The 72,089-nt window shown below is 39.4% G+C and overlaps 5 protein-coding genes across 5 annotated transcripts in view; 3 read left to right on the forward strand and 2 right to left on the reverse strand.

Annotated features, from left to right (window-relative positions):
• The first annotated feature begins 14,617 nt into the window (after window positions 1-14,617).
• On the forward strand, window positions 14,618-15,084 carry LOC142635159 (secreted RxLR effector protein 161-like). The gene is made up of 2 exons (XM_075809363.1): window positions 14,618-14,912; window positions 15,008-15,084. Exons 1-2 carry the CDS (start codon window positions 14,618-14,620, stop codon window positions 15,082-15,084), a joined length of 372 nt encoding a protein of 123 aa, XP_075665478.1.
• An 18,086-nt stretch (window positions 15,085-33,170) lies between these two features.
• Window positions 33,171-34,919, reverse strand: LOC142635160 (uncharacterized). The gene is made up of 3 exons (XM_075809364.1): window positions 34,740-34,919; window positions 33,606-33,935; window positions 33,171-33,542 (listed from the first exon to the last, which is right to left on the reverse strand). Exons 1-3 carry the CDS (start codon window positions 34,917-34,919, stop codon window positions 33,171-33,173), a joined length of 882 nt encoding a protein of 293 aa, XP_075665479.1.
• Window positions 34,920-48,613: 13,694 nt separating this feature from the next.
• On the reverse strand, window positions 48,614-50,275 carry LOC142635161 (uncharacterized). Its single transcript, XM_075809366.1, has 4 exons — window positions 49,938-50,275; window positions 49,664-49,742; window positions 49,112-49,456; window positions 48,614-48,904 (listed from the first exon to the last, which is right to left on the reverse strand). The coding sequence occupies exons 1-4, from the start codon at window positions 50,273-50,275 to the stop codon at window positions 48,614-48,616; spliced, it is 1,053 nt and encodes a 350-aa protein (XP_075665481.1).
• A 5,593-nt stretch (window positions 50,276-55,868) lies between these two features.
• Window positions 55,869-56,660, forward strand: LOC142635162 (uncharacterized). The gene has a single exon (XM_075809367.1). The coding sequence runs from the start codon at window positions 55,869-55,871 to the stop codon at window positions 56,658-56,660; it is 792 nt and encodes a 263-aa protein (XP_075665482.1).
• A 14,707-nt stretch (window positions 56,661-71,367) lies between these two features.
• LOC142635163 (linoleate 13S-lipoxygenase 3-1, chloroplastic-like) overlaps window positions 71,368-72,089 on the forward strand; it is a 15,201-nt gene continuing 14,479 nt past the window's right edge. Inside the window, exon 1 of the mRNA XM_075809368.1 lies at window positions 71,368-71,575. Coding sequence (XP_075665483.1) covers window positions 71,368-71,575 — 208 coding nt within the window. The remainder of the gene's footprint in view (window positions 71,576-72,089) is intronic.

Below are 72,089 nucleotides of genomic sequence, written 5' to 3' on the forward strand. Positions count from 1 at the left end.
TGATTCGTTTTTTCTTTTCTTTTCTTTTTCTTAATGGATTTGTAGAAACTTTAATTCTTGATGTGTATAACACACTCAAGTGCCAAGCTCTGAACAATTCTTGGTTTTTTTTCTTTGTTTTTGTGGCCTTAGTAGAATTCTAATGGTATTTGGAACTTTGAATGCAGTTAGAAGAACATTCATGGATGCAGACGGATTGAGATGGGTACTTACACTTTATTCTTTCTCCTTTAGTTCTATTAACTAAATCTTATGATACATTAATTTAAAAAAGTTTAAATTAATATTTAACAAATTTACGAATTTTAGTATTCTATATCTCTCTCAATTTTTCTTTGGTTTTCATTTCGCAAATCATTGGTGAGTCTTTTACATGAAACAAATACTTTGTATTTTGTCTTTTTAACTAGAAAGCCTCTAATTGTTTCAGGACCTACACTGTGCTTTATACCTTTTTTTTTTTTTTTTTTGGTGCTGATTTCACTATTTTACAATTGCCTTTGTGTCTTCTCTTGTACTTTTAGCTTGGGATCTATGATATGTTTGGTTCTACTATCTCGTAGGGCTGTTAATTTGTAAATGGCTTTGTTTTGTTCAGTGAAAATTTACTGATTTATCAAAAAGCAATCACCTACATTTTTATTTATTTTAATTTTAGAGGATGCTGTCATTTGTGCTCTAACATTGGATGTGTGAATAAATTATTTTTTTATATATAATATGGAGCATATTAAGTGATGGGAACATATTAGATTAGTTACCTAAATCTATAATTCCCTTATCCTAATCAATTTTATTCATTTTACCCCTAAAACACTATCATACAATTGGATGGCTAAAGCTTATTTGCATGGGGAATTTTTAGACTACACCTTGAACAATTTAAAACAGAGTTTGAAATGTTAATGAAATTGGTAGTTCTTGTATGTACCGATACCTATAGATTAGTGATTGCAGTCTTCTTTCATACCCTCCTTAAATTTTTGTACTGCTTTCATTCTTTTCTTTGGTATGACAGCTAGCTAAAGGACCTCAATCTAATGGGAGTTTAGCCTGCTAAATTTAAAAATCTTTCTCATTTGTGAGAACTATAAGAAAAACATGCATGTTTTCTAGTTATTTACAAAGATCTGAAATGTATTTATGCATGATATCTCAAAAAATGGTTCAGATACATTTCGGGTTGGCAAATCTATGCTAATTGATTACAAAACAAGAACATTGAGAGAAGAACATGAACAGTGTGTCATTCTGTGTATCATTTGCTTCCTCGGTCAAGCGTGTAATAAGCCATTTATATACTCAATCTATGATCCTTAGTCTTTTTTCCCTGTTTTTGTCTTCGGGCTAACCCTTCCTTTTTATTCAATCCACTCTCTTACAAATATATATTGACTTGGGCCTAGTTAAACCGTATAAACCTCACTATTCTAAGTGGACTTGGGCTGTTTGATTTTTGAGTCCTTACAATAATAATAATAGTAATAATAAGGACATAAAAAAAATCATACAATTCATTGTTAATAATTGATGTTTTGTGAGCTTGATCTAATATGATAAACCCAACCCCACAGTTACTTTATCAACACAAACTCTCTTTCAACTTTTAGATGGATATTGTAGAATTGTAGATATAATTAAATATATATTGCCCACCAGACCCATGTTTAAACTTCCGTGCAAGTCAATTTTTCTTAATAATTTTGTTATAAAAAAAATAATGATGATGTGGCAAGTTCTAGAAAATTTTTGTTATAAAATTTTAGTTGAAGTAGAATTTTCAAGCTCTTAAAACATATATCTAATAAAGTTTTACTTAAACTAAACTATTGTAACACTTGATAAGAAATAAAACCTAAAATAAGTAAGTTATTTCCGTTTATAGTTATTGCTTTTATATAATTCAACGTTGCAACCAACATGTCCGGTTTTAGTATGAGAAAATCAATGGGCACAATTTTATCTTTAGTATGTAAAAGATAAAACTCTTTACATGAGTCAAAAATCTTAGTTTCATGAAAATAATATATCATTGTATATACTATATTTTGTTGGAAAATCTAGTTTTGCATCTCATATAAAACACACAGCGGAAGCAACAAACACAGATCTACTTCATTCATGAGAGATAACATATAATCTTGAATTCTAGAACAAAGAATAGAGAGCGTACCTTGATACAGTGAAATTAAAAAAAAGACTTGAGAATACCTTCAATCTTCATCCCAATTCCACATGGTGCCCAAGATGAGTGATCTCTTAATCAGTTCTTTATGTCCGTACATTTTCCTTTGGAAAAATTTATTCCAAAGACTCTTTAGAGAAAAAAAAATTGTATTCTCTTCTTTTAATCATACGTACATACTAACTACCTTGGTAGTTACTTCATTTAATAACTCTTATTAAACAAAACTGATTATTTAATTGGGTTAGCCTTTTGGGCTTGCCCAATTAGGCTTTAGTTTGTGGCTTTAGATGGGACTAAAGGGAACAATAAGATTCCAGCTCCAATGGGTCTTGGGCTTATCTGTCAACTATTTACAAGTCCAAAGTTATCATTAATAATATTTAATACCAATATATAAATATAATTGTACTCTAGGCCTTATTAATAAATTATATTCTAAGACTCTAATGATATCATTTGATCCCTCCATGAAATATCCATAGTGAACAAAGTCATAATGATTTGTCACTTTGTAAACAACTATTTTATCCTTGAGTACTCAGTTTAATATTTTAGTTATTCATATTTATTGAAATCCGATTTCAATAAATATAAACTTTAGTAACTCCTTACTAAAGTGGGCGCTATAAATAACTAGTTCTCATTAAACTTATCTCAAGAGGATATTTCGTGTCTATATAAAAAGAGATTATGGATTCCATTTTGAGAATATGTGTTCCTTCAACATTATGTGTGGTTACTCAACATACTGAGGTTTTGACCGTCAAATATTAGATCTCACTCCTGATATATCAAAGTAGCCTATATTTCATGATCAGGTTTACTATCCTCTTAGGATTAAGGATCTATGAAATTAGAAGTCATGAGATTAATCATTCAGGTGACAGTTGTTGATTGAATAATTAATCTCACAGTGGTCTAGTTCAATATGTCTTAACACTTAAGACACATCAACACATCAACTAGAAGTCTTCACTTCCATGATCAAGACAAACTATCTTAGTTGATGTGTTATAGTCATCGCAAATGAAACGCCCAATTTCATCACCGACTACAACGTTTTGAGTTTACAAGGAACTTGTGATTTACATCTTCTATGACTAAATCACATACAATACATTTCAAGGACTATAATAATGTCTCATTAGTTCATTTACAAATAGTCTCATATAATTAAAAATTTTAATTATTTATGGCATGCCAATAAATTGGATTTTAGGCATAAACCCCAACAATCTCCCACTTGCCCTCAAAGACAATTTACCATATATCCAACACTTATTTCCCTTTAGAGTAATTCATAGTCACTCTAAGGCAAGGTTTGGAAACAAATTTCAGCCAGATTTATTACATAACTTATCTTTTCTACTACTGCATCTTACTTACTCATACCTCTCTAATGAGATCATACTTACACTTAATGGGTATCTTCACCATCTAGGATGAACACATATCTTGAAGTTCAACTTCATGATACACAATCAAACTACAAGTCAGTATTTGTATAATTAGTTAGTGTTCGGTCTACTATTGAACCATTTTTCCACTTTTTTGGGATCTTGCAACTTCTGCACATTGCTACTAAAACAAATTTTGAAGTAGTCAATCAAATAAATCAACATATGTAGGACTTGCTTTCCTATTATGTGTACACAATTTTTGTAAAAGAAGAATCACATGATCACGAAATAGTGTAACAAATTATCAATTGTATTGATTTGTATATATGTGAGTACAATCCTTTGTATGACTCTTTACAATGAAAGAATATAATAAAACTCCTCTAATTCAATCTCCAAGTAACTTAACGATCCGAAGGGCTATTAGGCTTGATCTTGAATCGTACTTTGATGTCTCCAAGTTGAATGAATATTTGAATGTGCTTGATTTGATTTGGCTTAATCTCGAACTGGATTGAAGGAGAATCCTTACTTTGATTTGAAGAAGTAGGAATAAACCTTGATGAACAATGGAATGCTTGTGGACTTAGAGATGACTCTCTATTTTGACAAAGTATCAATAGGGTTTTCTCTCTAAGTGCCTGTCCTTTTTTTTTATGAGAAGCCTCTATTTATAGGCAATTCAATAGTATTTAATTTGGAATCTCCTCTCAGCAATTATTGAGAGTTGAATTATGAATTTAATTTGGTATTTTATTTAATAAGAACCTTCCATATAGGTTTTTTCTTCTGACGCCGCCATATGGCTGTCTTCATTTTATGTTGCCACGTGGCTTGATTTCATTCGATGATCGTCCACATCATCAATTGAAGACTAACTTGATCACGAATATTTTATCATGAATAATCAGACGGTTGTGAATGCATCATAAAATTTTGATGTCTACAAATACCCCCACTTCAAGATTCAACTTTGCATCTTTTTGATGCAAGGAAGACGAGACTTGAAGTATTCTTTCATTTTATTTATTGATTGATTGATTTTTTTTTTAATCTTTAATGATGGACTTGGCTTTACGATCCGAAGGGCTATGAGGCTTGATCTTGAATCGTGCTTTGATGTCTCCAAGTTGAATGAATATTTAAACGTGCTTGATTTGATTTGGCTTAAACTCGAACTCGATTGAAGGAGGAGAATCCATACTTTGATTTGAAGAAGTAGGAATCAACCTTGATGAACAATGGAATGCTTGTGGACTTAGAGATGACTCTCTATTTTGACAGAGTGTTAGTAGGGTTTTCTCTCTAAGGGTCCGTTCGGTTGGAGGAGTGGAAAAGTGGGAGGATGGAAAAGTGGGAAGATGGAAAATATTTAGTTTTCCCTCTTGTGTGTTCGGTTGGAAGGGTGGAAAAGTGGGAGGGTGGAAAACTCTTTTGTTCGGTTGGAGAGAAAAATGGAATGATGGAAAATGTAATTTATATAAATTGACTATTATACCCTTGTTACATAATATGTAAGAAATAGATTTATTTGTACTCATTACATAATATAAAATTTATCACATCATATATATAAATTTATATTTATATTTTTATTATTATAATGTAAAAATTAGATTAGGTCACGTTGAAAAAAGAAAAAAGAAAAAAGAGAAGAGAACGTTCAGGTAACGTGAAACAGAAAAAAAAAAGAAAAAAAAAAAAAGATAGAGAACATTTCAGGTCATGATGAAAAAGAGAGAGAGAGAGAGAAGAGGGTATTTTTGTAAAAGTGTTACCATAACACTTGTCTCTCTAGATTTTCCTTCCAATTTGGAAAAAAAAAGAAAAAAAAAAAGAAGTGGGCTCGGAGAGAAAACTTTCTCCCCAGTTTTCTCTCCTTCCTATTTTCCTTCCCCAAACGAACAGTGGAAAACAGTATTTTCCACCCTATTTTCCTTCCTATATTTTCCATCCTCCCTATTTTCCATCCTCCCTATTTTCCACCCAAACGGACGGACCCTAAGTGTCTATCCTCTTTTTCATAAGAGAAGTCTCTATTTATAGCCAACTTAATAGTATTTAATTTGGAATCTCCTCTCAACATTAATTGAGAGTTGAATTATGAATTTAATTTAGTATTTATTTAATAAGAACTTTCTATATAGGTCTTTTCTTTTGACGCTGTCATATGGCTTTCTTCATTTGATGTTGCCACGTGACTTGATTTCATTCGTTGATCGTTCACATAATCAATTGGTGATTAATTTGATCACAAATACTTTATCATGAACAATTGGATGGCTGTGAATACATCATAAAGTTTTGATGTCTACAAATGCCTCGACTTCAAGATTCGGCTTTGCGTCTTTCTGATGCAAGGAAGACGAGGCTTGAAGTATTCTTTCATTTTATTTATTTATTTTATTTTTTATTTTGGACTTGGTTTTACGGGTACACAAGGCTTTCATCCAAGTGAAATATGGGCTTCTTTCATCCCAATGTTGTATATTACAGCTTTGCCATCCAAGATGTCTTTTGGTTGCACCCATTCTCTCTCTCTCTCTTTTCTTTTTCTTTTTTTTTTTCTTTCTTTTTTAAATTTACACAGGGGTTTCACTTTCACGGGCCTGATCACACACAAGGGACATCCTCTTTGGAGTGCAAGCCCACCTTAGTTTTGTTAGGCAAGTTAGTGCCGCAATTGTCTTGCTCAGCAAGCATGTCTTTTCTTTAGCCGCACTCTTGCGAATCACTAGGGCTTTTTGCGAGTGCCACCTCTATAAAAGGAGGTGATGTTTTATGGGTTAGAGGCAATTAAGCGCCTTTTTTCTGTGAGTTATTATTATTTTTTTCTTTAGCCGTAGCAGGCATTCTTTCTCTTTTCCATTCTTTCTTGTGCTTGTCTTTGTATTTTCTTTATTATTATTTTGTGCTGAACGACTTGATTTGCTTTGGGCAGGTCATAGAAGTTAGCACTGTGTGAGCCAAGCATCAATTTCAAGCGAGTTAGCCTCTTGTTCTTGTCTCGGCGTCTGACGGATTCGAGCAACAGCGGTCCTCTTGTCACCTTTGGACTTCGAGTCTGTAAGCTTCGTCGGTTCATCCTTCTGACTGCCATTGCCACTGCCTTCGTCCCGCGATCATCAGTGCAAGAGCTTCATCGGCGCATCCTTCCATTAGTGCAAGAGCATCGTCGGTGCACCCTTCTGACTGCCTTCACCATTGCTCTAGTAGTGTGAGAGCTTTGTCGACGCATCCTCCATCATTATGAGAGCTTCGTCGGTGCATCCTTTTGACTGCCTTCGCCACTGCCCGTCTTGCAACCATCGATGCCAGAGTTTCGTCGGCACATCCTCCTCACTGCCTTTGCCCCTGCCTTCGTTTCGTGATCATCAGTACGAAAGCTTCGTCCACACATCATTCCCACAGCCGTCGTCTTGCAATTGTCAACTGTCCTCTCTAAGCTGTGACACTAAGCCTTTTGACTTTAGGTACTCCAACTCCATGTATCTGCCGAGCTGAAACTGTCGCAATGTCTTTGACACTCCTGAAAGCAATGAACATGCACTAGTTTTGTGTGTCCCACTTGGTTCCAAGAAATATTTGCTTGTTCATTGACCCTACTTCTGTAAGGGAGAAGGCCCCACCTTCGTGATTTCTATAGTTTTGCATGTAATAGCTTATGCCATATTATTGACACGTCCCCCGCTTTAATTTCATGAGAAGCATGGTGGCTTCTTTGTGGTTTTGAACTTGAATGCTATGTTTAATGGTTAATGAGCCATGGTACAAATGATCTTTACACTTAGGGTCCGTTTGGATAGAACTTATTGCTGAAAACTGAAAACTAAAAATACGGTAGCAAAATAAATTTTTTTAAATGTGTGAATAATATTGTGGGACCTAATGGGACTAACGAAATCAACTACGGACGAGTTCAATACAACAGACGAGACCGCTCTTTGAGACGAGCCTAAGTAAGTGTCCACATCACCGACAAGGATATCAGGATCATTCAATGCCGCCAATAATACCCCGGACAGTTACAAAACTAGCTGGACAGACCATTGAGGGCATATTAAAGCCCCATTACTCGGCAGGAAGCGTTACCAAGAAAAGCATTAACATCACAATATCAACCACAATGGCTAAAATCCAGAGCAACATATATAAAGCCTTCACATTGCCAACACAAGGTACAAATACAATTACAAGATATACTAAATTATTCTTACATACTATTACAAACTCCCTTGTACTGAATTTGACATCAGAGGTGTTGTGGTAGGCACCACACTGGTGACCATTTTAGGGAATTATTACTTCCACTGCGATGCAAGTGAACATTCGGCTCCATCTGGACGAACTCACTACAACTGACGAACTTGTGCTTCATCAGTTTGGCGCCGTCTGTGAGAAACGACATTCTCGTATCTAGATTTGAGTATGTAGTTTCCAAATTAACTGTTACATTCAGATGGAGTCCAACCAAGATTCTGCAGCCCTAGCTATGCAAATCCAAGCTCTTGCAGCTACCATCGAGGAGCTCACCAAACAGAATTAGGAAATAAGGCAAAGACTTCAGCAGGAGGAGGATTGGTCCAGGACCAATCTCGAAGATGTGGGAGATAGCCATAGAAGGAGCAACCACCGAGGGCCCACCACTCCGAATGAATCAAACTCGGATCCCCTCCGAGAAATGAGGAAGGAGATGGACGAGTTGAGAAATGCCATTAGAGGAAAAACGGACCAAAGTTTGGACAGAATGGTCAAGATGACAGATTCGCCCTTCACTCCAGCAGTCTTAGAGCGCCCCATACCATCGAAGTTTCGATTACCTCAACTTGAACCATTTGATGGTTTGAAAGATCCTTTGGATCACCTCAACACCTTCAGGACGACTCTGGGCCTCCAACAACCCCCCAATGAAATCCTATGTCGATCCTTCCCCACCACTCTCAAAGAAGCTACAAGGGAGTGGTTCACAAAACTGCCGACGTCGTCTATTGATAACTTCGAGCAATTAGGCAGCGCCTTTTTATGCCACTTCGTCGGCGGACAATGCTTGAAGAGACCAGCGAACCACTTACTCACCATCAAGCAAGGGGAGAAAGAGACCTTGAGGTCGTACGTGAAACACTTCACCTGGGAAACACTGGAGGAGGACGAAGCTGATAACAAAGTGCGGCTAACAACCTTTAAAGCTGGGTTAAAATCTAGAGAGTTTGTGGTCTCACTCACGAAGAATCCTCCCAAAACAATGGCAGAGATGCTCCCTAAAGCATAGAAGTATATGAATGCTGAGGACGCACTAGCCGCTAATAAAGATGTGGAGAAAACATAAGAGAAAGGAAAGAGGGAGGATGACCGTAAAAAACGAAAGAGGGAGCGTCCAGATCGTCGGCCTACTAACGGGAACAAAAGGAAAGATGAAAGAACTCCATGAACGGTAAAATTCACTCCTTTGGTTATGCCTGTTGATAAGATTTTAACACAGATTAAGGATGAGCACGTCCTCTAGTGGCCAAGGCCATTACATTCATCTCCCAATATGAGTGACAAGAACAAATACTGCCGGTTCCACAAGGACCATGGCCACTATACGGAGGATTTCTAGGACCTAAAAGAGCAAATAGAGGAGTTGATACAGAAAGGAAAATTGCAGAAGTATCTGAAGAAGGGAGAGCCCAGTAGATTCAGAGATGGCAATAAGCACTAGCATGAATCCTCGTCCAAGAATGGGGATTGTCCGTTCCAGCCACCACAGGATGTGATCGGGGAGATAAAGACGATCACAGGGGGGCCATTTGTGGGAGGATCATTCAAATCCCTTAAAAAAGCTTGTCAGAGGTAGGTAAATAGCGTCCACATGATACCTCCGTTCAAGCAGAGATGGATGAACCAGGACATGTCTTTCAATGAGGAGGATCCTAGGGGAATGAAGCAGCCTCACAATGACCCCTTGGTCATCATGCTCACGATTGAAGGGTTCAACACCAAGAGGATCCTCGTAGACAATGGTATCTCCGTGGATATCATCTACTTACCTATCTTCCAATAGTTGAAGCTAAATCTAGGAAGATTGCGCCCATTTGACTCCCCCCTTGTCAGCTTCAGTGGGGACAGGGTGTACCCAAAGGGCATAGTGACATTAACGGTGACAGTAGGAACCTACCCGAGGCAATTGACCCGTCAATTAGACTTCTTGGTGGTAGATTGCCCCTCATCTTACAATGTGATTATTGGGAGGCCCATGCTTAACCAATGGAAGTCAGCCACGTCCACCTATTGCCTAAAGGTAAAGTTCCCAACTGAGAATGGTGTTGGTGAAGTAAAAGGAGATCAGATCCTGGCCAGGGAATGCCATACATGGATGATGGAGGAGAAAGAAGAAGATAAAGTGGAACCCCTGGAGATAGTGGAACTGGTTAAGGAGAAGCAACCAGGACGACAAGAATAGGGACGACACTAAGACCCGAGATGAGAACAAGGCTCGTCCAATTTCTCAAAGAAAACCTGGACGTCTTCGCATAGAGTCACGAGGACATGCCAGGCATATTCCCAAAAGTCATCCAGCACAGGCTGAACGTGGACCCAGAGAAAAAGCCCGACAGCAAAGACAACGAGTCTTCACCCCAGAACAAAACTAAGCAATTACAAATGAGGTTAATAAGCTGCTATCAGCAGGCTTTATCCAAGAGGTTTACTATCCTGATTGGCTCGCCAACGTCGTGCTAGTAAAGAAAGCAAATGGGAAATGGAGAATGTGTGTGTACTTCATGGACCTAAACAAAGCTTGCCCGAATAGACCAACTGATGGACTACCAAGAATAGACCAACTGGTGGACTCTATGGCTAGGCATAAGTTGCTGACGTTCATGGACGCTTTCTCAAGGTATAACTAGATAAAAATGGCTGAATAAGACCAAGAAAAAACTGCTTTCATCACAAGTCAAGGGCTCTATTGCTATAGGGTGATGCCCTTTGGGCTAAAGAACGCAAGGGCGACCTACCAGAGGTTAGTGAACAAGGTGTTCAGTAAGCAGATTGGCAGGAATATGGAGGTATACGTGGACGACATGCTCGTCAAGAGTAGAGAAGAGCTTAGCCATCTAGACGACCTGAAGGAGACGTTTGCCACCCTTAGAGAATACTAGATGAAGTTGAATCCTAGCAAGTGTTGTTAGGACATATGTGTTTCACTTGTTAAGAACACATGTCATTCATTATTTATGTAATTGGCTAATCATTTGAAAAAATGCACTTTACTTGTAATTGGGTAGAATTAGGATGAGTTTTATACTTCAAGAAACTGTGTTTCAAGATCAAGTGTTGAAGTCATCAAGTTTGTCCAAGAAACAAGCTGAATAGTGCAAGATTATTAAAGCTCGACAGCTAGCATGTGTCGAGGTTTAAAGAGCTGTTCTAGCCCCGTGGTTCAACAGCTTCTCGACAGCATCTCGATACCTCTATCTGTCGAGGTTTAAGAAAAATATATTCTGAGTTCTGTTTTGATTCCAATTCGTGGATGTGTCTTTGGGCCTTCTTTTCTCCTAACCCTAAACATATAAAAGGATTATTTTAAGGGTCGTCAAAGTGTGGCAAGTTGCACAAGCATTGAGAAATCCTTGTTCATGAAAATTGTAACTTGAGACGAAGTACTTGCCCTAGTTCATATCTCTTATGAAGAAGTTGCTGTGTCTTTACATCGTAGGGTTTTGTAACCAAGCATCTTCTTAATCTTCATCGTGTGGATGAATTGAAGAACTTTACAGCCAACAATCTTCTCTAGTTGGTGATTAAAGTCACATACTAGGATCCGCGCAACTAGTTAGTCACGTACTTGGGAGCCGTGCATTGAAAGGAGAAATTGTCACTACAGAATAAGTCCAATTGGGTATTGGGGTAAGGGTTCAACTGTAGGTTGGTAAGGTACTTGGGATTCCTTTACCTGTAACTGCTTGTTGTGATAATAGTAGAATTTCGGGAGTGGTGACCTTAAATTCACCCGGTGGGGTTTTTGCCATGTAAGTTTTCCCTATTCGTAAACAAATCACCATGTCATTTAATTTTCACTACATACTTTAGTTTATTGGTGATTTGTTTGTGCTACCACGCGTTTGCATGTTAATTTGATTAATTAATAACTTGGCTAATTAATCAACTTAATTTATCACAAGGGGTCAATACGTTTGTTGGCCTATCAAGTGGTATCAGAGCAGGCACACTCTGATTAGGGTTTAATCTTTGTGTATGATCCATTGACCCTTATTATCATGGCTGTAACCGACTTGAAGAGATTACTATTTTCAAATACATCTTGTTTTCCAATCTCTATTTGTTTGAGTTTCTCAGAAAATACAAGTCTAAAAGTTATTTGAACTCTCTTATCATGACTATTGGTAAAGATCTCAATTTGAACAAGAAGAAACTAGACTGTCTCAGAATGAAAATGTGCAAAGGAGTATGTCTGAGAAGAGTGAAAATTAGATGCCTTGCTCAAAAAGGGCAGATAAGAGAAAATACCATTCCCACTGATCTGTCATCTAGGAGAAAATACCATTCCCACAGATAAGAGAAAGGCGGTAATGTCACTTTTGGTGATGGAAGCAAATCACAAATAAAAGGGAAAGGAATTATCTCTCTACCTGGTCTATCAGATATTGCAAATGTTCTATATGTGGAAGGCCTAAGGGTGAACCTGCTGAGCATAAGTCAGATATGTGATTAAGACTTCATGGTGCTATTCTCCAAGGGAAAGTGTCTTGTCATGGATGAGTCGGGAAAGAAACTCATAAGTGGGGTTCGCACTCTAGACAACAGCTATGGATTAGTTCCTACTGCTGATATTGTGTGCAATAGCATTCAATTGCCAAATGAAGATCTATGGCATCAACGAATGGGACATGCTAGTTACAAGCATCTTTGTATTGTATCTAAGCATGAATCAATTTTAGGGATACCAAAGCTTAGTAGAATGAGCAATGTGGTGTGTGGACCATGTCAGCTTGGGAAACAAACAAAGGCTAAGCATTCGGGCACTCAAACATTAGCTACATTGAGACCATTGGAGCTACTACATTTGGATCTTATGGGTCCAACTAGAACCGAGTCTCTTGGAGGTAAGAGATACATCTTGGTTGTGGTAGATGACTTCACTAGATATACTTGGGTTATTCTTCTACAATCCAAGTCTGATGCTCCTGAGCACATTGAAACTTTGTGCACAAGTCTGCAGAATGAAAAGAGTCTGAAAATTAACCGAATTCGAAGTGACCATGGTAAAGAATTCGAGAACTCACATATGGAGTCCTTCTGTACAAGATTAGTTATATCTCAAGAATTCTCGGCTCCTATTACTCCTTAGCAGAATGGTGTAGTAGAAAGGAAGAACAGGGTTATTCAGGAGATGGCAAGAGCTATGTTGCACAGTAAGGATGTGGCCAGAAACTTGTGGGGAGAAGTCGTTAACACTGCATGTCATACGGTCAATAGAGTGTATTTTAGACCCGACACCAAGAAGACTCCATATGAGTTATGGAAAGGAAGAAAGCCAAATGTGAAATATTTCAGAATCTTTGGAAGTACCTGTTTCATCCTAAAGGATAGAGAGAATGTGGGAAAGTTTGATTCTAGAAGCGATGAAGGGATATTTTTGGGGTACTCCTCTATAAGTAAGGCTTATCGAGTGTATAACAAAAGAATTATGAAAGTTATGGAAATGGTGAATGTTGTTATTGATGAGTCTTCAGATTCCTGTTCAGAGAAAGTTAATGAGGAACTTCCTAAAGAAATTCTTCCTCCTGAAACTAAGGAAGTTCAAGAAATCTTTGAACAAGAGCCCACATCTTCCAGTACTCCTGGTACTCCAAGTGTTGTGGAAGAGTCAGCAGATATGCCTACTTCACTAGATTCTGAATCTCATGATGAGAAAGGACCTTCCTCCAGGACCAAATTATATCATCATCCAGAAGTTATTGTGGGAAACATGAATGAACTCACATTAAGAAAACGTATAGTTGATAAATGTGTTGCTAACTTTGTGTCTTATTCTTGTTATTTGTCACAGGTTGAACCCACTAAAGTTGAGGAAGCTCTTCAGGATGAAAGTTGGGTTGAAACAATGCATGATGAACTACTTCAGTGTCAGAGGAATGATGTCTGGACTTTAGTTCCTAGACCGGAGGGTGAGCACGTTATTGGCACAAAGTCGATATTTCGCAATAAGACTGATGAGGAGGGCAACGTGATCCGCAACAAGGCTCGACTAGTAGCTCAAGGATATTCTCAAATGGAAGGAATAGACTATGATGAAACTTTTGCCCCAATAGCTCGCATGGAGTCCATCAAAATTCTCATTTCCTTAGCCTGTCATTTAAAGTTCAAGCTTTACCAGATGGATGTGAAGACTGCTTTCTTAAATGGACTTCTCAAAGAAGATGTCTATGTGGCTCAACCAAAAGGATTCATTGATCCACACTATCCTGATCATGTGTTGTACCTCAAGAAGACACTATATGGGTTGAAGCAGGCACCTAGAGCTTGGTATGATTGGTTAACCCAATTCTTGATGTCACATGGGTTCACAAGAGGAAAGGCTGATCAGACTCTCTTCATCAAGAGGGAAGATGGCGAGCTGATAGTTGCTCAAGTCTATGTTGATGACATCATCTTTGGATCAACTAAGGATGAACTTGCTCATGACTTCTCAAAACTCATGCAGGCAGAGTTTGAGATGAGCATGATCGGAGAGCTATCTCACTTCCTTGGATTGCAGATTCGTCAACATGATTTACGTATATTCATCTCTCAATCTAAATATGCTAAGAATCTTGTGAAAAAGTTTGGTTTAGAATCTGCTAGTTCTGTTAGAACCCCTATGAGCCTAAATGTTAAACTCACTGTTGACTTGTTAGGTAATAGTGTAGACTCATCTCTTTATAGAAGCATGATAAGTAGTCTTCTTTACCTTACTGCTAGTAGACCTGACATTAGTTACAGTGTGGGAGTGTGTGCTAGATATTAGGCCAATCCCAAAGAGTCACATATGATTGCCTTGAAAAGAATCATAAAATATGTCAAAACTACTGCCAACTTTGGTGCTTGGTACAACAAGGACACAAATGATGTCTTAGTTGGATATTTTGACGCTGATTGGGCTGGGAATGCTGATGATAGAAAAAGTACATCGAGGAGTTGTTTTTATGTGGGTAATAATCTTGTCTCCTGGATGAGCAAAAAGCAAACCTCCATCTCTTTATCCACTGCTGAAGCTAAGTACATTGCTACTGGTAGCTGTTGCACCCAACTCCTATGGATGCAAAGACTCCTCCATGATTATGGTATTTGTCAAGAGCATCTTACCATCTACTATGACAATACCAGTGCCATCAACATCTCTAAGAATCTGGTTCAACATTCTCGAACTAAAATATAGAGATTCGACATCACTTCATTCGGGAGCTTGTCGAAGATGGTACTCTCACCCTTGAGTTTATTCACACTGATGACTAGAAGGCTGATTTGTTTACCAAACCTCTAGATAGTAAATGTTTTGAATTCCTTCATCAAAATATCGGTGTCATCTCCATGGATTAATCTCCCCCTCTCTCCTTCCTCCTCATGCTTTTGTATCTAGTATTATGCATTGTTTTGCTATGATTAACATGCTTTTGTTTGTTTACTTTCAGTTTTTGGTTTTATTTTGCTTTTCAAAAAAAAATTTTGAAAAATCAGATAAATACAAAAAGAGTGTGTGTATGTGTACATCAGTTCTTGTGAACCTTAAAATGGCCATTGAAACAGAGTTTTCTAAACTTTGTATCTTTTGTAGCTTAGAAGAACATCTCTATGCACAACTAAGTAAGTGAGCTTTGTGGCTCTTTGTTTGTGATGCGTAAGGTTAAGTGATTTCTTGAACTTAACACTCGTATCACTCTTTTTGACGGGTAGGACTAGAAAATCCTCAGAGAAAGGCATAAATAACCATCTCACCACTATTACCTGCCAATCATTAAATGACATTTGTATGCTTCGACATAGCAAAAATGCAATGTCAAAAGCTTAACTTAATCGGGTACTTCTTTTCTCTCTTTTATATACCCATGCATGGTTTGCTTAATAAAAAGAAAATATGCAAAGAAAATAAAAGTAAAAAGATAAAAAATGCTTTAAATATGATTGCAAGCGTGTTTTCTAGGAGATGTGGGAGTTATAGGATGTACCTCAAAGGTGATAGTCCCCATCAAACAGTTATGATTGTGTATGAGTTAAAGTGATTTTCTCATATCTCAAATCGTCATATCTTAAAGACACTTATACAATCTTGCGATGTTTTCACACACAACACTCAATATTCTTTGTTATTTTTGATACATGTGCAGGTACAATGTGATTTGGCAATCACAAGATTTACATGTGTTGATGTATGTTCACTAAACTGTCTTGCCTTATTTTTGAAATATAAAATCGGTTAGACTTGTTTAGTGTGTGAGTGTTTTTTTTGAGATCCCTGTGCTTAAAATTGTTGTTGAGAGATGATTTTGAGAGTGTAATATGTTGATTGGATCATTGGTTGAGTTGCATGCGCGATTGCATTCATGTTTATGTTTTTCCCTTCTTGAAAAACTGTTTTGAAAAGTTGGCTCGACACCTCCTCGATACCTCCTCGACACCTGGCTGCCTGTCGAGCTTCTCAGCCTATCGCAATCTCAATAGCTTCTCGACACCTTCTGTATCGATCGAGAAACTTCCTGTCCTCTCGATAGCTTCTCGACACCTGGTGGATCGATCGGGCATTTGTTCTAGTGTCCTGTCTTGTTTTTCGACACCTTTTCGATAGCTGTATCTATCGGCATTGTATTTCTCGACACCTACCTTGACAGATGTCTCGACACCTCTCGATACCTGTATCTATCGGGATTTACTGAACCTCTATTTAAAGGTTCTGTGCGATCCGTTTCTCTTTTCTCTCGATCTCTCTCTCGATAGTTTTGTCTTTTCATCTTCCAAACCTCTCTCTCTCTCACTCCAAATCGTTTTCTCAAGGATTCTTCAAGCCTCTTCAAGTTTTTCTTCACTTGGTAAGCTTCTTTTCCCTCATTCTCATGCATTTCATGTCTTGAAACCTAAATTTTGGGGTTTTTGAAAAATTTTGGGGTTTTTCAAAATTTATGAGTGTTTGTTGAAATTTTTGGGATGGGTTTTGTAGATTTGATCTTAAAAACTCCATGCATTGCATTACATTAGCATTCTATCTGTCTTCTCATGCATTTAGATGTGTGCAATATGTTTGTGTGCTAGTAGGATTGGATTGGGCTGAGCCCATGATGTTTTTCATATTGCATGTCCCATGTTCATGCATTCCCCATGCATACGTTCTCTTTTCAATATACTTGTTATATTTGAATTGTTTTTGGGACTTTTCTGAGTGTTTCTTTCTCCCCCCTTTCTGTCTGGTTACGTTAGTAGTGTCTATAGCACTAAAATGTAAGTCTATTATGACCCAGAACCCTCTTTGTTCTAGGGCCTCCTCATCTTTTGATCCTACTCCTCTTTCTATTCGATTCCGTGATGAGAAAGCCCATCAGGACTTCTCAGAGACCTTCTCTAAACGAGGTGTTCATTCGGAATGCCAAGTTGTTCTAGCGGAATTCGCCGACACTGACCTTCCCGATGTCTTTCACAAACGGGGATGGAGTCACTGTGTGACGTCCCGGTCACTTGTCCTTTCGTCCTGATCCAGGAGTTCTACTCCAACATGCATGGATTTGATTCTTCAGTACCTCTCTTTCACACTCACGTTCGAGGTACACGCATTGTTGTCACACTGGAGTTGGTATCCAATGTGCTCCATATACTGAAGGTTGCGCATCCTGATTACCCTAGTTGTGAGCGTCTGTAGACTGTGTCCAAAGATGAGATGATCACCGCTTTCTGTGAGCGTGCTTCTGATTAGGGTAAGCACCAGTTTACGTCATGTCGACCTTTTGCTAAAGGTCCTCGTTTCTTAAATATGGTTATGAATTTTGTCTTGTATCCTCTCTCTCACTACAACTCTATCACAGAGCCTCGTGCTTGTTTTCTGTTGTCTCTTCTTGAGGATCTTGCCATTGACTTTCCTTCACACTTCATCTTTTCTATCATAGATATGTATAAGGATACGGCTACTTGTGATAAGCTCATCTTTCCTTCTGCTATCACGAGGATTTTACGCCATTTTTTCATTCCTTTTCCTGTCTCCGACCCTTTTCATGTCAAGGTTGCCATAGACGCCGCTACCATAAAATGTAGTGAGGCGCAGTTTAGGTCACGACAAATAGGTTCAGCAGCTCCTTCCTGTTGTTCTGTTCCATCTAGATCTGCTCGTGCTTCATCCGCTCCCTCCTCTTCTATGAGTGATGTGTCACTCAGAGACATCATGGCACAACTTCAACACATGGATGCTCGCCTGGATACACTCTCTACAGAGTTGTATCAAGTGAATGTTCATGTTGGTCGTATTGCTCGGCGGCAGGTGACCATGGGTGGTTTTGCTCCCGAGGGTTCTCCTCTACCACCTCCTGTGGCTTCTGAGTCTGAGGCCAATGATGGTGATGACGATGATGCTTCGGATGATGATGATGGAGATGCTAGCTCTACCGATGAGATGTCTACTTGACACTTTTCCCTTTGTCACTCGTGACAAAAAGGGGGAGTAGTTTTGGGTTATGAGAGTACTCATACTTAAGGGGAGAGCTTGTGCATAGGGACATTTTTTATAGGGGGAGTGCTGAGTGTTGAAGGATGTAGTAAGGATTACTTGTATCTTTTTCTTTTCTCCACTTTAGATACATTTTCTTCTTGTACCTAGGTCTTGTGACCATTATTACATACATTGTGCTTATCTTTGTTAAATATATGATGATGTATGTTTTCTTCACCTACCTCTACATGTGTTGTTTCTTTTCTCTTTTTATACACATGATTCTCTATTTGTATGCAATCTATTATTTCTTTTCCACACTAAGATGCCTTGATGAGTTTTGTTTAAGTGTTTCAGAAATACAGGTTGTCAAAGTCTACTTGTCATAAACTCTCTTCTTGCAAAGTTTTTCAAGAGTTTGTGTTAGGATGGATTTTATTGTATTCAACAAGTGAGTATGAGATGAGTGATTTATGACTTCTCTCATATGTTCATTTGTTTGTTGTGGTTTTATCACGAATTGCCAAAAGGGGAGATTGTTAAGACATATGTTTTTCACTTGTTAAGAACACATGTCATTCATTATTTATGTAATTGGCTAATCCTTTGACAAAACGCACTTTACTTATAATTGGGTAGAATTAGGATGAGTTTTATACTTCAAGAAACTATGTTTCAAGATCAAGTGTTGAAGTTATCAAGTCTGTCCAAGAAACAAAGCTAAATAGTGCAAGATTATTAAAGCTCGACAGCTAGCATGTGTCGAGGTTTAAAGAGCTGTTCCAGCTCCGTGGCTCGACAGCTTCTCAACAGTATCTCGATACCTCTATCTATCGAGGTTTAAGAAAAACAGATTCTGAGTTCTGTTTTGATTCCAATCTGTGGATGTGTCTTTGGGCCTTCTTTTCTCCTAACCCTAGACATATAAAAGGATTATTTTAAGGGCCGTCAAAGTGTGGCAAGTTGCACAAGCATTGATGAATCCTTGTTCATGCAAATTGTAACTTGAGACGAAGTTCTTGCCTTAGTTCATATCTCTTGTGAAGAAGTTGTTGTGTCTTTGCACCGTCGGGTTTTGTAACCAAGCATCTTCTTGATCTTTATCGTGTGGATGAATTGAAGAACTTTGCAGCCAACAATCTTCTCTAGTTGGTGATTGAAGTCGCGTACTGGGAGCCGCGCAACTGGTTAGTCATGTACTTGGGAGATGTGCATTGAAAGGAGAAATTGTCACTACAGAACAAGTCCAATTGGGTATTGGGGTAAGGGTTCAATTGTAGGTTGGTAAGGTACTTGGGATTCCTTTACTTGTAACTGCTTGTTGTGATAATAGTGGAATTTCGAGAGTGGTGACCTTAAATTCACCTGATGGAGTTTTTGCCATGTAGGTTTTCCCCATTCATAAACAAATCACCGTGTCATTTAATTTCCACTGCATACTTTAGTTTATTGGTGATTTGTTTGTGCTACCACACATTTGCATGTTAATTTGATTAATTAAGAACTTGGCTAATTAATCAACTTAATCTATCAAAAGGGGTCAATACGTTTGTTGGCCTATCAAGTGTGTTTTCGGTGTAGCCTTGGGGAAGTTCTTAGGATTCATGGTGTCCCAAAGAGGGATAGAAGCCAACCTAGAAAAAGTTCAGGCCATACTTAACATGACATCGCCCAAGACCGTCAAAGAGGTCCAAAAACTAATAGGAAGGATTGCAGCCCTCAATAGGTTCGTCTCAAAAGCAACGGACAAATGCCTACCCTTCTTCAAGAAATTGAAGCAACCATCACTGAAGCACGAATCCAAAGCTTCGTGTGGAAAAATATAATTTGCAAGTTCGGGATTCCAAGGACTATCATATCAGATAATGGGCGGCAGTTCAATAGCCAAAGCTTTAGGGACTTTTGCTCAGGCCTAGGCATCAGGAACCAGTTCTCATCCCTAGGGCATCCGCAGGCGAATGGACAGGCAGAGGTGACGAATCGAACACTGCTCAAGATTATTAAAACCAAGCTGGACGATGCAAAGGGTGCCTGGCCAGAAGAATTGCCTAATGTCTTATGGGCCTACAGAACCATGGCGAGAACTCCAACAGGAGAAACCCCTTTTAGGCTTACTTATGGCACTGAGGCTGTAATCCCGGTCGAGGTAGGAGTGGCCAACATCAGGCGAGAGGTATTCCACGAAGAAAACAACGACGACCAGCTACGAATCAACTTGGATTGCCTAGATGAAGTAAGAGACATAGCTTCCAACAGGATGACGAAGTAACAGCAGAAGATGGCCGAATACTACAACAAGAGGGTAAAACTCAGACAACTTGACATAGGCGACCTCGTCTTGCGCAAGGTCACTACCGCGACTAGAGACTCTGCCCAAGGAAAGCTCGACCCCACATGGGAAGGACCCTACCGAGTCGTCCACTATTCTAGGCAAGGGGCAGTTATCACCTAGAAACCCTAGATGGACAAAGGCTCCCATGACCATGGAACATTGAGCACTTGAAGAAGTACCACCAACAGATGTAACAACTAAATGTATTTATTCCTAAAATTAATAAAAGAGTTGTTCAGCTAATGTCTTCGTGTAAATAGGTCTGGTTAGATGTAAGTCACAAAACCAAAAATGGCTAAGTAATAAGATTCCGCTTAGACGGTTGTACATTACTGATGAAGCCAAAAGATAATCTCAAAAATGGCTAAGTAATAAGATTCCGCCTAGACGGATGTACATTACTGACGACGCTAAAAGATTATCTCAAAAATGGCTAAGTAATAAGATTCTGCTTGGACAGATGTACGTTACTGACGAAGCCAAAAGATTATCTCAAAAAGGGCAAAGTAATAAGATTCCGCCTAGATAGATGTAAATTATTGGCGAAGCAAAGAAATTGACAAGATCCTTGAAAAAATGTAAGTCACAACAAAAACACAACAAGCGTGAGGAGCGAAACACGGGCAGTTACGATTGTATGCAATCACAAATGCAAGTAAGTACACTGCTATAAAAGACCAAAAACAACGGGCAGTCACCATTATTTTTACATATAAATGCCCATAAACACTGGGCTAAAAATTTTGTTTTCAAGGCAAATTAAAGTAAAACTGTTCTGGAATTTGAGCCTAAAACACAATGGGCACCAAAAAAAAAAAAAGAGAAAGGGAGAAGAAAATTTTCATAAGTATCAGGTTCATACGTCCGTGGCAACGTCGTCAACGACAGGGGTGTCAACGGCAGGGGTGTCAATGGCAAGGGCATTCGCGGGGGCGTCAGTCTCGGTGGTCAAAGATTGGGCAACCTCATTAGCAGCCATCTCCTTGTCTACCTCTTCCATGTCCAGTTTCTCCAAGTCTACTCCAGAGGGGTGCTTGATAAAGTATCTCCTCAAAAGCTCAAACCCCTTGAAGTACCAGCTAAAAAGCATAGAATTGTACTCCTCAGTTTCCTGGAAGCCCTCAGTGGCCCTAGCAGCAATGACTTTGATTTTCTCCCTAGCAGCCACAAGTTACTCGTCCTTCTCCAAAACCAACTACCGTTCAACCCTAAGGTCGTCACTTAGTTTCCTGGCCTCTTCCTTGGCGTGGTTAACTTCGCCCATTAAAGTTATCAAATCTTTCTTCAACTTCGAGTTCTCCGCCTCTAAGGCCTTTATCCGTGAGAGCGCAGACTTGACCTTAGCCCCCTGAGCAAGATACTCTGAGGAAAGATGAATGCTCTCCCCCAACATCTAAAAAAACGCACAAGGGAATTGAACCTCAGAACAATGTAAAAAAAGAAAGAATAAAGAAGGGATAAACTTGCACAAGCGCGTTACCTAGACAAGCTTGTGGAGGTGACGACCCACCAGCTCATTTAGGGACGAACCCGAGAATGCCTTCAAATCTTCCGCAGTCACGACCCCATGAGCCTGGTCCACCGCTAGTCTCTCATTGTCCCAGATAGTAGACGAGCGAGGATCAACCTTCTCCTTCTCCCTGTAAGATATACGCGGCCTCTTAGAAGCAGGGGTTAGGATCTCTTTGAGTGAGGTAGCAGGAGAGGCCGTCCTCATCGTCTTAGTACCAGACACAATGGGAGTGACAGAAGTAGTTGTAGTGACGGAAGGACCATTCCCCGTGATGCGTACCGTCTTTTTCCCGATGTTGGACAACGGCTCATCCTTCTTGGACCTCATTTTATCATACGTATCTTTGTTGAACTTGGTCGTCATTTCTGCAAGAAGAAGACATTTAAAAAAATCCAAGTGAATATATAAGGAGGTCAATACTGACGAGCTCAATACTTACTCTTTTTTCCTTCAATGTCGATGCTACGTAGGACGTAGGGCGACGGGTCAAGACCAAGGTTATAGAAGGCAAGGGTCCGCGGGTCTACCAGATCGTCCCAGCTTTCGATCGTTTGGGCGTACTTAATTGGTTTCTCAACACGATCCGTATGCCTACTCTTGAGCTTAGGTCGTCTCTTAATTGTGCAAAACAAGAAACAAAGGAGTTATTGACAATAATAGCAAATACAACGAAATTAAAAATGTCGGGAAGAAATACTAACGCACCTAAATTCGGGGTCCCCCACCAACGGAGCAACCTTGGGATATCACCTTAATCCCCGTTGGAGGGAGTCTCAAAATCATCCCCGGACACAAAGAAAAATCTTGATTTCCAATACCTGAAGGACGAAGGTAAACCCCTAACAATCCTTGTTCTCCTCTCCCAGGGTACTAACTCATAATATCCGTACTCTTTAGACTCTTTCAAACGATATAGATAGATGAGTTCACCTACCTTAATCATGTCCCCATTAACGGCCAACCAAATTTCCATACAATTGACCACTATCCTCCATGAGTTGGACATAAGTTGTCCGGGAGCAATATCAAAGTAATCTAAAAGCTCCATCATGAACGGATGGACAAGAAGCCTAAGTCCACAAGTGAAAGCGGCCTCATAGAAGCACACCTCACTAGGGAAAAAGTGGCAAGCCCTATCCTCGTCATTGGGCTGACGAACACAAACCCACTCCGAAAATTGAAACCTATCTTTGAACCTACCCACGGTGTCAGCATCCAGCCCACACACCTCCATGAGGGCGTGAAAAGCCTTAACCTCTCGAAGAGTTGAAACGGCAATATCTCCCTCCACCGGGTCACCACTAGATGACAACCCAGTCTCGAGTTCATTGGATCTAACCTCAGATATCATTCCTCTCTCTCTCACCAGACCCTCAAACCAATTAATCAATTGACGAAGCAAAGGTAACAACTTGACCAAAGCAACACCCAAACTGTTACCCTAAAAAAAAAATCCTCAAGGTTTGGGAAAACACCTAAAGACCCCCCTAAACATGTGAAAAGGAAGGAAACTGAGGGGCAAGCTATCCAAACCTCAGAGTTACTAACCATGGACACCCAGAAAGAACGTAGAAGAAAGCGGTAAATGCTAAAATTCAAAAAAAAAAATCAGATGTTTACTACCGAAGAAAGAAAATGAGAAAAGGGGAGAAAAATGTACCTCAGAAAGAAGAAGATAAGAAGCCCAACACCGACTCACACCGACTCGGAAAGGAGTTGTAGAGAAAAGTCAAAGGAGAAAACACTCAAAGAAAATGATTGAAAATTTGGGGAAAATAAAAAGTAAAGTAAGAAGAGGAGAAGTTTAAAAATCAAGGCAAAAAACTGAAAATCAGTGGGAAACCTAAGAGTCATACAATGGGAATAGTAACCGCACCAATCAGAACGTGCCATGTGGCCACGACCAGTATGGCGCTGCCACTACGCATTAAATGCGATGCGAAATCCCAAGAGTCTCTTGCAGTCCAATAAGCCTTTCATATTCTATAGTCGTCATGACATGTCACGCCAACCACAAAATCCAGGGGCAGCTGATGGGACTGACGAAATCAACTACGGACGAGTTCAATACGATAAACGAGACCGCTCTCTGAGACGAGCCTAAGTAGGGGTGTGCAAAAAACCAACGAACTGAAAAAATTGGCCGAAACCGATCGAACCGTTGCCAAATTTTCGATTCGGCTTCAGTTCGGTTCAGGTTCGGTTTTGAATTTTAAAAATTGAAAATATTCGGTTCGGTTTTCGGTGGCAGGTTTGAATGCACCGAACCGACCGAAACTGAACTGAATAATATTATATTATAACTTATAATATATTTTATATTATATATATAATATAAAAGACGTATTAGGCCTTGCAATGTTAACATTGGGCCTTTTTTATTTTCATAAACATTGGGCCTTAGGCTATTTAAAACCCACTAACCCATTAGATTAACTAACTAACATTAAAATAAAACTTAAACTAATTACGTTAAACATAAAACTAATTGAAAAAAGGAAAAGAAATAAATAACCCTACCTACCTCACCTTCAGCCTTCAGTCCCTCTCACTGTCTCTTACACTAACACGCCTTCAATCCCTTTCACGCTCACATGCCTCCATCACTCCCCCTCACACACAACCTCCATCAATCCTTCTCACACACACCAACCTCCATCAGCCCACATCTGCCGCTAGCCTCCACACTCCAGCCTCCACAGGTCGGCCTCCACGGCTACTCCACAGTCCACACGCTGACCTCTTCGTTTCTCACGGTATGATTCTTATCTTTTTATTTTTCTCTCTTTTCTTTCTCTGTCTCTGATTCTGATATATATATCAAGTATCAACTTCATTCTTGCTTCATTTCCAGTAGGCTCTCTGTCAACCGAAAACCGACCGAAACTGACCACAACTGAAATAAACCGAAACCGATTGATTCTCAATTATTTCGGTCGGTTTCGGTTGAAGTTTTCATAAACCAAAATTTTCTGTTTCGGTTGGCCAAACACAAGAACACCGACCGAAACCGAACCGATTACACCCCTAAGCCTAAGCAAGTGTCCAAATCATCGACAAGGATATTAGGATCATTCAATGCCGCCAATAATGCCCCGGACAGTTACAAAACTAGCTGGACAGACCGTTGAGGGCATATTAAAGCCTCATTACTCGGCAGGAAGCGTTACCAAGAAAAGCATTAACATCACAATATCAACCACAATGGCTAAAATCCAGAGCAACATGTATAGAGCCCTCATGTTGCCAGCACAAGATACAGATACAATTACAAGATATACTAAATTATTCTTACATACTGTTATAAACTCCCTTGTACTGACTTTGGCATCAGAGGCGCTATGGCAGGCACCACACTGGTGACCATTAGGGAATTGTTGCTTTCACTGCGACACAAGCAAACATCCGGCTCTATCTGGACGAACTCACTACAACTGACGAACTTGTGCTTATCAGGACCCATTTTTAATATTTTTTTCCTGAATAAAGTGCTTGTGGGTCCCATAAACAATGCATGAACAGTAACTTTGTCTCCCGTACAATGAACCCATGTTCACGCGCGAGAGAGAAAAAAAAAAAAAACTAAAAACACAAACTGAAAACGTAGACTTGTATCCAAACGGATACTTAGTAAACAACATGCAAACTTCCACGTATCTTTTTCTTTACATGCACATATAGCTATTTCAACACGTGCGTACGATGTTTAGGTGTTTGAATGTTAAATATTGAATGAATGGCTTGCCCGTGGTTTTGAATCGCAATGGCACATGCCCTTCTTCTAATAAGCCATTACTGCACGTGCCCCTTTTTTTAATTTATTATTATTTTTTAATTTATTAGTACCGCTCTGTTTGTTTCAGCATCAACGTTTTTTGAAAAATGGTTCACTTTCCAAAGAGTATTTTCTAGAAAACTATATCATTTTCCAATGTTTGGTAACGACCTTGAAAATGAGCTTGAGAATGTTTTCTGGTGTTTGGTATGCAAATTTTAATTTTAATGTTTTATATTTCTTGTGTAATTTAAAACATGTGTATTATGTAAACTAACTAATGTAATCAATATTAAAAAAAAAAAAAAAACCAAGAATGAATTTAGTTTTCATACTAAAATTTTGACAATAGATATAATAAAAATTAGTTGTCAAATTTTCATGATCTCTACCACTCATCTTGCTCATATATATGGACAGAAACGTCCACACACACACACACACACACACACACACACACATATATATATATATATCAATTATTTGTTTATATACATAAAATTGACAAGGGAATACATCTTTAATAAGTACAAAATAACAATAACTTTTCATTGTCTACTCTTTTTGCTGGTACACTAATTGTCTTCTATGGTCAACCAAAAGTCTTTAATATTACTCAAAATTATGTAGTTATATAATGTATCTACATAATATATCATTACTACATGGTATCTGCATAATGTATCTATCGACAAAAAAAATTATCTTATGTAAAAGCAATTTAGAGCCATTTAGGCACTATGTTTAAAATTTTCGTCTTTTACTTCATTCATTCCATCTTTCTTCTTTTTTATTTTTTATTTTTATTTTATTTTTTTAGCACTTTTATGTGCAAAAAAAATCTTATACATGGAATCCATCAAACCAAAAGTTTCTTAGAGAAAAAAATAAAATCAAGTTTGAAATTCAAAATAAAGAATTGGGATTTTGGTAGAGAGGAATGAATAATTACCACTGCAAATATATTCTCTTTCAAGTTGGTAGAGAGGAATGAAATAGTTACTGAGCAATGAGGGAAAAAAAATCTACTCAAAGAACTGTGTTATAAAGGGGAAGAGAAACATGGAGAGAGAGTGAGGGAGAGAGATCTATGAAAGAGGAGAGACCACAGTGAGTGACAATGAGGGTGTGAGGAAAGAAAAAAAAAGGGAAAAGAGAAAGAGTGAGAGAGAGATTGTTTTCCAATTTTTTTTTTTTGGAAAACAAGCTATAAAAAACAAGCCTTATTTTTATTAGGATTTTCCATTGACTAAAGATAATTTTCCGTTGACTAGTTTTTTTTTGTGCTACCAAACACTGGAAAATATGGAAAACTATTTTTACAGAAAGTTTTCCAGCAAAACAAACAGAGCGTACATAGCCTTTGAACTAATAAGTTATTCCTCCTTTTCTTTGGTTTGTTGTCAAGTATGTCATGTGATTCAGGTTTACCAACCCTTTGCTCGACTTGTGACTCTTCCATGTTTGCTCAAGTTGTGACCTCTACGAGCTTCGTCTTCTCCAAGTGGCTGCAATCAAGTGCACTCCATCATGGTCATCTTTTACGACTCATCAAAGACTCTTAATGATCAATCCATCACTCTCTTGCACTCTACAAACGAACCCCTGGAGAAAGGCGTCATCTTGAAAGTCCAGCCACTTGGTAGCAGTGTCCCTTCATCCTCGTCTACTGCCATTCCTCGTCCTCCAAGTCTATCTCAATGGTGGGTCGAATCATCTCACGAACTATACGACCCAACTAGAAGGGATTCGCATGTCGTTTCGAGGACGTTTACTTTGGCCTCCAACCTTCACTCCACCGCGGACCACATCGATCCATTTCCTCTCTTTGGTCGTCAGATAAGTGCGGGAGAAGTGCAATGGGCCCTACCTTCTTCCAAGACTCCTCCACTCCAATATAAGGGTGAGTTTTTCTAGACCTCCCTAAATATTGGGAGTGGCTAGAAGACATATTGAGCCGCAATACTAAAACCTTAAGTGATGCCAATCTTTATGAGCCGCTACTTGCATCGTTATTCACAAATGATTAGAACTCCCATGTCTTGCAAGCCTTCCTAGAGTGTTGGTGTGCAGCTACGAACACATTGCACACTTTTGTAGGAGAGGTCTCCATTAGCTTATGGGACTTACATTCGATTAGTGGGCTTCTTGTGTATGGCTCATTTTAGGAGAGGTCGTTCCAAACTCTGTAGGAGAGGTCGTTCCAAACTCAAAAGACATATTGTGTCTCCCCTCATGCTGTCATCATCTATTTGCCGCCTTCCATCACCTCAGTCTTGAGCTTGGTGGTTCGCACTTGGTCACTATAGGCGCATGGGTGAACTTTGGGTTCCGTGCTGAGTCTAAATATCAGAAACCGCCGACTAAAAGGTCAATAAAGAGGAATGCAAGAGGCAAGAAATCTCATAACCCCTCTGGTAAAATCGATGCCCCCAGAATTTCGACTAAAGAAGACGAGGCTCCCTTCAATGTGCTCAAAGTGGAGAGAATGCTTATAGAAGAGCCTTGGTTAGCTACTTTGATCTTGTGTTGGCTGTGTGAGTTCGCTCTTCCCAACGGTGGACCAAACTTAATCAGGCCTGGTATTTTCAAGAGCGCAAGTGATATGGCTCGTGGTAAGAGATACTGCCTTGCAGTCCCAGTCCTAGCCAACATTTATAGGGGCTTGAATGAAATTGTGTCTTCTAAGACTCCTAGTAAATGTGATGCCACTTTTCCTGCACACTACTTAAATGCTTGGTTGGCCGAATACTTCGACACTCACTTTGAACTTGAAAGGCCTCGCTCTAAGGCTATTCCGCACATGTTTAGATACTTCGGAGAAGGTGCAACCAAGCATTACGATGAGGTTACACCCTCGTAAGCTATTTCGTGACATTAATTGCTTCAAGTTTCATCTCCTGGTCCTTTTTAAAGGCCATCAAGAGATTCTGGTGGATGATGACAAGCTACCTAGCTCTTATGCAGATTACTTCATCAGCCAACGCTCCAGCTACGTGGCCTCTTGTCACGGAAGTATATGTTAGGATGTGTGCCCTTAAATCTTATTGTATGATGCTATGTATGACATTATGTATGATTTAATGTTTTGATTAATAAAGTTGTTTTATTATTATCTAAAATAATGGTAACATAAATATTGGGACATTATCATATAGTCCACGAGATGCATAGTATGTAATTTACGTGATTTAATCACAGAAGATATAAGTCACAAGTTCTTTGTAAACTTAGAATTTATAGTTCGTAGTCGGTGATGAAATTGGGTATTTCATCTGCGAAGATTATAACGTATCAACTAAGATAATTTGTCTTAATCATGGAAGTGGAGACTTCTAGTTGATATGTTGATATGTTTTAAGAGTTAAGACATATTGAACTGGATCGTTGTGAGATTTATTATTCTCCTAACGATTATCAAATTAATAATAAATCTCACGACTTGTAATTGCATGAACTTTTAATCCTGAGAGAATAATGGACCTGATCATGAGATGTAGGTTGCTTTGATATATCAGGAGTGAAATCTAATGTAACGGTCAAAACCTCAGTATGTTGGGTAGCCACATTTAGTGTTGATGAAACATATATTCTCAAGATGGAATTCATAATCTCTTAACAGAGATATAAAATATTCCATTGAGATAAGTTTAATGGGTTTGATTATTCAGAGTGTTAGGCCTAACCACTTTAGTAAGAAGTTACTAAAGTATATTTATGAAATTGGATTTCATAAATATATGATGAATAACTTAAAGGATTAAACTGGGTACTCAAGGATAAGATGTAATTTACAAAGTGACAGTCTAAATTCATGACTTTGTGTTACTACGAATATTTTATGAAGGAGTTGCATGTATAATAAAGTCTTGAGATATAATTTATTAATAAGGCCTAGAGTACAATTATATTTATGTAGTAGTATTAAATATAATTAATGGTAACTTTGGACGTGTCAAGAGTTGACAGAAAAGCCCAAGACCCATTGGAGCTAGTATTTTATTGGTCCCTTTTGGTCCCACTCCAAGTCACACACTAAAGCCCAATTGGAAAAGTCCAATATGCCAGCCCAATTAGATAATCAGTTAGTTATAAAGAGAGAAACATACAGAATTTTTTATTAGTAAAAAAGAAAAAAAAGAAAAAGAAAAATGAGACATCATTGTGAAATGGTGTGTATGTGTGAGTGAAGCCACTCAATAATTCTCCCTTAGAAACTGATTGAGAGACCACACTTCTTGGGCATAAAATGGAATTGGAGTGAAGATTAAAAGTGTTCTCAAGTGCTTCTAATCTTTTGTTTTGAATTTCACCACACTAAGGTACGTTATCTTGTTCTTAAATTCTTAAATTTGCATAGTGCATGTTTTCAATCATGAATGAAATAGATCCTTATTTGTTGCTTCCGCTGTATGTTTTGTATGAGATGCAAAACCAGTTTTTCCAACAATATATGTATAGTTGAACCATATAGCCCTCACCTCTTTGGTCGATAGTTCGATTTCAATCAACACATCCCTAGGAGCTTAATGAGGACTTTCACATCGTCACCTTAGAGCAAGTAGTATGCTTCTAGCGCCAATGTCTTCACCTTGTTATTGATTCAGAGTTCTTGATCCTTGCCTGCCCACCTGAGCACGAGGCTCTGTGTATGAAGGACTATGAATTGGTGGGCTAGAAGATCCGATGGTTTTTTTTCAAGTGGGATTGAGCAACCGATTGGGAATGTTAACCCGAGTAAGATAAAACTTAAAATAAGATATCCCAATGAAGTAGTTGAACCCGTGAAGCGCCGAAGCGATGGGAAGCCATCTTTAGGGATTTTGGAGGCTACTAACGAGTCTTTAGGAAGAACATGCATGGACAAGGCACATTCTCCTAAACATGGACCCTCTTGCATAGTCTCAATGCCTTAAGACGTGGAAGCGACTAAGCATAAGGATATGTCAGATTCCGAACGGAACAGTGGCAACTTAGATTCTCACTAGAGACGCAAAAGGCAAAGAGACAATCCTAGCAAAAACCTCGATCATGTGGGGGTCACCTAGGTGACTGATTGTGGTGTCGATATGGATCCACTTCCCGACTCTTCTGGTGGCAGTGCACAAATGAGTCTTAATTCTCTTTTTTATGATTTTGATCTTGAATCCATTAAGGACCTTTGTCACCTTCACAATGACCTTGAAGCTATTTCTGGTATCCAAGAACTTTTTGAGAATGACAATCTTGATGATTTGATTTTGAAGGCCGATCGACAGTGTGCAAAAACGTTAGGAGGGGACCTAATTGAGAAGGTCGTCAAAACTCCTTATACTCTTGTGACTTCACTTAAGGATGGAGTTGAGAAGATCCTCCAAGTTATCGTAGAAATAAAAGTTTTGGATGCAACGCCTTTAAGAGAGCGTATTTCAAAATATATGAATGATGTAGACCGATATTCTTCCCTCCATCATGCTCTTTCATAAGGCATCGCGTCTGAAGTCAAGGAACGGAAGCTTACCGACACTCAACATCGTCTCACTCTTGCCCTCGACTCAGAAGCCATTAAGATCAATCAGAAAGTTGCAATCAAGGCGAACTTAGACAAGGCCCTAGCTAGAGAGATTGAATTGAAGAAGGAACTTCAGTTGCTATCAATGCAAAAGGCAGAGTTTACAGAGTCAAGCACCCTCTGTGATGCAAAGCTAGCCCAACAACAAGTGATCATTTCTCAAATCAAGGGGAAGGTTTCCAAGATTAAGGCTACTCCAACTTTAGAAGTTTCTGATGATGCAAAACTTAGAGAGCTACAAGAGTTACTAGAGACTAGCAAAGAGAGTTGAGGCATTTAGATTGGATAGGTTAATCTCTCTTTTTTCTTTTTTTTTATATATATTGATGTAGTCATTGCAATGTAACGACACCTATGTCATTATTAATAAAGAAATTCATTTATTTCTAGATCAATCTTTGCTTCTTTCTTTTTTCTTTTTTTTGCATGAGCTAATATGATCAGTTTTTTAGAACATCCATTTTTTTCCCTGTGACTGTGCTTAGCAAAGGATGCTAGGCTACCTACGTACCTAAAAGGGATCAAGTCATAACGTAATTCAAAGGACTTATTATTAATAATTTTTTTTAAGAACACATGCGACTGAACTTAGTAACGAATACCAAGTTGCCTATGTACCCAAAAGAGATTAAGTCATAATGTAGTTCAAGAGAGTAGTTTTTTTTTAAGTCCCTAACTTTTGTCTAGGTTGCCTCTTTCAAGGTTTTCAACCTAGCGGGATTTTTTTTTTTTTTTGGTCCCTAACTTTTGCCTAGGTTGCCCCTTTCAAGGTTTTCAACCTAGCGGGATTTTTTTTTTTGTCCCTAACTTTTGCCTAGGTCGCCTCTTTCTAGGTTTTCAACCTAGTGGGAATTTATTTTTTTTATTTTTTTTATTTTTTTAAAGTGGGTAGTTTAAGCTCTTATCAAGGAGCAACTCCAGTACTTCATGCATAGTATTGCTTCAGGAATTTTGCATTTATGGGACCTTCCTTCAGGCCATTTCCGTCGACTATCTTATAAACGCCATTAGTGTAGACCTCCTACATGACATAGGTGCCATCCCATTTTGATGTGAACTTGTTCCCAGTCTTGTGAGAGATGTTGATGGATCTTTGCATTGCAAGTACTAGGTCCCCTACTTGGAAAGATCGAGGTCGGACTCTCTTGTTGAAAGCTTGCGAAAGCCGCGCTTGGTAGCATTCAAGAAGTTTTTGAGCTTCTAATCTTTTTTCATCAAGTGCCTCCAAATCTTCAAGTCTTAAGCACGCATTTTCTTCATTTGTGAGCCCTTCTTGGATAGCAATTCAAAGTGACGGAATTTGTCGCTCCAAAGGCAGGACTACTTCAACACCATATACTAATGAATACAGAGTGGCTTGTGTGGGTGTCCAGTATGTTGTTCGGTACACCCATAAAGCTTCTTCAATCTTTTCGTCCATTTAGAAAAATAGTCGCTTGCGGTTAATATGTACAGATGACCCCCCGATGACTTAGGCAATGGTCCTACGACATCAAGTCCCCATGCAGCAAAAGGCTAGAACGCGACTGTAGGGTGCAGGGGCTCCGGCGGCTGATGGATGTAGTTCGCTTGAAGCTGGCATGCTTTAAATTTCTTTGCATAGTCTATACAATCCTTGAACATGGTGGGCCAATAATAACCCATTTATTTTATCCGATGATACAATTTAAGGCCAGACTAATGGGTGCTACACACTCAAGAATAAGCTTCTTCCATGGCTTGATCACCTTCTTTCTTGCCAGGACATCATAAGAATAGACCGTCAAAAGACCTCCTGTATAATGTGCCCTTGTAGTGTATAGAACGAGGCGCCCTTTGCCGTACCTCAGTCCTATGGCGGGGATCTTCGGGTAGCTTACCATGTTCCAAGTAATCAATCAGGGGTTGGGGCCAATCTTCATCCTCCACTATAGATATTGATATGGCATTCGTCTCACTCACATATTCTTCCATGTAAGAGAGCACCCAACAGTTGAAGACAGGGACATTTGCCTTTTCACCCTCTGACAGAGCCAACGTGGTGGCTAGGTTGGCTAGAGCATTTGCTATCCTATTCTTGTTTTTGGGAATATGCTCCAAGGAAACTCCGTCAAACTTTTCAGTTCGTTGCGTAGCCATCTAAAAGTAAGGAATCAAACCTTCATGTTTAACTTTAAAGTGTGTCAAAAGTTGATTGATTACCAACTTGGAATCACCGTAGACTTCTAAGTATGAGATCTTCATATCAAGGGCTATTTGGAGGCTGGTAATAAGGGCTTGATACTCAGCAACGTTGTTTGAACATGGTTCACTAAGCACAAAGGCGAATGGTAACACTTGTTTTTGTGGCGACACAAAAACAACCCCAGCACCAGATTCTTCTTGCTGCGCGGCCCTATTGAAGAACATCATCCAAGGTGGGAGGACTTTAGTATACAATACATCTTCATCTAGAAAATCATCTGAGAGCTCACAATCGGCAGGAATAAGATGATCGGCAAGGAAATTTGCTAGTGCTTGCCCCTTGATGGCCTTTTAGGGCACATTAGCGATTTCAAACTCTTGAAAGGCAACGGCCCATTTTGCCAACTGTCCAGATATGATTGCCCTAGACAAGACCTATTTGACTAGATTGATCTTTGTAACCAAGTGTATTACGTGTGCTTGCATGTAATGCCTTAATTTTTGAATGGAGAAGAAAAGCGCAAGACACATCTTCTCTATTAGAGAATACCTCAATTCTACCCCAGTTAGCTTTCGACTAAGGTAATACAATGCTTTATCTTTCTATTCTTCATTTTTCTGAGCTAAGAAGGCCCCAAGTGATTGTTCTTGTGTAGCAATGTATAGCACTAGAGGTTTTCCTGGCATAGGTACTCCTAAGATAGGCGGGTTAAGTAGATACCTTTGAATGCTCTCAAATGCATTCTAGCAAGACTCATCCCATTCAAAGGTGGCATCTTTCCTCATCAATCAACTGAATGGTTGACACTGTCCTGCTAGATTCGATATGAAATGTCGAATGTATTCAAGGTGGCCTTGTAAGCTCCGGAGCTCTCGTAAGTTTTTTGGTTCAGGCATCCTTTGGATAGCGTCTACTTTAGATTGATCCACTTCAATACCTCGATGTCGAATAATAAAGCCTAGAGACTTCCCAGACGTGATGCCAAATGCGCATTTGAGAGGATTCATTTTGAGTTGGTATTTCCTTAGTCGATTAAATACAATGCGCAAGTCCCATAAATGATCCCCTCTTATCTTTGTCCTAATAGCTAGATCGTCAACATAACATTGAACAATTTTATGGAGTATGTCATCGAAAATTTGTTGCATTACCCGTTGATATGTTGCCCCGGAATTCTTAAGCCCAAAAGACATCACCTTATAATAGTGGATCCCCTTTGGAGTTCGAAAAGCGGTGAACTCTTCATCCTCGGGTGCCATTCGAATTTGGTTATATCCTGACGAGCCATCCATGAATGATAATGCTTCATGACCAATAGTCGCATCAACCATGAGCTCTATATTTGGAAGTGGGAAGTCATCCTTTGGGCACGCTCTATTCAAGTCTCGAAAATCAACACAAACTTGAGTTTGTCCATTTTTCTTTTTTATAGGGATAATGTTTGCAATCCACTTTGAGAGTTGTACCTCTCGGATGAATCCTGCCTGCTCGAGTTTATTAACTTTTGCCTCAATTTATGGGAGGAGTTCGAGTCGAAAGCGGCGTTGGGCCTGCTTGATTAGATGCCCTCCTTATTTTATTACTAACCGGTGAACTGCAATTGTTGGGTCTAAACTTGGCATCTCCTTGTACGTTCAGGCGAACACATCTTTGTACTTCATTAAAAGCTCAAAGTATTTGCTTTCTTCCTCTGGTGTCAAAAGTGAACTCACGTAGATTGGGCGAGGTTCCTCATTAGTCCCTATGTTTAATTATTTGAGCTCATCTATAGTTGCTTGCCCCTCATCTTCTATTGCTTGAGGGGCTTCATTTGGTTCATCGTCAGATGCATCTGATTCAGAATCGGTTTTCGTTGTCATGTGGCAAGAAAGAAGGACTAGTTTCTCATGATCCTCCTCCCCATTGTGTACAATAGTCTGTCGCTTTACTTTAAGGGAGTTTCCTGTACTAACTTCTACAATCAACTAACATTTCATGCGCGAAGAGATAATGCTATAAGCTTCGGTGCCATTTCTCTTTTGTAGGCCGCTTTTCCCCTCCTTGGGTCGTGGGGTGTCAGTTGAGCTACTCATAGACTCAAGCCTATCAAATGCTGACCTACGTGTACGTGAGGTTCCTTCCTTTGTAGGGAGAGAAATTCTTAATCTATTAAATACTGACTCTCGAGGAGTAGATGTTCCTAGATGGTCAAATATAGAAGATCTTGACATAGGCTTCAGCTTCCTCTCCTCCTCGACTTCAAAGGTGATGTGTTGTGATGTCGCCTTTTTCCCTTTCCCTTTGGTCAAGATTCAAACTGGCTCTTGTGATGAAGACCCCAGCCTAGTTCTAGGAATCTCGATCGCAAAGCCTTGTTGCTTTAGTTTGCTTTGGGTCGAGTTAAGCCCATGTGACTTCCCTTCCATGTAATCTGAATAAAGTTGCCTCAATTATGGAGGATTTTTGAAATCATAGCCTGATTTTGCCAAAATTTTATACGCTTTAGGGTCTAAACCCTCTTCTGTTCTTTTGACTGGTAATGTATCTTCTTTAACAAGGTTACGCATTGCTTTAGTGAAACCTTTGAGTGGGGGGGTTTTGTGGATGCCACTTGGTCTAACTTCAGTAATGGCAAGGTGAAATCATTTTTAAGGATAGCAATATCTTCCTCTTGGGTAGACTTTTTGCACTTATCCTTAGTCTCCATCGTCAACCCGAATAGGGATTGCCCTTCCTTTCATGTAGACACGGGCACATATCGTAAGACCATGGGTGCCTCTTTCTCCTTTTCAAGAAACTTCTGTCTCACTTCAGAGTTAGGTTGGGGACCTTTCGTGAAAAGCTCGCCTCCTTCCTTACGTTTGCCTTCTTCTTTTTGATAGACTCTTCTTGTGGTACATCGTAAGTTATGTCGCAATCCAAGTAAAACTTGGCATCTGCAAAGTGAGATTTTGCCGCTGTAAATGGTTGCAAATCTACTTTCACGACCTTTATTTGCTTGCCATCGCAAAACTTGAAGCATTGGTGTAATGTGGAAGGTACAAAACCATTCCCATGAATCCATGGTCGTCCTAACAAGAAGTTATAAGAATTCCTTGAATCAATCACATGGAAGAGAGGTGTTGCTTTCAACTAATCAATAGTCACATCTAACCGAATCATGCCGATGGCCCTTTGTCCTTCTTGGTTGAAGCCTTGGATGACGAGTCGACTTTTTGATAACTCTTCCATGGATATGCCTAGGTGTCTCATTGTTCCTTTGGGCATTATGTTAATGGCAAACCCATCGTCTATAAGGATGAGGCTTACTTTTTCTCCCTGTGTGTAACCTGAGACAAAAAGTGGTTGATTGTGTGGTTTGGAGCCCAATAGGAGATTCTCATCAGCGAACGTCATCTTGTCGTAGCAATGAGCACATAAAGCAACCGCTTCTTTCGAGGCATGGGTTTCACTTCCCTCTTCCTTGGTTCCTTTGGTTTCTTCAAGGTTCACTTTTTCCTCCTTTTTGGTAAGGTTTTCTTGATCATCAGCATCATGGCAAGAGGCCATGTAAGTGGTTGTCATTAGGCCCTCTGTAAGAAAGCCTTTAGGGAAAAACTCATGCAGCGTAACCAACAGTGGGCATTCCTTTTGTAATAACTCATTCGAACGAGCTCCCTTTCTTTGTTTCTTCAGACTATTTGTTCCCTTCCCCTTAGGAGCAACATTTGAATTGCTACCTTGAAGTTCCCTTTTCTCGTAAGGAACATGGGGTTTTGAGTTACGCTATTTTCGAAGTCTTTTGTAGGTCACAAAATTCCAACCCTTTTCGTCACCCACCAATTCGTTGTCAGCTCTATCATCATCTTAAGGGCTGAAGCATGATACATGCATAGGCTCAAGTGTTCCAAATTTGATGTGCTTGTAATAGGCCCTTGATGTTGATGGCAATGTGGATCACACTTCCGTTGGAGTTGGTGACTACACAAAAATTGGGGATCTAACAGGGAACGTAGCATGATTTGCCTTAGTAGTTTCATCTAGGTCTAAAAGAATTTTACCCTCTTTTGCAAGCCTTAGGATAAGGTCCTTTAAAACAAAACATTTTTCCACAGGGTGACTTACAACTCGATGGTATACGTAGTATTTTGGGTCGTTGGTACACCCCATTTCTTCCAGACACTTGCATTCTGGAAGCTTGATCACATCCTTTTCTAATAAGTCCTCGAGCATGCCTTACACGTCAGCATCTGGAAACGGATACACCTTTTCTTCCATCTCCCTCAAAGTCAATTGACGCTTCTCCCGCTCTTGCATTAGACCAGCTTTTTTCTCGATTCTCTTATTCTCTTTACTGGAGCTCTTCACAGGCTCCACAGCAACGGCCATAGATTCCTTAACAATGGATTTGGAAGACTTATCCCTCCTCCTCGTATCTTTCTTCTCTTTACGCTGCTCGTCAACAGGTAAGCCCTTTTCTCCATGGCTAGACAGGCTAAGCTCCATGTCATGGGCTCAGGTAGCAAGTTCTTCAAAGGTGTGAGGTTTGATTCCTTGGAGGATGTAAAGTAACCCCCAGTGCATACCTTGGATGCACATCGCCACTCCTGAAGACTCAAAAAGGTGATCTTTGCAGTTGAGGCTCAATGAGCGCCAACAATTGATGTAGTCTACCACTGGTTCATCTTTCCATTTCTTCATGTTGGTCAATTCTAGCATGCTTACGATACGTCGAGTACTGTAAAAATGGTTCAAGAATTCCCTTTCCATTTGCTCCCAGCTATCAATGGACTCAGGCTCAAGATTCGTGTACCAATCAAAGGCATTTCCTCAAAGAGTACACACGAATTACTTCGTGAGCAAGTCCCCATTTGTATCGGTGTTATTGAAGTCTCGATGAAATGAGAGATATGTTGCTTCAGATTCCCTTTCCCATCGAACTGTTGAAACTTAGGAGGTTGGTAACCCGTAGGCATCTATAAAATGTCAATCCTCTTGGTGTATGGTTTTGAATACATCAGAGAGCTCTATGGTGCCCCACCATATTGAGCTCAATGGTGTTCGTTATCATGTCTTGTAACTGCTGGACTGATAGAGATGAAATTGAGGTAGAGCTCCTTTGTGGACTGCCAGCCTTCTTTGGAGAAGATGTGTGAGCATCTTGGGATGTATGCTAATGTGTGTGAGAATGGTCTTTGCTAGACTCCCCTCGATTCTAAACCTCGAGCTTGTTCATAATCGTGGTGATTTGAAGGTCCTTCTCCTCCATGGTCTTGGTAAGCTTAGCTATAGCATGTCCCATTTCAGCAATCTTTTCGTCAATGGTAGCAGTCTCTATCATCATGGCCACCATGGCTATTGTACGAGAAGAATTCTCTGAGAAGATAGATGAAGCGACTTCTTAGGGGGATCCTTGGGAAGAACCTGACTGTGAAGTGGTACTCAACCTAGCATCTGATGCATAATAGTGATATTCGCTCTCTATCGTTGAGTCCTCTGGAGCGAATGTTGAATCTCCCCTCCTAGAGGAAGTATGCTTGCTTGTCCTCAAAGTGTTCAAGGAGATGACAGTCTTTGGCTGGGCTGGGGCACTTATGAGTTTGGTCACAGGAGCCTTTCCCTCAACTTCTTGTGAGGAGCCTTATTGCCTTAGCTTTGTTTTGAGTCATGGGACTTGTAGAAGTACTGTTGCTTGTTGAGCCCCCAACGCTTTTGGTAGCATTCTTAGGAATCTGAGACTTCTTCGAGGCCATTGAACTTGGTGAATGGGAGACTTGAAGATTTCTAAGATGGAGAAAGAGATGAGAGGCAGAGACATCCCACCGGGCATGCCAGAAATTTGTACACACAATTTTCGTAAAAGAAGAATCACACAATCATGAAATAGTGTAACAAATTATCGATTGTATTGATTTGTATATATGTGAATACAATCCTCTGTATGACTCTTTACAATGAAAGAGTACAATAAAACTCCTTTGATTAGATCTTCAAGTAACTTTACGATCCGAAGGGCTATAAGGCTTGATCTTGAATCGTGCTTTGATGTCTCCAAGTTGAATGAATATTTGAATGAGCTTGATTTGATTTGGCTTAATCTCAAACTGGATTGAAGGAGAATCCCTACTTTGATTTGAAGAAGTAGGAATAAACCTTGATGAACAATGGAATGCTTGTGGACTTAGAGATGACTCTCTATTTTGACTGAGTGTCAATAGGGTTTTCTCTCTAAGTATCCGTCCTTTTTTCATATCAGAAACCTCTATTTATAGGCAACTCAACAGTATTTAATTTGGAATCTCCTCTTAGCATTTATTGAGAGTTGAATTATGAATTTAATTTGGTATTTTATTTAATAAGAACCTTCCATATAAGTTTTTTCTTCTGACGCTGCCATATGGCTGTCTTCATTTGATGTTGCCACTTGGCTTGATTTCATTCGATGATCATCCACATCATCAATTGAAGATTAACTTGATCACAAATATTTTATCATGAACAATCAGACTGTTGTGAATGCATCATAAAATTTTGATGTCTACACTATGTATTCACAAAGAACCTGTACAATATTTGTTTAAATCAAAACCTTTTGTGCCCAATATTCATTTAAATCACAAAAGTCACATTTACAAAGATAATTTACCTTCACAGTTTTGTAGTTCAACCAATTAACCCAACCACTAAACCAATGTCAAAATGTCTAGGTCTTATAACAAAGGTTTTACCTTAACACATTTAAACTTTCATTTATTTATTTATAAGTGGTGGCTCCAAGGTAAGGGACTGACGATGATACAAACCTTTATCACATTTGTGGTGTTATATATATAAACAAAAACACCCTTTATCACATTTCTATAAATCTAGCTACCTTTTTATTTTTTCCATTTCCCATGTCCCTTTACAACAAACATTTGACCATCAAAGCCACACCCATGACCCACTAACCAAGCTATAAATACCCAATAACAAAGTAACTTTATTAAATTCAATGAAATAATAATCAATACAACCATACATACCCCCAAATAAGACAAATCCAACACTATTAAAAAAAAAATTCAAATTAAAATCAAAACTACAAAATAATAATAATAATAATAATAATAATAATAATAATAAAACATAAGTAAGAAATATAAAGTAAAAACAAAAAGAGGTTTATAAAAAAAGAAAAAAAGAAAGAAAGAAGAAACATACTGTTGGACTTCGTGGTGGTGGTCGATGGAAGCAGATCTTTGGAGGAGACGAAGGTGTCATTGGTGGCTATTGATGGAGGTGTTGCTGATGGCTGTCGATGGAAGCAACGACGGCGGCATTCGTAAGGTTATGGGCAAGGTGAGATGAGGTGAGGAGAAGTGAGGTGGAGTGCAACGACGTGGTCAGGTTAACAGTGAGTCTTAACGGTGGCATGGAGAGGTGGAGAACGACGGCGGAGCAAAAATTGAAGGCGTGGCAAGGATCGGCAATAGTGGAGTGCGACGGCACCAAGAGAGAGAGAACATGTTAAAAGAGAAGTTGAAAAATGACTAAAATGAGGGTTTGGTTTCTTTTATATTAACACTTTTAGCGATGAAATTATTTCGTCGCTATAGACCACTTTCAGTGACGAATTAGAGTTCTGTCACTAAAATGCCTTAAAGTATAATTTAGCGACAACTCTGTTTCATCGCTGTTGGGTTCTTTTAGCAATGACATTTGTTTCGTCGCTCATAATCTCCTAGCAAAACCTACAGTGATGAAATTATTTCATCACAAAAAACTTAGAATTCCAATGACGAAAAATTTCGTTTCTGTAGACTTATTAAATTTGCGCCATACTTTTTCCTTTTGGTGCCCTTGTTTCAGATCAACAAATAGGGACGAAATTGAAGTTTTGTCACTAAAGGTTATTATTTTTAGTGACAAAATTCAAAATTCATCGCTAAATGTAAGTTTTTAGTGACGAAAAATTTTTCCTCACTAAAATTCATTACTAAAAATACATTTTGTTGTAGTGACTAGAAACCCGGTAATCGCGTGTATTATCTTAAGATAGTGACTCGGTTCACGCCTCAACCCTACCATCTATAAAACGTATATGAATTGATGGTATATGCTTCTTGTCATGAGATTAATTTAAAGTATCATCAAGGTAACATCTCTCCACTATTCTCTAATTCTGTGGTAAATCTAATTTATGTGAATAATAATAATTTATATGATATGTAGAATGTAATGAAATTCAATTGATTTATCAATTATTGTTCTTAGGAACAACAATTTGAGATGATCCAACGTTTACAAGAGATATGATGTGATTATATATATTCTTATTATATATATATATATATATATATATTTGATAAATTAGAGAACTTTCTCTATATATAAACTAAATTTTTTGGCTAACTAACTAGTGTATGATTATTGAAATTGCTATAATTGCTATTATATGAAAGATATGCAAATTTTGGTATTCAATGAATTACGTATAATTACGTGGTTTAATCTATACTAATTTTTAAATTTGCCTCCTTATATGTGAAAGATTATTGTTTATTCTGATATTTGTGTAAGAATTAAGATATCAATTGAGTCAGATTTAGTGGATACCAACATAATTATTTTCTAACTCAAACTATTAGCGAGGAGAACTATTTTGGCATCAAATGTTTGCCTATAACATGTCATTCTTATATAGCTTGATTATACAGATTTTGTGTTGATGTTATTCTCATTCTCATGGGCTGGCCATTACAAATTGTACACGAGTAGGCAGTGGGATCACGCACACAGTGTTTTAATTTGAATGTGCTGTCCCTAATAGCCGTTAGCATGTTGATGCACTTCAGTGTTTTCGCGAGATGCTTGCTGTACAAAAAGGTCTTGGTAAGTTAATAAATATTATTATTATTTTCATTGGAGAATTAGTGAGCCATAGCATTGAGATATACTTATGCATCTCATACAAAATATAATTGACGGGTTATTTTTGAGGATGTGAAAATTTTCATAGACTTTTATGAAACCCACAAATATGGTGCTTCTATCTTGAAAATTATTTTGAAAAAAGTTTAAGTTCCCTAAATTTTTATGTTAAATAATTGAGAATTTTATGTGGCATGTTTTTCATTTAAATTTTCTCAAATAGTTGGGTATAGAAAATTGAGGTATATGATATAAAAAAGAAAAGAAAAAAAGGCTTTTGAGAAATACTACTCAGGACTTTTAATATAGCTGGCGATAAAATTCAACTATACGAATTCTCTTGAGACTTAAAATAAAAAAATTATGTTGTGAAAAAGTTTATCCTTATTGTAAAAAGGGTACTATAGTTAAGTGAGAACAATGGTGCCATATCAAGTAGACATTTCTATTGTATAAAAAAAATACAATGATGCCCTTGTATAAACTAGACACTTGTATTTGTGCCAAAAATAAAATGAGAATGTGTAGACATTCGTATTATACAATTATGTAGTATAATAATGCCAAATTTTTACAAAAATATGAAGTTCCTTATGGTTGTGAAATTATGGAAATTCTTATGTTCCTAAATGTGGTTCCTAGTACCTAGAGACTACTAACCTTATGTAGATGCTAATGAATCTACATCTCTTGCCATATATTTATGAGTTGTGAACTGGTGGAAGAACAAATTTTTAGTGAGATAAATTTTGTGCTTAAGTAAACACCAAGAGCAAGAGTAATATTAAAAAAAAAAAAAGATATTTATGTATAAAGTGGTTTCTACTATAATAGAAACACATACTTTTAGCATGCTAATATATTGAATATATAGTGATGAAAAAGAATGATTGCAATTACCATTGGCCGTGTATAAGATGATTCTATGAAAAAGCAAATTAGGCTTAAGCTAGTGAAGAAGCAAATAGCTTATATTTATGTTGTTAAAAAAAAATGAATCTGTCTTATATTAGCACTATATTATTATAATATTGTTATATAAAGTAAAGTTCTATTTCCCTAAACTTTTGAGTTTCTATATAAATGAAACGATGAAATCTCTATTTAGAGTTGAAAGTCTAGATGTACATCGAGGGGTGATGAAGCAGTATCTCGTCGGTTCCTCTGGGATTCGTCCAGATGGTCCCTAGCAGTACTCTGACGACCCTGTGGGAGCAAGAACTTATTCAAGTGGTCACCGGTGTGGTGCCTGCCACAACGCCTCCGATGGCAAAGTCAGTATGAAAGGAGGCAATAATCAAAATATCAAGAATAAAGTAATTCAGGTTGTGATGTTGTCTCTATACCTTGTATTGGTGTTGCGAGGGTTTTATATTCCCTTGGGGATTATAGCCGTTGGGGTGTTAATGACTCCCCTGATAACGTCTCTGGTGGAGTTTATGGATTTTAATGCGTTACAACCGACTCGTCCAGCTGGTCTCGTAACGGTTGGGGCTTTATTGGCAGCATTGAATGGCATTAACTCTTTCTGATGACGCGGATACTGGTCATGTTCGTCCATGAAGGCAGCTTCGTCTGTGCTTTAACTTCGTCAGTCCCATCAGATGCCCCCCGGGCTTCATGGTCGTCGGTGACGATCGTGGAAGCCGAACAGTTTTTTGTTTTTTGTCCTTTGGGATTTCGTGCCGCATTGAATGCGTGGTGGTGGCGTTACGTGGGTCGTGGCCACGTGGCGTGATGTGGTTCGAGAGGGGTTGACCCTTGGGTTTCCCGCCGATTTTCGGTTTTCACCTCCATTTGGTTTTTAAACTCCTTTCTTTGTACTTTACCTTTCATTTTCTTTCAAACTTCAGTTCTTCTCCTCTGAGCACCCTCTTCGTATATTTCTTCGCTTTTTTCCGAGTTTGGTGTTTGCTTGGCTGTTGGGCTTCTCGCTTCTCTTCTTTGAGGTAAGCTTTTTCTTCTTCTTCCTTCTTCTATTTTTTCTTTTTTCGCAAGTATCTGATTCCTTTTTGGTTTTTTGTTTCTTGGTTCTTTCTGTGTTCCTGTTTGTTTCTCCCCCTCTTTTTTGTGGGAATTTTAGTATTTTCCTATTAGCTTGGGAGTTCATGGTCAGTAATTTAGAGGTTAGGGAAGCTTGTCCTTCAATTTCTTTTCTCTTTGCTCGCTTAGGGGGGGCTTTAGGCGCTTTTCCCAATTTGAGGGGTTTTGTTTTTGAGGGTAACAGCTTAGGCGTTGTTTTAGGTGACTTGTTTCCATTGCTCCGAGAGTCGATCGATTGGTTCGAAGGCTTAGTGAGGGAGCCGCAGTCAATGTCTGAAGTTAGGTCTAGTGACCTCGACACTGGGTTGTCGTCTAGTGAAGACCCTATGGGGGGAGATATAGTCGTTTCGACCTTTAGAGAGGTTAGGGCTTTTCATGCCCTCGTGGAGCCATGTAGGTTAGATTCTGACGCCATCGGTCGGTTTAGGGATAGGTTTTAGTTCCCAGAGCGGGTTCGTGTTCATCACCCTACTGACGATGATAGGGCTTGCCAGTTTTTCCCAAGTGAAGTGTGCTTCTATAAGGCCGCTTTTACTTGTGGACTTAGGCTTCCTGTCCACCCGTTTGTGATGGAGCTCCTGGCATATCTGGGGATTGCCCCTGGGCAGCTTATGCCCAATTCGTGGAGAATAGTGGTCAACTGTATGGAAATATGGTTGGCTGCTAACGGGGATATGATTAAGGTAAACGAGCTCGTCTTTTTATACCATCTAAAAGAGTCCAAAGAGTACGGGTATTACGAGCTAGTACCTTGGGAGAGAAGAACCAGGATCGTCAAGGGCTTACCTTCGTCCTTCAGGTACTGGAAGTCCAGATTTGTGTTTGTGTCTGGGGATGATTTTGAGACTCCCTCTAGCCAAGACTAGGGTGAGATCCCCAGGTTGCTTCGTCGGTGGGGAACCCCGACCTTAGGTGCGTCAGTCTCCTTTCTCGTTTTTTTTTTTTTTTTTTTTTTTTAAGTTATCGTTACTAACTTTCTTCGTTCCTATGCAGTTAAACGAAGGCCAAAGCTGAAAAGTAGGTACAAGGAGCGCGTTGAGGCGGCCATCACGTATTCCCAAACCATCGAGAACTGGGATGACTTAGTAGATCCGAGGACGCTCGCTTTTTACAGCCTCGGCCCCGATCCGTCTCCCTACGTCTTGCGGAGCCTTAATATCGAGGGAAAGAAGAGTAAGCTCCTGAGTTCGCCGGACTCGGCCCTATGGCTGTACTTTTTTTACTTGCTTTTTCTCTTATAAAATTTTTCCCTTTCGCAAAGATGACGACGAAATTCAACAAGGGTATGTACGAGAAAATGAGGTCGAAGAAAGACGAACCTTTATCCAACCTCAGGAAGAAGGTGGTTCGTGTAAAGGGGAAAGTCTCTTCCGTTACTCCGACGGCTTCGACCACACCTGTTGTTTCAGGTGCCGAGACGACGAGGACGGCTTCTCCGGCCACCTCGGTTGAAGAGATCCCAACCCCTGCTTCCAAAAGGCCTCGTACATCGGACAGAGGAAAGGAAGCCGCTTGCTCGTCCACTATTTGGGACGACGAGAAGTTGGCGACGGCTCGGGCTCATGGGGTCGTAACTGCCGAGGACCTAAAGGTGTTCTCAGGTTTGACCCCAAATGAGTTGATGGGTCATCACATCCATAAGCTCGTCTAGATAACCTGTTTGTTTTACATGACGCATCTACATATATACCCCCCTTCTTATTTATTCTTCGCGTGTTTTTTTTTTTTTAGGTGTTGGGGGAAACTATTCATCTTTCAGCGGAGTATCTAGCTCAGGAAGCCAAGGTTGAGTCCTCGCTTTCTCGGATCAAAGTCCTGGAGATGGAGAACTCGAAGCTGAAGAGAGATCTAATAGCCGTGATGGAGGATGTTCAGCAATCCAAGGAAGAGGTCAAGAAGCTGGGTGATGACCTTAAGGTGGAGCAGTAGTTGGTTCTGGAAAAGGACGAGCAGCTCGCGGCGGCGAAGGAAAAGATTAAGGTCGTCGCCTCCAGGGCCATCGAGGGCTTCCAGCAGACCGAGAAGTACAACTCCGTGCTCTTCAGCTGGTATTTTAAAGGGTTTGAGCTCTTGAAGAGGTATTGCCTTAAGCATCCTTCCGGAGTAGATTTGGAGGCGCTGGATATGGAGGAGGTCGATAGGGAGATCTCTGCTGACGAGGCTGCCCAAGCCGCCGCAGCTGAGGCTATTGGAGACAATCCTGATGCTCACGTTGTCGATGCCCCTGCCCTCGATGCCCCAGCTGAAGACGATGTCGTTCCGGATGTTTGAACCTGTTATCAAGAAGTTTATCTTTTTTTTTTTTTTGTGCCTGATATGTTTTTAAGGCTCAATTTCCAGGACATCTAAAATTTTCATGTGTATTTTTAGCCCAGTGTTTATGGGTTTTAATTTTTTTGTATAAACAATGGCCTTTGGTTTTTAGGCTTTTATCGTATCTACTTACACATGTTCTTCTGTATGTTAATTCCTCTGTCTTCGTTAGTAACGTATGTTCATCTGGTTGGAACGTTATTACTTAGGCATTTTCCTTTACTTAGGCATTTTTCGGATTTTGCCTTCGTCAATAATCCGTCCATGTGGAATCTTATTACTTAGGCAAAATTTTGTTTTTGCCTTCGTCAGTAATGTACATCCGTCTATGCGGAATCTTATTATTTTGTCTATTTTTGCCTTCGTCAGTAATGTACATCCGTCAATGCGGAATCTTATTACTTAGGCAAAATTTTGGTTTTGCCTTCGTCAGTAATGTACATCCGTTTGTGCGGAATCTTATTACTTAGACAAAATTTTTTTATTTTTGCCTTCGTCAGTAATGTACATCCGTCAATGCGGAATCTTAATACTTAGGCAAATTTTTGTTTTTGTTTTTGTTTTTGCCTTCGTCAGTAATGTACATCCGTCTATGTGGAATCTTATTACTTAGGCAAAATTTTTTTTTTGCCTTCGTCAGTAATGTACATACGTCTATGCGGAATCTTATTACTTAGACAAAATTTTGTTTTTGCCTTCGTCAGTAATGTACATCCGTCTATGCGGAATCTTATTACTTAGACAAAATTTTGTTTTTGCCTTCGTCAGTAATGTACATCCGTCTATGCGGAATCTTATTACTTAGACAAAAAAAATTTTATTTTTGCCTTCGTCAGTAATGTACATCCGTCAATGCGGAATCTTATTAATCAGGCAAATTTTTTTTTTGACTTCGTCAGTAATGTACATCCGTCTATGCGGAATCTTATTACTTAGACAAATTTTTTTTTATTTTTGCCTTCGTCAGTAATGTACATCCGTCTATGCGGAATCTTATTACTTAGACAAATTTTTTTTTTTTTTTTGTAGCGGGTCTCCAGGACTTTCTATTGACGGTACCTGTATGAACACATTATTTGAACCATTATTTCATTTAATTTTGAGGAATTGGTACATTCTTGAATTACATCTGTTGGTGGTACTTCTTCAAGTGTTCTATGTTCCAGGGTCGCGGGAGTTTTTGTCCGTCTAGGGTCTCCAAATGATAGCTACCTTGCCGGGAGTAGTGCACGACCCTGTAAGGTCCTTCCCACGTGGGACCGAGCTTCCCGTGGGCGGAGTTTTTAGTTGCAGTAGTCACCTTGTGTAGGACGAGATCGCCAATTCCTAGTCTTCTGAGCTTGACCCTTTTGTTATAGTATTCCATCATCTTCTGTTGGTACTTCATCGTCACGTTCGAGGCCTTATCCCTTACCTCGTCTTAGCAATCTAGATTGATTCGACGTTGGTCGTCGTTGTCCTCCTCGTGGAACACTTCTCGCCTGGTGCTGGCCATACCCACCTTGACGGGGATTACAGCTTCAGTGCCATAAGTGAGCCTGAAAGGCGTCTCTCCCGTTGGGGTTCTTGCCGTTGTTCTGTAGGCCCACAAGACATTGGGCAATTCTTCCGGCCACGCGCCCTTAGCTTCGTCTAGCCGGGCTTTGATGATTCTGAGCAGTGTTCGATTAGTTACTTCCGTTTGTCCGTTTGACTGCGGGTGTCCAAGTGACGAGAATTTATTCTTGATGCCTAGCCCTGAGCAGAAGTCCCTGAATCCCTGGCTGTCGAACTGTCGGCCATTATCTGAAATAATTGCTCATGGAATCCCGAACCTACAAATTATATTTCTCCACACGAAGCTACGGATTCTTGCTTCTGTGATTGTTGCCATTGCTTCTGCTTCGACCCATTTAGTGAAGTAGTCGATAGCGACGAGCAGGAACCTTACCTGTCCTCTTCCTTGGGGTAATGGGCCGACGATATCAATCCCCCATTGTGTGAATGGCCACAGGGAGGTAATCGTCGTCATCTTTTCTGCTGGCAGCCTCTGGACATTCCCAAACCTCTGGCACTTATCGCACCTCTTGACGAGCTCCGTGGCGTCTGCCTGCATGGTTGGCCAGAAATATCCTGTTCTAACAACTTTGCTTACCAGGGATCTAGGCCCGGCATGGTCTCCACAAATCCCTTCGTGGATTTTGTGGAGGACGTACTTGGCTTCTTCCTCGTCGAGACACTTCAGATAAGGCAAGGAAAACCCTCTTTTGTATAAGGTATCATTCAAAATTGTAAACCTAGCCGCTCTTGCTTTAACCTTCCTGGCTTCCACTGAGTCACGAGGGAGATGCCCGTCTTGAAGATATGAGACGATCGGTTCCATCCAACCACCTATGTTCTGGATGGAGAATATTGGGACTTCTTCGATGCTGGGGTGTTTCTGAATCTCCATGAGAATTTCACTGTTCGTTGGTTCTTCTTCGGATGAGGCCATTTTGGCAACCTCGTCTGTCGTCGCATTCTGGTTTCTTGGGATCCGAACGAAATCCAACTTATCGAACCCACAGGCTAAATGTTTAATCAGCTTGAGGTACTTCTGCATCCTCTCTTCTTTCGCCTCATACTCTTCCCGGATCTGCCCTATTGCCAGCTTTGAGTCACTCTGAATAAGCAGGTTCTTAATCCCAAGGGCTTTGCCAATTCTCAGTCCCGTCAGTATCCCTTCGTACTCGGCCTCGTTGTTGGTTGCCGGGAATTTTAATTGGACTCCATATTGGAGTTTTTCTCCATTGGGGGTGTTTATAATGACCCCTACTCCTCCCCTCTTTTGGGCTGACGATCCGTCAGTCTGAATCGTCCACCGTTCAACCTCATTTTTGCCGTCGTCATCTTCTGGAAGGGTGAACTCGGCTATGAAGTCTGCTAGAGCTTGCGCCTTGATGGCCGTTCTGGGATGGTATTCGATGTTGAACTAGCTAAGTTCAATTGCCCATTGGACCATTCTCCCAGCTGCTTCAGGCTTGTTCATGGACTTTCGGATAGGTTGGTCCGTCATTACAAGGATAGGGTGTGCTTCGAAGTATGGTCGTAGCTTTCGTGAGGCCACTATTAGGGCGAAAACGATTTTCTCAATCCTGGGATACCTGGCCTCTGCTCCCTGGAAGGCTTGACTGACATAGTAAACTGGAAGCTGCTTCTTATCCTCCACTCTAATTAAGGCTGCACTGACGACTGTGGCTGATGCTGCCAGGTATAAGTAAAGGTTTTCCCCTGCCTTTGAGGGACTCAAGATGGGCGGGCTACTGAGGTACCGCTTGAGCTCTTGAAAGGCTGCTTCACATTCGTCAGTCCAGGAGAAAGCCTGCTTCAACGTTTTGAAAAAGGGAAGACATTTGTCTATTGCTTTAGAGACGAACCTATTGAGTGCAGCTATCCTTCCCGTGAGCTTTTGGACTTCTTTGACGGTCTTGGGTGATGCCATGCTGAGTATTGCTTGCACCTTCTTTGGATTTGCTTCTATTCCCCTCTGGGATACCATGAATCCTAAGAATTTTCCTGAAGCTACCCTGAACACACACTTACTTGGATTAAGCTTCATCTGGTATTTTTGGAGGGTATTAAATGTCTCTCCCAGGTCGTCCAGGTGAGTCAACTCTTCTTTTCTCTTGACGAGCATATCGTCCACATATACCTCCATATTTCTCCCAATCTGCTTGCTGAACATCTTGTTTACCAGTCTTTGGTACGTTGCTCCTGCGTTCTTCAGTCCGAAGGGCATCACCTTATAGCAGTAGAGTCCTTGGCTTGTGATGAAAGTAGTTTTTTCCTGATCTTCCTCAGCCATCTTTATCTGGTTGTAACCAGAAAATGCATCCATGAATGTTAGTAACTTATGTCCAGCCGTAGAGTCTACCAACTGATCTATCCTCGGCAGGGGGAAACTATCCTTCGGGCAAGCCTTGTTCAGGTCCGTGAAGTCCACGCACATTCTTCACTTTCCATTTGCTTTCTTCACCAGCACGACGTTAACTTCTTGGATGAAGTCTGCCTGCAACAACCTGTTAACTTCTTCCGTGATTGCTTGGTTTCGTTCGGGGGCAAAGACCCGTTGTTTCTGTTGGACGGATTTTTTCTCAGGGTCTGTCTTCAACTCGTGCTGGATTACCTAGCGTGGTATACCCGGCATATCTTCGTGACTCCATGCAAATACGTCCAAATTTCCCTTAAGGAAACGGACGAGTTCATTCCTCATCTCGGGGCTCATGGTTGTACCTATCCTCGTCACCTTTGAGTTTTCTCCCTCGACGAGTTCCACCATTTCCAGGGCTTCCATGTTGTCTTCTTTTTCTCCCTCAATCGTCCATGTGTGGTTTTCTCCTGTAGCCAACACGGCCTGGTCGCATTCTCTGGCCAAAACTTGGTCTCCTTTTACCTTGCCGACTCCGTCTTCGGTTGGGAAATTTATCTTTAGGCAATAGGTGGACGTTGCTGCTTTCCACCGGTTGAGCGTGGGTCTCCCAATGATCACATTGTACGAAGAGGGGCAATCTACCACTAAGAAGTCCAGATGACGGGTTTGCTGCTTCGAGTAGGCGCCTATTGTGACTTTTAGCGTCAAAATGCCCTTGGGATACACTCTGTCACCACTAAAGCTGACGAGGGGGGACTCGAACGGGCGCAATCTACCAGGACCTAGCTTCAACTGTTGGAAGGCCGATAGGTACATGATGTCTGCGGAGCTACCGTTGTCGACGAGAATCCTCTTAGTGTTGAACCCTTCAATTGTGAGTGCTATCACCAGAGGGTCGTTATGGGGCTGCCTTACTCCCCTTGCGTCCTCTTCACTGAAGAATAAATCTTGGTTCGTCCTTCTTTGCTTCAATAAGGGTTCCATATGGACACTGTTTACTTGCCTCAGGCATGCTTTCTTGAGGGACTTGTATGATCCCCCCATGAAAGGTCCTCCTGCTATTGTGCTTATATCAAGAATAAAGTAATTCAGGTTGTGATGTTGTCTCTGTACCTTGTATTGGTGTTGCGAGGGTTTTATATTCCCTTGGGGATTATAGCCGTTGGGGTGTTAATGACTCCCCTGATAACGTCTCTGGTGGAGTTTATGGATTTTAATGCGTTACAACCGACTCGCCCAGCTGGTCTCGTAACGGTTGGGGCTTTATTGGCAGCATTGAATGGCATTAACTCTTTTGGATGACACGGATACTGGTCATGTTCATCCATGAAGGCAGCTTCGTCTGTGCTTTAACTTCGTCAGTCCCATTGATGGGCCTAAAGCCCAAAGAAAATAAATTACCTATGAGGATACCCTACCTAAGGACTAGAGATCCCAAAAACTAGGTTCAAAGGGAAGAATGAATCATTAAGTAGTTTGTATAACATGCACTAAGTTAATTGTTGAGTACAAGTACTCTTGTCCCTCCTTATGACGTAAGTGCATGTATCTGGTAATGTTATGTAGGATGAGCTTTATATTAAAAAAAAAAAAACTCTAAATGTGATCTATAGCTCTTATGAGTGGGATGTTAGAGTTACGAGAGTATCCTTGATAGATACACCTAAATGAGCATGGAAGTGGGGCCACTTCCTTTGAGAATAGGGCTAATTCTCTAAATTGCTAATGATAGTTGGGATCAAGCATGAGGCTGTAATCAGGGGTGACTCCAAGACCAGCCCAGGGGGTTCAAATGAACCCCTGACCTGGTCCCAAAAAAAAAAATTATATATAATTTTTAAAAAAATTTTGTTTTGACCCCTACAATAAAAATTCTAACACCCTGACTTTAAATTTTTTGTTAAGCCCAATTGAAATAAGCTTGAACATGATCCTTAGTTTTTCTTTATGTCTAATCAAGTAGTTTGATAAGTGCTCTACACATTTCCAAGTCCAAGAAATCTTTTACTGCTTACTCCAATTCCAAGAGAGTGACTGCGAGTATATTTATAAAACCATACACTTCGAAAGCAAAAGTTTATTACTGCAGTATCAATTTTCTTAGTTCCACACTTACTCCTAGCCCTACTCCTAACTATGTTACTATTCTTTTCTTTTCTTTTCTTTTCTTTTTTTTGATAGGTAAAGCATTTAGAATAATCTACTCTTCTTATTTATTCAATTTTTTATTCAATTGATATAATTTATAAATATAATAAGTTATTATTAATTTGATAAAAATGTATGATTAGTTATTTAATTCTATTTGTTTATGTATCCAATGATTGTTGTCTTAAGACTCTTAACAATCTTTAAACTGTTAATAATTTTTTAGAACGTGGAAGTTGTATATACAGAAAAACCAAAAACAACAATTAATCATCTTATTTAGTTTGTAAAATAATTACCACATCAGCAGTTTAGTCTACTGCACCAGCATGTAGTTATCAATTAGCATGTAAAAATGTATAATGTATATCCCAATGGTGGCATGGATAATGTTTAGTCTACTACACCGGAAACCCCATAAACGCGTGTATCGTCTCAAGACAGTGACTTGGTTCATGCCTCAACTCTGCCATCTAAAAATATATATGAATTGACGATATATGCTTCTTGTCATGAGATTAATTTAAAGTATCATCAAGGTAACATCTCTCCACTATTCTCTAATTTTATGGTAAATCTAATTTATGTGAATAATAATAATTTATATGATATGTAGAATGTAATGAAATTCAATTTATTTATCAATTATTGTTCTTAGGAACAACATATTCTAAAAAATAAAAAAATAAAATAGACAAGGGGCATGTGACAGTGGAGTGATTAAGTGAAGATAAATGCAAATATTAACACAACATTTTTCTTAATACAATTATAAAGACCAATAGTTGCCAATGTTGAATTGAATTGGTAGATAAAATAATTGTAATGAGTAAAGACATAAAATAATAGATAAAAGCATTTTAAGCAATAATAATTAAAGTTCACTTATAACAACAATGATTAGTATGATGATTATATTTAGAAACAATAGATAATTTCTAAAATTTAATCTTAGCAACAATAATTAATATGTTTATTGTATTAGGAAACAATATATTAAATGAACTTATACATTGGCATGTATTACTTTTTATCAAATTACAATTTAATCCAATAATCAATTCTATCTTGCCAAAAGTAGTTAAAGATAAAGGTGCAGCCACCAATTACAACATTATACATTGGCACGTATTACTTTTTCTTTTCTTTGGAAACTCCAGAGTCCAGAATTTAGGGGGATTCTTGTGTTTTTTGGGAACCTTTTTAATTTTACTCATTTTTATATTTAATGGTTAAGATTTAAAGTTCTTTTTTGCAACTTTAAATCTCAACCATTCATACCAATTGCATCAGGTGTAATACCCTAGGTATTGCACCTGATCTCAATCCCTAACTACTCATTTGTTTTGTTTTTCTATTTTTATCTTTGGTTACTTTATAAGAAAAATAAATATCATAATAGTTTAGGAACATTGAGAGTGAATGATAAGATTGTTGGAAAAATAGTATGGAGTGGATAAGAAATTGACTCATAATATGTCCACTTGAACATGATATTAAATTGGTAAGAATCCTTGAGTCCCACATAGGAAATGATAGAGAATATGAGTTTTGGGTTGGATATTGGGTTGGGCTTTAGGAATGTGTAGACTGGGCTCACTTATCCAATTAATAATAATCTTTTATTATTTTATTATTTTTTGAATTAGTAAGTCTGTATACAACAGTTATTTCTGAAACAGTGTGTCTGTTCAATAACGTATATTTTCATAGTTCCTCATTCATGAATTTTTTTTTTAGAACACTTCCAGAGAGAAAATAATTTTGTGCATTCATTGAAGTCAAAGAGAGAGAAAGAGACATAGTGTAGTTCGTAGGGCACGGACCTTGTGTGCTTCTTCTTCGTGTTGTAGATCATTTTATCTTGAAAGGCAGATGTCCATGAGTCTCAATGTACCACAAATTGTGTGAGGGGTGAAATCTGCTTTAAGGAGATTGTGTCAAATACAAAACTTGATCTGAACTATTTATCTTTCATGCATTTGGTCTGTGAGTTTTTAATTATTTGCAGATTTCTTCTTATATATATACTTATGGGACTGATGAAGTTGAACACAGACGAGCCTGCCTCCACAGACGAACCTGACCGATCATCCGTGTCATTGACGAGAACATTAAGGCCATTCAATGCTGCCAATAATGTCCCGGACCGTTACAGGACCAGCTGGACAAACCAGTGGAAACGCATTAAAACCTATTACTCCGTCAGAGACGTTATCAGGGGAGACATTAACACCCCAACGGCTATAGTCCACAAGGATATATAAAGCCCTCACAACACCAATACAAGGTACACACAGCATCATAACATTTACTAAGTTATTCTTGATATTTTGACTGCTACCTTCTTTCACACTGACTTTGGCATCGGAGGCGTTGTGGCAGGCACCACACCGGTGACCATTCGAGTAAGTTCTTGCTTCCATAGGTTTGTCAGAGTACAACCGGCATCATCTAGATGAACCCCAAAGCAACCGACGAGATTCTGCTTCATCAGTTTGGCGCCGTCTGTGGGAACGATTTTCTCATAGAACGAGAACGCAGTTCCTACCAGCTCCAGATGGAATCCATCCAGGACTCAGCGGCCTTGGCACAGCAAGTTCGAACTCTCGCGGCCATCGTCGAAGAACTCACCAGACAAAATCAGGAAATGAGACAAAGGCTACAGCAGGAGGAGAACCGGTCAAGAGCTGTCCAAGAGGACGAGGGGGACAGCCATGGAAGGAGTGACCAACGGAGGACCGTTACTCTAGAGGAACAACATTCCGACATCCTCCAACAAATGAGAAAGGAGATGGATGAATTAAGAAATGCCATCAAAGAGAAGACGGATTGAAGCCTAGATAGAATGGTCAGGGCAACGGACTCCCCTTTTACCATGGTGGTCTTAGAACGACCAGTACCAGCAAAATTTCGGCTGCCTCAGCTCGAGCCTTTTGATGGGCTCAAGGATCATCAAGATCACCTTAATACTTTCAAGACGACCCTAGGCCTTCAACAGCCCCCTAATGAGATCATGTGTCGTTCCTTCCCTACTACGTTGAAGGGAGCTGGAAGAAAGTGGTTCACGAGACTGCCCACTTCGTCCATCGACAATTTTGAGCAGTTAAATAGTGCCTTCCTGCGCCATTTTTTTGGGGGGCAACGTCCCAAGAGACCAGCGGATCACCTACTCACTATTAAGCAAGGAGAAAGGGAGACCTTGCGGTCGTACATAAAACGCTTCACTCGAGAGACCTTAGAGGTGGACGATGCGGACGACAAGGTCCAGCTGACAACATTTAAAGTAGGGCTTAAGTCCAGAGAATTCATCGTCTCACTGGCAAAAAATCCGCCCGGGACAATGGCGGAGATGCTACTGAAAGCCCAAAAGTACATGAATGCTGAGGACGCACTGGCAGCCATCGTAGACGAGGAAAGGCCGAAGAAGGAAGCAAGGAAGGAAGACGAACGCAGGGGACAAAAGAGGGAACGCCCAAGCCGTCGAGGAGGTGACATTGACAAACAAAGGGACGAGAAAGCTCCACGACCAGTAAAATTCACACCTCTAATTATACCTGTTGACAAGATTTTGACGCAGATCCAGGGCCAACACTACCTACAATGGCCGAGACCCTTGCATTCGTCACCAAACGTGCGCGACAAAAACAAATACTGCCGGTTCCACAAGGATCATGGCCATTACACGGAGGATTGCCAAGACCTGAAAGGACAGATAGAAGAGTTGATACAAAAAGGAAAGTTTCAGAAGTATGTAAAAAAGGGGGGAATCCGGCAGGTTCAGGGAGGTCAACAAGAGCCAACATGAATCCTCGTCCAAGAATGAGATTCACCCGTCCCAACCACAACAAGACGTGATCGGGGAGATAAGCACAATCGCAGGGGGCCATTCATGGGGGGATCATATAAGTCACTCAAGAAAGCATGCTAGAGGCAAGTAAACAGTGTCCATATGGAACCCCTATTGAAGCAAAGACGGACAAACCAGGATATATTCTTCAGCGATGAGGATGCTCGGGGAGTAACACAGCCCCATAACGACCCCTTGGTTATAACACTCACAATCGAAGGGTTTAACACTAAGAGGATCCTCGTCGACAACGGCAGCTCCGTAGACATCATGTACTTACCGGCTTTCCAACAATTGAAACTAAATCCTGGTAGATTGCGCCCATTCGATCCCCCCCTCGTCAGCTTTAGCGGAGACAGAGTATACCCCAAGGGCATTGTGACGCTAAAAGTCACAATAGGCGCCTACTCGAAGCAGCAGACCCGTCAGCTGGACTTCTTGGTGGTAGATTGCCCCTCCTCATATAATGTGATCATTGGGAGACCCACGCTCAACAGGTGGAAAGCAGCCACGTCCACCTACTGCCTAAAGATAAAATTCCCAACCGAAGACGGAGTCGGCGAGGTAAAAGGAGACCATGTTTTAGCCAGAGAATGCTACCAGGCTATGCTGGCTGCAGGGGAAAACCACACATGGACGATCGAGGGAGAAAAAGAAGACAACATGGAAGCCCTGGAAACAGTAGAAACTGCAAAGGTGACGAGGATAGGAACGACCTTAAGCCCCGAGATGAGAAATAAACTCATCCACTTCCTTAAGGGAGACTTGGACGTATTTGCATGGAGTCACGAGGATATGCCTGGTATACCACGCCAAGTAATCCAGCACGAGTTGAAAACAGACACCGAGAAAAAGCCCGTCCAACAGAGACGACGGGTCTTTGCCCCCGAACGAAACCGAGCAATCACGAAACCGAGTGGCTGGCCAACGTCGTGCTGGTGAAAAAAGCAAATGGGAAGTGGAGAATGTGCGTGGACTTTACGGACCTGAACAAGGCCTGCCCGAAGGATAGTTTTCCCCTACCGAGGATAGATCAACTGGTAGATTCTACGGTTGGACATAAGTTACTAACATTCATGGATGCTTTTTCAGGATACAACCAGATAAAAATGGCTAAGGAAGATCAGGAAAAAACTGCTTTCATCACAAGTTGAGGGCTCTACTGCTACAAGGTGATGCCCTTCGGATTGAAGAACGCAGGAGCAACATACCAAAGACTAGTAAACAAGATGTTCAGCAAGCAAATTGGTAGAAACATGGAGGTGTATGTAGATGATATGCTCGTCAAGAGCAAAGAGGAATTGACACACCTGGACGATCTGAGAGAGACGTTTGATACCCTCCGAAAATATCAGATGAAGCTGAATCCCAATAAGTGCGTGTTCGGGGTAGCCTCAAGGAAGTTCTTGGGGTTCATGGTGTCTCAAAGGGGAATAGAAGCAAATCTGGAGAAGGTACAAGCAATACTCAACATGGCATCACCAAAGACCGTTAAGGAAGTCCAAAAGCTCACAGGGAGGATCGCTGCACTCAATAGGTTCGTCTCTAAAGCAACAGACAAATGCCTCCCCTTTTTCAAGACATTGAAGCAAGCTTTTTCCTGGACTGACGAATACAAGGCAGCGTTTCAAGAGCTCAAGCGTTACCTTAGTAGTCCGCCCATCTTGAGTCCCTCAAAAGCAGGGGAAAACCTTTATTTATACCTGGCAGCATCAGCCACGGCCGTTAGCGCGGCCTTAATTCGAGAGGAGGATAAAAAGCAGCTTCCAGTTTACTACATTAGTCAAGCCTTCCAGGGAGCAGAAGCTAGGTATCCCAGGATTGAGAAGATTGCGTTCACCCTAATAATGGCTTCACGAAAGTTACGACCATACTTCGAAGCACACCCTATCCTTGTAATGACGGACCAACCTATCAGAAAATCCATGAACAAACCTGAAGAAGCTAGGAGAATGGTCCAGTGGGCAATTGAACTCAGCCAGTTCGATATCGAATACCATCCCAGAATGGCCATCAAGGCACAAGCTCTAGCAGACTTCATCGCCAAGTTCACCCTTCCAGAAGATGACGACGGCAATGACGAGGTAGAACAATGGACAATTTAGACTGACGGCTCATCAGCCCAAAAGAGGGGGAGAGTAGGGGTCATCATAAACACCCCCGATGGAGAAAAACTCAAATATGGAGTCCAATTAAAATTCCCGGCAACCAACAACGAGGCCGAGTACGAAGGGATACTGACGGGACTAAGACTTGGCAAAGCCCTTGGGATTAAGAACCTGCTTATTCAGAGCGACTCCAAGCTGGCAATAAGGCAGATCAGGGAAGAGTATGAGGCAAAAGAGGAGAGAATGCAGAAGTACCTCAAGCTGACGAAACATTTAGCCCGTGGGTTTGATAAGTTGGACTTCGTTCGGATCCCGAGAAACCAGAATATGGCGGCAGATGAGGTTGCCAAAATGGCCTCGTTTGAAGAAGAACCAATGAACAGTGAACTTCTCATGGAGATTCAGAAACACCCCAGCATCGAAGAAGTCTCAATATTCTCCATTTAGAGCGTAGGTGGTTGGATGGCACCGATCGTCTCATTCCTTCAAAACGGGCATCTCCCTCGCGATTCAATGGAAGCCAGGAAGATTAAAGCAAGAACGGCCAGATTTACGATTTTGAATGATACCTTACACAAAAGAGGCTTCTCCCTGCCTTATTTGAAGTGTGTCGATGAGGAAGAAGCCAAGTACGTCCTTCGTGAAATCCACGAAGGAATTTGCGGAGACCACGCCGGGCCTAGATCTCTGGTAAGCAAAGTTGTTAGAACAAGATATTTTTGGCCGACCATGCAGGTAGACGCTACGGAGCTCGTCAAAAGGTGCAAGAAGTGCCAAAGGTTCGGGAATGTCCAGAGGCTGCCAACAGAAAAGATGACGACGATTACCTCCCCGTGGCCATTCGCACAATGGGGGATTGATATCGTCGGCCCATTGCCCCAAGGAAGAGGGCAGGTAAGGTTCCTGCTCATCGCTATCTACTACTTCACAAAATGGGTCGAAGCAGAAGCGATAGGGACGATCACAGAGGCGAGAATCCGTAGCTTCGTGTGGAGAAATATAATTTGCAGGTTCGGGATTCCAAGAATGATTATTTCAGATAATGGTCGACAGTTCGACAGCCAGGGATTTAGAGACTTTTGCTCAGGACTAGGTATCAGGCACAAGTTCTCGTTACCTGGACACCCACAGGCAAACGGGCAAACAGAAGTAACTAATCGAACACTGCTCAGAATCATCAAAGCCCGGCTAGACGAGGCAAAGGGCGCATGGCCCAAAGAATTACCCAATGTTTTGTGGCCCTACAAAAAAACAGCAAGAACCCCAACGGGAGAGACGCCTTTCAGGCTCACTTATGGCACTGAGGCGGTAATCCCAGTCGAGGTGGGTGTGGCCAGCACTAGGCAAGAAGTATTCCGCGAGGAGAGCAACGATGACCAACTTCGAATCAATCTGGACTGCTTAAACGAAGTAAGAGACAAGGCCTCGAGCATGACGATGAATTACCAACAGAAGATGACTGAATACTATAACAAAAGGGTCAAGCTCAGAAGACTTGAAATTGGCGACCTCGTCCTACGCAAGGTGACTACTGCAACTAAAAACTCCGCCCACGGGAAGCTCGGTCCCACATGGGAGAGACCTTACAGAGTCATGCACTACTCCCGGCAAGGCAGCTATCATTTGGAGACCCTAGACGGGCAGAAGCTCCTGCGACCCTGGAACATTGAACACTTGAAGAAGTACCATCAACAAATGTAACCCAAGAATGTACCCATTCCTTAAAATTAATGAAATAACGATTCAAATAATGTGTTCATACATGTATTATCAGTAGAAAATTTCGGAAACCCACTACGGCCTAGACGGATGTACATTACTGATGAAGGAAAAAAGATAAAGAAAAACGCCTAAGTAATAAGATTCTGCATAGACGGATGTACATTACTGACGAAGGAAAAACATAAAGAAAAATGCCTAAGTAATAAGATTCCGCGTAGACGGATGTACATTACTGACGAAGGCAAAACATAAAGAAAAATGCCTAAGTAATAAGATTCCGCATAGACGGATGTACATTACTAACGAAGGCAAAAACATAAAGAAAAATGCCTAAGTAATAAGATTTTGCATAGACGGATGTACATTACTGACGAAGGCAAAAACATAAAGAAAAATGCCTAAGTAATAAGATTCCGCGTAGACGGATGTACATTACTGACGAAGGCAAAAACATAAAGAAAAATGCGTAAGTAATAAGATTCTGCATAGACGGATGTACATTACTGACGAAGGCAAAAACATAAAGAAAAATGCCTAAGTAATAAGATTCCGCGTAGACGAGTGTACATTACTGACGAAGGCAAAAACATAAAGAAAAATGCCTAAGTAATAAGATTCCGCGTAGACGGATGTACATTACTAACGAAGGAAAAAACAGAAAGAAAAATGTCTAAGTAATAACATTCCGCCCAGATGGGTGTACATTACTGACGGATACGAAGAAATTGACGAGCTTATATGGATACACAGAAGAACAACATGTGTAAGTAAATACAATATTATAAAAGCCTAGAAACCAAAGGCAATCACCATTGTTTTTACATTTAAAAATCCATAAACATTGGGCTAAAGATATGCTTAACAAAAAATTTAAAGATGTTCTAGAAGTGGAGCCTCAAACATGTCAGACGCCTTTAAAAAATATATATATATATATATATTTCTAAACAAGTGATAGGGTCAAACATTTGAAATAGCATCGTCCTCGGTAGGGGCATCAAGGGCAGGAGCTTCGACGACAGGGACATCAATAGTAGGAAGGTCTCCAGGAGCGTCAACTGCCACGGCTTGGGCAGCTTCGTCAGCATAGATCTCCCTGTCCACTTCCTCCATGTCCAGCGTCTCCGAATCTACCTTGGAAGGGTGCTTGATGCAGTACCTCCTCAAGAGCTCGAACCCTTTAAAATACCAGTTGAAGAGCACAGAGTTGTACTCATCATTCTGCTGGAAGCCCTCGATAGCCCTAGAGGCGACGACCTTGATCTTTTTCTTCACGGCTGCAAGCTGCTCTTCCTTTTCCAGAACCAACTGCTGCTCAACCCTAAGGTCGTCACTCAGCTTCTTGACCTCCTCCTTGGAGTGGTGAACGTCTTCCATCGCAGCTATCAGATCCCTCTTCAGCTTCGAGTTCTCCATCTCCAGGACCTTGATCCGAGAAAGCGAGGACTCGACCTTGGCTTCCTGAGCCAGATACTCAGTTGAAAGGTGAACAGTCTCCCCCAACACCTAAAAAAAAAAAAAAGAGAAAGGACACGCGAAGGAATTTAATCCTAGCACACCTACGTAAAAAAAAAAAAATATATATATATATATATATATGTATATATATATACGTCACCTAAAACGAGCAGGGTACCTGGATGAGCTTATGGAGATGACGACTCATCAACTCATTTGGGGTCAAACCCGAGAACACCTTTAGGTCTTCTGCGGTCACGACCCCATGAGCCCGGTCCATTGCAAACTTCTCATCGTCCCAAATGGTGGATGAGCAAGCAGCCTCCTTCCCCCTATCTGATGTACGAGGCCTTTACGAAGTGGGTGTTGGGATCTCTTCAACCGAGGTGGCCGGAGAAGCCGTCCTCGTCGTCTCGGCGCCAGAAATCACGGGAGTAGCTGAAGCAGTCGGAGTGACGAAAGAGACTTTCCCTTTGACACGGACCACCTTCTTCCCGAGGTTGGACAGAGGTTCGTCCTTCTTAGATCGCATCTTCTCGTACATGCCCTTGTTGAATTTCGTCGTCATCTCTGCAAAAGAGGAAAATTTTATAAAGGAGCCAGTCAAATAAATACGGCTACAAGATCGAGCCTGACGAACTCAGTTGCTTACTCTTCTTTCCCTCAATATCAAGGCTCCACAGGACATAGAGGGACGGATCGGGGCCGAGATTGTAAAAGGCAAGTGTCCGCGGATCTACTAAGTCGTCCTAGTTTTCGATGGTCTGGGAATACGCAATGGCCGTCTCAACACGCTCCTTGTACCTGCTTTTCAGCTTTGGCCTCCTTTTAATTGCACAGGAATGAAAGAAGTTAGTGACGGTAACATCGAGTCCAACAAAAAAAAAAAAAAAAAAAAAAAAAAAACGAGAAAGGAGAAAGGAGACTGACGCACTTAAGGTCGGGGTTCCCCACCGACGAAGCAACCTGGGAATCTCACCCCAGTCCTGGCTAAAGGGGGTCTCAAAATCGTCCCCAGACACAAACACAAATCTGGACTTCCAGTACCTAAAGGACAAGGGGAAGCCCTTGACGATCCTGGTTCTTCTCTCCCAAGGTACTAGCTTATAATACCTGTACTCTTTGGACTCTTTTAAACGATATAAATAGACAAGCTCGTTTACCTTGATCATGTCCCCGTTAGCAGCCAACCATATTTCCATACAGTTGACCACTATTCTCCATGAATTGGGCATAAGCTGCCCAGGAGTGATCCCCAAATAGGCTAAGAGCTCCATCACAAATGGATGGACGGGAAGCCTAAGTCCACAAGTAAAAGCGGCCTCATAGAAGCACACTTCACCTGGGAAAAACTGACAAGTCCTCTCCTCGTCAGTAGGCCGACGAATGCGAACCCGTTCTGGAAATTGGAACCTATCCCTAAACCTACCCACGGTGTCAGAATCTAACCCACACGCCTCCACGAGGGCATGAAAAGCCCTAACCTCTCTAAAGGTCGACACGGCTGTGTCCCCCTCCATAGGGTCGCCACTAGACGACAACCCAGTCTTGAGGTCACTAGACCTAACCTCAGACATCGACTGTGGCTCCCTCACCAAACCTTCGAATCAATCGACTGACTTTCGGAGCAATGGGAACAAGTCGCCTAAAACAACGCCTAAGCTACTATCCTAAAAAACAAAACCCCCCAAATTGAGAAAAACACCTAAGGACCCCCCTAAGCGAGCAAAGAGAAAGGAAATTGAAGGACAAGCTTCTCTAACCTTTAAATTACTGACCATGGACTCCCAGGCAAAGTACAGGCAAACAGGAAAGTGCTAAAATTCCCACAAAAAAAGAAACAAACAAAAACACAGAGAAAACCAAGAAGCAGAAACAAAAAAGAAATCAAATATTTGCAAAGAGAAAAGGTAAAAAGAAAGAAGAAGAGAAAGCATACCTCAAGGAAGAGAAGCAAGAAGCCCAGCAAACAAACACGTACCAACTTAGAGAAAAATGAAGAAATAGATGAAGAAGATGCTCAAAGGGATAAACTAAAATTTGGAAGAAAATGAAAGGTAAAGTAGGAGAAGAGGAGTTTAAGAACCAAAAGGAAGAAAAACCGAAAATCGGTGGGAAACCCAAGGGTCATGAGGACATAGGCCTTCTCCAACCACATCATGCCACGTGGCCACGACCCACGTAACGCGACCACTACGTATTCAATGCGGCACGAAATCCCAAAGGTCGGAAAAAAAAAAAAAAAAAAAACTTTTCGTCTCCCACGGCCGTCAGGAAACTCACTAACGACCATGGAACCCGGGGGGCAGCTGATGGGACTGATGAAGTTGAACACAGACGAGCCCGCCTCCACAGAAGAACCTGACCGATCATCTGTGTCATTGACGAGAACATTAAGGCCATTCAATGCTGCCAATAATGTCCCGGACCGTTACAGGACCAGCTGGACGAACCGGTGGAAACACATTAAAACCCATTACTCCGTCAGAGACGTTATCAGGGGAGACATTAACACCCCAACGGCTATAGTCCATAAGGATATATAAAGCCCTCACAATACCAATACAAGGTACACACAGCATCACAACATATACTAAGTTATTCTTGATATTTTGACTGCTACCTTCTTTCACACTGACTTTGGCATCGGAGGCGTTATGGCAGGCACCACACCGGTGACCATTCGAGTAAGTTCTTGCTTCCATAGGTTCGTCAGAGTACAACCGGCACCATTTGGACGAACCCCAAAGCAACCAACGAGATTCTGCTTCATCATATACAATATTTATTTATTGTTTTTGCCTATCACATCTATTTGTGTTATTTCTTATATTTAGTTCTGTACGTTGTTCCTTTTTGTTTAATCACAAAAGTAAATTTTTGAAATATATCCAACAATCTTAAAGTAGATTTTTTGCTTTCATAATTTGTTATTGTGATGGTTGAAAAAGGATTTGCGTTTATTTTAAATAATATGAATTAATCGTTGGTGCTTGTGTTTGATTTTGTAGGAGAATTTTTGAATTCCACTTGGAATAATATTTTGATATGGTGTTTATAAATTTTCATGATTTGCCCAATACGATGTTTTGTGTTTCAGCGTAATATGGTTCAATCATCTTGCTACTTTCAGCTTTGTTAATTGTATTGGATGTAATTGGTTTTAAGAATCAATGTAACTGTTGAATTCTATGCAATTTAATCTTCTTGGGCATATCGACTTTATAGTTTGGACTTTGGATCGTAATAATTGTGAAGTACTTTCGTTGACATTGTTTGATCACAAAATTTGTGCCCTTTGGTATATCAAGCATCCAGATAGTTTCTTGGCTAATTTGGCTTCGTTGGTTTGTAACATAAATCAAAGTTAGTAATTTACATATATTACTTTAACCTTTTATGGACGTGATGAGCTAAATTGGCCATCATTTGTATATACTATTTTGTGAAATAGTTTCTTTGCAATATCTATTTATTGACCCAGTGTTATATTATGCTTTTAATGAACGTATGTGATTATGATTATTGATAACATTGAGTGGAATTGAAATGGTTTTGTAAAATGGTGATGTGTGGAGCGAATGGTGCAATCCATTTGGAAAAAATAAAGTAGGAATGAAAGAAGTAGCATGACAGTACTCCTATGCTAATATCAAGGTTATATGTAAATGGAAATTAAAACGTCTTTAATACTCATAACAAAACTTTGGTCGTTTATGTGCAATGGTGTATGGGTTTGATGAATAAAGAATATTTGGTCAATATAATAGAGTCAAATTTTTTTGAATCTATTTTATTGGACTCAATTTTGGCGTGGCTGTCACTTTTGTTATTGGTTATTCTTTTTATTAATTCATCAAGGGACTCATTAATTGATAAAAAATAGCATTATAAGAGCCATTTGTGATCATTTCAAAAGTGAGGATATAAGCCCAATATTTGATAGTGTCAAATTTGCAAAAGAGAGACAAATTGCACACTAATGAGGCTATAATTATGGGGTTTTACTCTTAGTTAGATATTGTACCATTCATCCCTAGACCAGAGGTGTTATTTATTTATAAAGTTTAAGGGACAATTTTATGTATTGATATGGAGGATACATGATAGTTGTAGTTAAGCATGTGTAGCCTTATTTGATTACATACATGTATATATATTTTGGGCATGTGTGAACTTGATTGGATATTAATGTGTTTAAACCCAATATATGTTTTGTAATCTTTCTTTGGATGATATATATGTTACATGCCTTAGTTGACATACTTGAATTGTCAAAAATTCGGAATGCACAAGAATCTGTTATGAGTGCTTATTAAGCAAGGGTGAGGCATTAGAGATGTTTATTCATTATAAGAATGAAGTTGATAAATAACTCAATGAATGTAATAAGTTCTTGATTACCATAGAACTTGTTGGGGGAAGCTTTTATTTCCACTATTTTTTTTTTCATTGAGATGCCTTAAAAGAAAACCACCAAGACACCTTGTGAATTATGGAAAGAGGCCTTTCTATAAATTCTTTAAGGGTGTGTTTGTTTGGAGGTGAAATAGGGTGGATGGAAAATGTTGGAAATGAAAGAGAGATAATACCTGAATTTTCCTTGGAAATTACACAATTTGATTTTACCAAAAAGAGGTGGCAGAGATGAGGCGTGGACCAAGTCACTGTCTTGAGACAAATCGTGCCGTCTACGGTATATCCGATGTAGTTAGACAAATAGTTTCTGCACGTTGTCCCCAGGATACAACAGCCCAGCCACCTTTGCTGATTATCCTTGCGAGCCTACACTATTCGTAGGATATAAGCTCTCTATAGTACTTTCTTTTCCCAGAAAATTTTGTAAAAGATAAAATATTTTTTGTGAGTAGTAGGAAGCAAAAGATGGTAAGTGTTTAGAAAAAAAATTGTTTTTTTGAAAAATTTGCAGCTTTGTAATTCAAAAATAGAGATGTGTGTATATCACTTTTATTTCCTTCCATGTATATATATAACCAGATATGTTGCTTGTCATTAGCCAAAAAAGTAAAAATGTTTTCTATATTTAAAACTTTAAATGATCATAAATATATATATATATATATATATATATATATATATATATATATATATTATATAAACCGGTCAAGCTTTTGTACGTTGAGAACAAAAAGGAAAGCATCATAGTCCCAAGCATTTAATGGCCCATAATAGCTTTTCAAAAGTCTTCTTGCTGAATTTATGTTACAAAAATTGCTAGCTCTAATTCTGCTGTTTACTCTCAAAAAGATTGCTAGCTATTTGACCACTTTCCATTAAACCAAATAGTAAACATTTTTGTATATATGGTAACTTATTATAACATAAAATAATTTAGTAATAACTGTACATTTAAGTGCTGAAGATTCTTGCAAATATAACGTTATTATGCCATATTTAAATAAGAAATTTTGAATACAAAACGTTTTGAATGGAAAGTACACTAAAAGCTCACAATATATGGTATTAAAATTCATATTAATTTTCAGAGATTTTTCTAATTAAAACCATTGACAATAGCTATTCAAATTTTGAATTTTCAAAATTTAGCAATTAACGCATCTGACATTAAGGAATAATTGATTTCCTCAATTCACATAAAATTAATATGATATTTTTTATAAAAATATCCAACAGAAAATTTTGGAGAAAAAATAAAAAAGAAAACTTTTTTGATAGGTGTTTGGTTGGAGGGAGGGAGGGGAGGGAAAAAATTGGTGGGGCCCAAATGTTTTCTCTCCAAAATGGAGAGAAAACTAAGTGGAAGGATTTTGATAGATAAATGGCAAATATGCCCATGTGCATTTGTACATGGGCTGGTCCAATCCGTTGCTTTCGTTGCTTCTTACTCTTTTTTTTTTTTTTTTTTTTCCTGGGCAAGCTTCGTTGCTATTTTTTTTTTGATTTCTTGGGCAAGCGTCGTTGCTTTTTTTTTTTTCTTTGGTGATTTTTTTTTTCTTTAGACACGATTTTTTTTTCTAGATATGATTTCTTTTCCTAATAAATTTGGGTGATTGCTTTTTTTGTCTTTTTTTTTTTTTTTAATAAGGCATCATTTTTTAACAAGGGTATATGAGTAAATTTATATAAACACATTTTTTCCATCCTTCCACTTTTCCACTCTCAACCAAACAAAAATGAGGGAAATTAAAATCCTTTCCATCCCCTCACTTTTTCACTCTCCTACTATTTTCTATCCTCCCACTTTTCCACTCCTCTAACCAAACGAACCCTAAATGTGGGGGTGTTTGATGAAGGTTGTGGTTCCTACTCCTAAATGATAAAGAGCCATTGATTGTGTTTTTATTGGTTATGGTCATAACAATAGTGTATAATGCTTTCTAATTTATGAATCTATTATTCTTATATGCATGAAAATTAATTAGAATATATTTCAAGTGCTAAACTTTCTTAAGAGAAAGTATGAGTCTATGTTTAGTGTCTCTCATGATCAAGAGTTGAAGGAAGAGAGGTTGAGCCTAAACGTAATAAAAGGAAAAAATTCATATTCGTTTGGTCCAGATTTTCTAATTTATATGTTAGAAGATGAACTTAAAACTTCAAAGAAGCAATATCCTAAAGTGCCTTCTTGGAAAAGAGATTGTCAATAGTGCAATAAATCCATCTTAGAAATTTATGCATAGTAGTTGGTAAATCTACCACCTAGGAATTTGAGATTTGATGGAATTATTGACTATTACAATGTGAGACTTGTTGTAGAAGGCTACAAACAAAAAGAAGATGTGAGTTTTCTTGATACACAATAAACCAAAGGGGTTAATGATTCCTGTACAAGGAAACAAAGTGTGTGTGCTTGTTAAATCTTTGTATAGATTGAAGCAAGTGTCAATGCAATGACATGAGAAATTTGACAATGAGATGATGTCAAATGAGTTTAGGTTTAATGTGACTAGTGTGTTATGTGAAATATATCACAAGAGACTATGTCACTGTGAGATATGCTCGTTTATGTAGCAATAATAAAAGCACCCGAGATGATGTTGACCATTAAGTTCAACTCGAAAGATGTAGGTGTTGTAGATGTGTTACTAGAAATAAAATTTTCTAATACATCTGATGGACTTGTCTTGTCTCAATCACATTAGAGATGTGACAACAGTCTAATGAGAACACCTTGTGTGAAGAACATATGTGTTTTTGGGAAGTCTTTATAAACCTAAACAAACATGTATTGTTTGTTTTGAAATCAACTTGTGCCTTTTATTTGTATATATTGGTAGGGCATAGAGTTATGGTAGGTCTCGACATATTTGTTGGAGACATAATACCATGAGGCAGTTGCTCTCAAATGGAAGTGATTCTAGATTATAAAATGGATTCGTAATCAATTGTTTGAGTGGAGAGCAAGTAAATTTCTCATCGAAGGGAATGGGGTTAAAGTCTATAACCTAAAGTTTCCATGACGGACCCCACCTAGTTGACTAGAGATTCCAAGATCTAGGTTTTCAAAGGGACAACAAAATGTGGAGATTGGTTTTTATCACTATGGAGATAACATCTCCCACTCATTCCTATGATGAAATAGTGATGTTTGTAAGTGATGTTTAGGGTAAGTTTTGTTTTTAATGATTCTTATATCTAGTAAATCCAAGTGGGGTATAGCAAGATACTCTTAATAAGTCATCTATATGAGTGTGAAGCGGGCCGCTTCCATGAGAGTTTCAAGGCTGAATTCTCTAAAGCATTTCATGAACTTACTAGAATATGTTCAAGGCCGAAATGAACACAACTATAAGAACGAAATATGTTCGAAAATGAGCTGTGTGAATTCTATTGTCTTGGTATACACAAACGGTTGAATAGTTCAAGACATCATATTCACTAGTTAGCCAGTATATTTGATAGTCTTTCACAAAGGAAAGTTTAAAACCAAAAGCTACTTCTCCCAATATAGTAACTTTTCTTCTACTCTCTATGTGCCTGCATCATCATTTGCATTGTGTTTTATCTATTTCCATTCATGTGGGGGATTGTTGAAAAAATAGTATGGAGTGAATAAAAAATTGACTCCTAATGTGTCCACTTGAACATGATATTAAATTGGTGAGAATCCTTGAGTCCCACCTAGGAAATGATAGAAAATATGAGTTTTGAGTTGGATATTGGGTTAGGCGTTAGGCATGTGTGGACTGGGCTCACTTATCTAGTTAATAATAATATTTTATTATTTTATTTTTTGAGTCAGTAAGTTTGTATACAGTAGTTATTTCTGAAAAAGTGTACCTGTTCAGTAACGTATAATTTCATAGTCCCTCATTCATAAATTTTTTTTAGAAACTCTTCTAGAGAGAATAATTTTGTGCATTCATTTGAGTCAAAGTGAGAGAAAGAGACATAGTGTAGTTCGTAGAGCACGGACCTTGTGTGCTTCTTCTCCCTATTGTAGATCATTTTATCCTTGGAGGCAAACGTCCATGAGTCTCAAAGCACCACAAATTGTGTGAGGGACAAAATCTGCTTAAAGGAGATTGTGTCAAACACAAAACTTGATCTGAATCATTCATCCTTTATGCATTTGGTATGCGAATTTTTAATTATTTGCTGATTTCTTCTTATATATATACAATATTTATTTATTGTTTTTGTCTATCACATCTATTTTTGTTATTGCTTATATTTAGATATGTAAGTTGTTCATTTTTGTTTAATCACAAAAGTAAATTGTTGAAATATCCAACAAAGATTTCTCCTTTATCTTGTGTCTTTGTTTGTTTGTTTTTTTAAAGAAGATAAGATTTCTATTCATTACTTCTATATAAATAAATAAATAAACTTCCATTAAAAAAAAAAAAAAAGGATTTGGTTTGTGAATTTTTAAGTACTTGCTAGTTTCTTCTTATATATATTCAATATTTATTTATTATTTTTGCCTATCACATCTATTTGTGTTATTGCTTATATTTAGATCTGTAAGTCCTTTTTATTTAATCACAAAATTAAATTGTTGAAATATATCCAACAAAGATTTCTCCCTTATCTTGTGTCTTTGTTTGTTTGTTTTTTTATTTTTATTTTTATTTTATAAAGAAGATAAGATTTCTATTCATTACTTCTACATAAAAATTTAAAAAAAAAAATCATTTTAAAAAAGTCTAAATGTTTATGAGCACATCATCCATCGTCTATAAATCAGTTGCATGTAACAATACTTACCACCCTTGAGAGAGAGAGAGATAGAGGGAGAGAGAATGGCTAAGGAAATTTTGGGTTGGTCTAAACCTATTCCTCGTCTTGTCTATCTTATTCAGCAGCAACAACAAACAGTGCTTTCTTCTTACCCTACATATTTTTTTTCAAGTAAGAGAGAATTGCTAGAACGGAGGGTGAAGAGAAAAGCTATGGCGAATGTGAATCGTGAGGACCAATCTATTGGAAACGATATTTCTTCTGAGATGCCAGTGACATATAAGGTGAATGCTCTTGTGAATGTGAGATATGACAGGACCGAAGATGTGAAGGAGATGATGCTTCATTTGTTTGATGCTTTTAGTAATTCTACTCAGTGGGTTTTGATTCTACAACTTCTTAGCACTGAAATTGATCCAAGTAAGCTGTTTACTTTTCTTATTTAATTAACTTAAAAGTAAATTAATTAGTCCACTCAAGTTTAATAATATTTAAATCTTAGTCAAGTTGGACTAGATTAATTAAACTAAATTTAAATTTTTACTAATAAAAAGGTGGGATGTCTTGTAAAAACCATGAACAGAAGGGAACTTTGAGAATTTTTATTTATTTATTAATTTTTGATGCGATAGAAGTCAATTGTTATCCTCTTCACAAGCATATATACATGCTCCGAAAAGGGCGACTTTTTAATTATATATTTGTTATTAAACAGATTGGGATCTTGATCAAGTAATTCACATGTTATAATTAATGAATTATAACATGTGAATTACTTTTTTTGCGGAGATCAGAAATTGATTTTCATAGGAAAATCAATATGCAATGGAGACAAGATTTCAGTTGGGGGCAAAAGTAAAATACAAGATTTGAAGCAAAATTAATTCAAAATTATTAATCAACGTTAAAAATATATATATATATAGATAATAAT

The sequence above is a fragment of the Castanea sativa genome, chromosome 5 (genome assembly GCF_040712315.1).
Source record: "Castanea sativa cultivar Marrone di Chiusa Pesio chromosome 5, ASM4071231v1".
NCBI lineage: Eukaryota > Viridiplantae > Streptophyta > Magnoliopsida > Fagales > Fagaceae > Castanea > Castanea sativa.

Coding starts and splice junctions, on each gene's coding strand:
- LOC142635159 (XM_075809363.1), top strand. CDS start 14,618: ATGATTGCCTTGAAAAGAATCATAAAATATGTCAAAACTACTGCCAAC. Junction 14,913..15,007: donor AAGACTCCTCCATGATTATG/GTATTTGTCAAG, acceptor ACTAAAATATAG/AGATTCGACATCACTTCATT.
- LOC142635160 (XM_075809364.1), bottom strand. CDS start 34,919: ATGGTTGATGCGACTATTGGTCATGAAGCATTATCATTCATGGATGGC. Junction 33,936..34,739: donor CCGGGGCAACATATCAACGG/GTAATGCAACAA, acceptor GTGCCCTAAAAG/GCCATCAAGGGGCAAGCACT. Junction 33,543..33,605: donor TCTACGGTGATTCCAAGTTG/GTAATCAATCAA, acceptor CCTTACTTTTAG/ATGGCTACGCAACGAACTGA.
- LOC142635161 (XM_075809366.1), bottom strand. CDS start 50,275: ATGGCATCACCCAAGACCGTCAAAGAAGTCCAAAAGCTCACGGGAAGG. Junction 49,743..49,937: donor TTCCAGGGAGCAGAGGCCAG/GTATCCCAGGAT, acceptor ATACCATCCCAG/AACGGCCATCAAGGCGCAAG. Junction 49,457..49,663: donor ATGACGACGGCAAAAATGAG/GTTGAACGGTGG, acceptor CTGCTTATTCAG/AGTGACTCAAAGCTGGCAAT.
- LOC142635162 (XM_075809367.1), top strand. CDS start 55,869: ATGTGTCGTTCCTTCCCTACTACGTTGAAGGGAGCTGGAAGAAAGTGG.